This window comes from Triticum aestivum, chromosome 6B, assembly GCF_018294505.1.
Source record: "Triticum aestivum cultivar Chinese Spring chromosome 6B, IWGSC CS RefSeq v2.1, whole genome shotgun sequence".
Taxonomy (NCBI): domain Eukaryota; kingdom Viridiplantae; phylum Streptophyta; class Magnoliopsida; order Poales; family Poaceae; genus Triticum; species Triticum aestivum.
Genome location: NC_057810.1, coordinates 714030738 through 714101540, shown reverse-complemented (window position 1 = coordinate 714101540; position 70803 = coordinate 714030738). Strand labels below are relative to the sequence as shown.

Here is a 70803-nt window from a genome sequence, read left to right as displayed (position 1 = left end):
CTCTTCTCTTACCGCCGCCGCCGCCGGAGGAGTGAGCAGCAGCGTGAGTCGTCGGCGGGGACGGAGGGGCCGGAGATGGGGTTCGAGTCGTCGGCGGAGACGGAGCGGTTCCTGTGCGAGCGGCTGCTGGACGCGGCGCAGCCCATCGCGGAGCGCTTCCGCGCGCTCTTCTCCCTCCGCAACCTCCGCGGCGACGGCCCCCGCCGCGCCCTCCTCCAAGGTGCCGTCCCCTCCCCCTCCCCGTCGACCACAGTAGCTTTAATTTGATGCCGCGGGTAGTACAGTTTGCTTAGGTTCCGCATCCGCTGCAGGGGAGCACAAGCTTTACTACAGTAGCTTCGATGCGTAGTTTCAGCAACCAGTACAGAGAAATACTGGGATCTCCAGTGTTCCCCGGACCTGATTGAGCCCAGATCGCAGCTATACTCGCGTGCTCCACTGGTTTTCCTGCTAGTAGTACTGATAGCTTTTTTTTTTTTTTTGCGGGAAAGTAGTACTGATAGCTTGAAAGCTTGCTCAGCATGGTTGCCGTGTTCTTTGCCCAATTGAATGGGCCGTTTGGTTGGTATAGGTAGCTTCGTGTTGATTTTCAATCTGCGTTAGCAGCTAGCTACTTGGTGAAGTTTAATCTGTTAATAGCTTCTTCGACCCTGACTGAATATAGATTTCATGGGCGTATGTTAGTTGATTCTGTGCTAATAATATAGGTTGAGCTTGGGTTGCCCTCCATGAAACCTGGTACTTCACTTGTCTAGCTGGGTACTTTTGGCACCTTTCGTCCATTTAGTTTATGAAGGGCTTCTCACACTGTTAAATGGTGCTAGTTTTGGTTGGCCCTACTTAGTAGGTCTGGAATTGGATGTGGTTCTGTGTGTTCATTGCCTGCTGGTATATCTGCAGGGAAGCTTGAATTAGCACCTACCTTTTGTATGGATTTGTGATCCTAGGATCGTTGCCTGTCCCGCATCTGTGTATATTTCTCTGTCTCCAGATTATTCATCTGTTGATATGTATACATGATGAATTGCTCAAAGTTCCAGCATCTACCACCTTTTCTCTGGGGTTTCTTCTTTCTAGATGATATTCCATTAGTTATTTCCTTGTTCACTTTGCTTAGTTTTGAAATTATATGGTATTTTACTTCAGATCTGCTGTTAGTAGCAGATCCTACTGCCTAGCTTTATAATTCTACCGATGTTTGTTTAATCTATCACTGAAAATATGTGGCAGAAGGAGATGGTTAAGAAAATCTGATCTATTTTCTTGAATGCTCAGCTGCAAGGGATCCTTCCAACTTGCTTGCACATGAGGCTGCATTTGCACTTGGACAAATGCAGGACGCTGAGGCTATCCCTGCATTAGAGGGAGTTCTCAAGGATCTTTCACTGCATCCAATTGTCCGCCATGAGGTAGTTTACCATCACAGCAGCTAATGTTGTCTGCTCTTTCTAGTACTTTAATATCCATTTGAGAAGCGTGATATGTTTATTGATCAGGCTGCTGAAGCCCTTGGAGCTATTGGCTTGGAAAAGAGCATTTCCCTGTTAAAAGAGAGTTTAGTAGCTGATCCTGCCGTGGAGGTGCAAGAAACGTGTGAGTTGGCTCTTAGACGGATAGAAGGGCAGAAGAATGCTAGTGGCGCTGAAAGCACAACAATTTCGCCTTATCTATCAGTTGATCCAGCACTGCCTGCCAAGCAAGGACTCTCAGTAGAACAACTAAGGTATGTCTTTCAAGAGTTCTACATGTTTTTTCTGTCTCTAGTATGCATCATCTTGATATTATTGGCATGGTGGATATTTTTCAGGGAGCTTCTCCTCAATGAGCAAGAAAAGATGTATGAACGTTATGCAGCTCTTTTTGCGCTTAGGAATGATGGCGGAGATTATGCTGTTTCTGCTATCATTGAATCTCTAGGTGTGAAAAGTGCTCTTCTGCGCCACGAGGTTTGCTTGAACTTTAACCGATTTTCTGTTTGCTCTTGTACCACAATCATAAGTCTTGCTAAAGAACACAGACGAATAAAGCAAAACTATGCTGCATCATCTCAAATTTCTAGTAATTAGAATCGCCACGAAATTTTTTCTGCAACATAACCATTGTTGTTCTTGCTATTTTAGTGTGCATTGTTTATGATTTTTCTTCTGCTGCTGTCTTGCAGGTCGCTTATGTGTTAGGTCAGCTGCAGAACAAAGCAGCTTCAGATGCACTTTCTGGTGTTCTCCAGAATGTTGATGAGCACCCAATGGTCAGGCATGAAGCTGCCGAGGCCCTTGGTTCGATTGCAGGTAAATGATACCACATTATTTGCCACAATGATGTTTACTTCTCCGTTCCATGTTCATACATTATGTTGCTGAGATTATGGTATGTTTGATGTAGATCAAGAAAGCATTGCACTTCTAGAGCAATTCGCCAAGGACCCCGAGCCCATCGTCTCCCAGAGCTGTGAGGTAGCTCTCAGCATGCTTGAGTACGAAAGGTCGGGGAAGTCATTCGAGGTAACATACCTTGGCCTGGATCTGTGCAAAGGAACCGTTTCGAACACCGCGTAAATAGATATTTAACTTGTAGTTTTTCCATGCAGTTCCTGTTCCTACAGACTCCTCAGGTACAGCAGGAGTCCTGAGCTCAGCCAGGTCCAGGACAAGAAGGGTGATTGCCCAGGCCCCGGGGAAAATATAGGCCTAATATCATTAGATTCTGATATGCGTATGGGCTAAATATACACATTGACTTAGCATGCATCTGTAATCTCAAGTTGGCCTCCACACGGATTGTATTCGACTGGCGAGTACTGTAGAATTTTGGTCTTGTGTTTGATATTACTGCTTGCATGATGCATGGCATGCAGTTGTATTCGATGAGGCGCAAAGAACACACTGAGCAGGGGGTTCGATATGAAAGGCTTCCCTTTTATTGCTTCTTTTTTGGCTTGTTTGTTTGGTGCTTGTCCCTGGTAAAAAGGCGGTCTTGCCTCCTCATCTATATGTGTTCCTGTTTGAACTTTTGCAGGTTTTGTCCATTCTGAATTTCCATTGGGGCCTTGGTGACTTGTGTTATGCACTTGCTGAACTCATGGTTTTCATAAACATGGGCAGAAAATGCAGGCAAGTTTATTTATCAAGTAAAGAAAACAAGCCCCTGGTGCTGTATCTAAGGTCAGGAGCTTCCTGTAAAGGATCTGATGTTTTTTTTTTTGAAACGGAGGCAAAAGATTTGCCTCATATATTAAATGAGGAGGAGAAAGAGTTTGTTACAACACAGTGCCAAGAAACGGCATGACAATTACTCTCGTAATAAGAAAGACCCTAAATTTTTCGCCCCGGCTTTAACCCAAAGGTTGGACTCTTCGATCACATTGTTTAGCAAGACATGCGGAGGGGCACTCTTGTGTCTAAACACCCTTGCATTACGCTCATTCCAAATCACCCATGAAACCAAATGGTTACTAAAGCCTTCGCTTTTTGGTTGGCGGTGCCCTCGGCGCTCAAACTCGCCCACCATTCCTTGATGGAGTCGTACAAGTGCCATGCGAACGTGTCCACGTCGTGGATGCAGAGCTTCTGAATCACCATGTTCTAGAGCCTGAGGGTGAAGCGGCATCTGAAGAATAGATTGGGACCTCATTCCTGCACCCCTCTGCACAAGGGACAAGGGCCACAGTTTGGTCAACCTCGCCTCTGCAATCTGTCTGCGGTCCAGATCCTATCTTGAAGCGCGAGCCAAGCAAAGAACTTGACTTTTGGAGGGGCCAAAACCTTCCAAACCATTTGGTCCATGGGGGAGAGGACCAAGCCCAAAAATTGCGCCCTGTACGCGGAGGCCGCGGAGCAGTTCCCGAAAGCTGTGTGCTTCCAAAGGATGTCATCGTCGGCAAGCTCATCAAGGTGGACCTCTTGGAGCAGCGTCCATAGGGCGAAGAATTGTGAAACATGCTCAATGGAGGCCGGTGTAGGTGGCCTGATTTTGAGAATCCACACGCTCTCCTTGAGGGCCTCCTGCACCTTCCAGCGCTTCTGCGAGGAAGCCTCATAAATGAGCGGAGTGATGTCTCTGGGCTTGCGACCCAGAAGCCAAGGAGAGTCCCAAAAAGGTGTCCGCGCACCATTGCCAACCATGATGGTGGTACATGCGTAGAAAAAATTTAGGTCATCCTCATCACACGGGTTCCCACCTCCAACCCACAACTTTGTGGGCTCCTTTCACTCATACCAAGGCCACCGCAGACGCAAGGCCCGCGCGAACTAGAAGGTGTTTAGGACCCCAAGCCCACCATAGTCAAGCGGCCTACTGACAGTGTCCCAATTGACCTTGCACTTTGCCCCAGTTGTCTTACCCGATCCCGACCAAAGGAATGCCCGCTCGAGTTTGTCAATGTTTTGCAGGATGGTGGTTTGTATGACAAGCGGCGTGATGAAGTAGATGACTTGGGAAGCGAGAACCGACTTGACGAGCGCCGCGCGTCCAATGGTGGTGATGTTTTGGCCCTCATATGTTGTCAATCTACTCGCCACTTTATCCACTAAGAATTGAAGATCAGCAAGCTTCAGCCTCCAAATCGACAGCGGTAGCCCCAAATAACGGAGTGGAAAGGCAGCCCTAACAGCCGGCAGCCCATGGGTTATGCGGTCCAAGTCGAGGTTGCCACATCTAATGGGCACCATTGAGCTCTTATGGAAGTTAGTGCACAGACCGGTGACGTCCCCGAATCCCCTCAGAATGGCCGCCAGGTTGTCCACATCTCTTTTGATGGGCGCAACAAACACAACTGCATCGTCCGCGTAAAGAGAGGTACGCACGATGACCCCTCTCCCACAGATCTTGTGCAGAAGGCCTTTCCTAGTTGCCGCATCGAGGATTTGCTTCAAAGGGTCGATGGCAATGGCAAAAAGGAGAGGAGAGATGGGGTCCCCCTGCCGAAGCCCTTGGCCGTGATTGATGGGAGAGCCGGCTACCCCATTCAAGAGAACCTCGAAGATTAGGAACAAAGGAGAGCCGCAATCCGCTCCCAAAATTTGCTAGGGAAGCCACGCCTCCGCAGGAGGTCAAGCAAATACTCCCACTTGACGGAGTCAAAGGCCTTGCGAATATCCAACTTGAACAGGAGAGAAGGGGTCTTGCTCTTGTGCAGGCAACGAGCAAGGTTCCTAACAGACATGAAGTTGTCATGGATACTCCGCGTTTTGACGAAGGCACTTTGGGCGTTGGAGACGAGGGTGGACATGTGCGGTCCAAGCCTACTAAAGAGCACTTTGGCGATGAGCTTGGCGACCGCATGAATGAGACTAATAGGCCTGAAGGCAACGATGCTCTCCGCCCCATCCTTCTTGGGAAGCAACACAATATTCGCAGAGTTGAGCCAGTGGAGGTTTGTTGTGTGTAGGGAGTCGAAGCGCTGGATCACCGCCATGAGGTCGAGCTTGACGATGGCCCAACACTTCTTGAAGAACAAGCCAGTGAAGCCATCCGGCCCCGGGGCCTTGTCGCTAGGCATGCTATTTATTGCCTCAAGGCCCTCCTCCTCAGTGAAGGGCGAATCAAGCTTGTGCAGGTCATGCGACTCCAGATTGAGCTCCTCCCAATTGAAGTCCATCGTACTTCCGCTTCCTCTTTTCATGACATGCAAGAAGTGGTCATGGATTATCTTCTCCTTGGCCTTGTGTTTGGTTACCCACCCTTGATCGTTCATGATGCGGTGGATGTGGTTTTTTCTCCTCCGTGCGTTGACTCGACGGTGAAAGAACTTGGTGTTGGCATCTCCTTCCTTGATGTTAGCAATTCGGGCACACTGCTTTTTGCGTGCTTTCTCAAGCATGGCCAAGCTTATCACCCTTCTCTTAAGACGAAAGGATCTGATGTTGCTACTATGTCAGTTGAGGAGGAGGATAGGGGGTGACATATATTCAGACCTCCTTTGATTCATAGGATTGGAATATCATAGGAATAGGAAAATCATAGAAAGTGAGGTGACATGCATCTCAATCCCTATAGGAAAAGAGATATCACTTGATTCATAGGATAGGAATTTTTCCATTGAGTTTAGGCTAATGTTTTTTTTCCTTTGAAATGTGAAGGATTGATGCCTATCCTACATAGGAATATGAATACATTCCTACAAACCAAAGGGCTACAAAGGAATTTTTCCTACAAATTTCCTACAAGATTTCTCCAAACCAAAGGAGACGTCAATTAAAAAACAAAAGAGTGATGTTACCGACCACATCGGTGGATCGGTCTCCTATCTCCGACAGACGTGATGAGTATCATATGCTGGAACCGTTGTGGTCTTGATGGACGGGCGCCATCACTGTGGTGGCTTGTGCGGCAATACCATCCCACCTTATTCCTTACTGGAACTAAAATGAGGGATTCGAAGGAGGCCCTGAATTTCGTGCCAACTATGGGTTTTACTGGTGGTTTTGGTGTAGGCCGTGTCCTTGGTGTTGGTTTGGTTTTTGTTTTGGCAAAGTTCTGTTTTGGTTTCTCCGAAGCACTACCATGCACATTGTGTTAATGTTGAAGTGACGGAGGGGAACTCTGCCTTGGAGAAAGGTCAGAGACATGAATTCTAGAACCTACTTCGTCGGTTAAGTACCCATAGGTCTGGTCCCTGGATTTGTTGTGGTGACTTCAGTGAGGTGCTAGAACATGAAGAACACATTGAGCTGCTTCCCTTGGCCAATACTAAGATCAACAATGAGAACACACGACCCGACCCTTGTTTCTTGTTGATAATCTCAGTGTCTCACCTCTTGGTGTTGATCCCTTTATCTTCTTGTGATAATTTTATTTTTTGCCCTAATCAATTGATTTAATTTTGGATGATCTAGGTTGTTTGTGGTGGAAAACTCGGCACTGTTTTTTTGCCTTATTATGGCTTGATTTATACACTCCTAAGTGTTGATTTTGTGGGCAGTCATGTGTTTTACTGTTGGGCAAAAGATCTAATCTATGTGAAGTTATGTTGTTGCTGATATCATTGCCTTTGTGTTAAAAGTGGAACCTCCAAGAGAATGACTTCAAAGATCCCGGAAAATGTGAAGCTCTTTCCAACGTCAATTACTTGGGAACAAAGGCATGAACATTAACAACACTTGCATAGCTCAAAATCATTCATATCATCGATTTTCTTAGTGTTGTCTCGCCTTCATGCCTGTTTTTCAAAAATGTTAGGTGCAACTAAAGGGAGCAAGAAGACGTGCACTCAAAACGATGCAGATCATGGGGACATTGCAAGAGATTTAAGAGCAGCGCTAAGAAAATTAAAGCAAAGCTTACTGAGCTAAAAAAAGTACTCCCTCTGTTTATTTTTATAAGACGTTTTGACAATTCAGACAACAGACAAAATAGTTCAATGTGAGTTGTCCAAAACATCTTATAAAAGAGAACGGAGGGAGCTTTAGAGAAGAAGCTTCAACACAGCATGAAAATGAAGGTCATGTTTGAGAGCAAAAGCCGTTGATGCAGAAAACAAGGTATTGTCTCATTTTGAGGGTAAAGCTACTAGAAATGGACTCCTTAACTGAGAATAAAATTATGAAATCCAAAAACACAGAGGAGCAACCTGAGAATCTTAACTAAGGTGGTTGCGTCCAATGCATTGGCACCTGTTTTTAGGGCTCTTTTCATAAAAATAAACTTTACAATTTTATCGCCATCTTGAAGGCCGCTTGCCTTGGTGCTAGCAAGATGATTGGTTCCCCCCTAAAGGAGAAGGCAATCATGAGGAAATGCAAGAAGTGGGTGCTCTATCTTCAATCCGACATCTTGAAGGAGAAGTCTTCTAGGAGCAAAAGCAAGAAGAACGGCACCATATGAGGGCGTCCGTGATTGCTTGACGGATGCACGTCATTTCAATGTTGCCTTATGTATTGGTCGTTGTGTTTTTGTTGGGTGCCTTTGTGAGGTCACGATCTATGTGCCAGGTGTTTTACGGGTGTAGCTTGTTGAGAGTTTATAGAGATTTGGCTATGTAGTTGTAGGGTCATGCTTTGGGAGATTTTGCCATGGTTTAAGGAAAAACCGCGCCTTTGATCGTTTTGCCACGTGCTAGCCGGGCACGGTCCGACCAACCGATCGATCGAAACGAGAGAGATGAACAAAGGCGCCCCCCTACAGGGGCGTGCCATGTCTGGCTCATTGCAGCACGAACGTTCACCTTGCCTCAAGGATGGTTAATAGGGAGCTGGCCCAGTAACTGTTCGTTTGATTTGTTTGCTTCTTTTTTAAATTTTATTTCTATTTTGAAATGTTATAAATATATATTTCAAAGATAACCTTTACGGGAAAAAAATTGAAGGTGCATTTTTTTTATGAAATGTAAAATTTTGTTCGCGCAATTGTTCATTCCATTAAAAAAATTGTTGGTATCATTTACAAAATGTCCACATGCTTAAACATATGTTCATGAAAATGTAAAAAAAAATCGCATCATTTGTAAAAACTTTTCATACCAATAAAAATTGTTTATGACATTTGAAGAAAATTCACACATTTATGTTCACGATTTTTTTAAATACTCATGAAATGTAAAATTGTTCGCACATTTTTTTGAAAATGTTTATAACATGTAAAAAATGTTTGTGACATTAAAAATGCTCATAACACTTATGAAATTGTTCGCACATTTCAGAAAAAATGTTCAACTTGTGTTTAAAAATGTTCACTGTGTATTAGAAAAAACAATAATGTACATCTTTACAAAAATGTTGAACATGAATCCAAATAAACATTCATCGCGTGTTTAACAAAAATGTACAACGTGTATCTACAAAATGTTCAACCTATATACGTAAAATGTTCAACATATATTACAAAAATCAACATATGGAAATGGTTTTGTTTAAAACATGAAAACAGTGAAGAAAAACATAGAAAACTGAAGAAAAAAAATAGCACGGGACCTTCTTAAAATCAAGCAAGGATTTTAAAACAATCCCTGTTGTTGGTTAAAACGGTTGGCGCACGCTTTGTTGAATCAGCCCATCCAAGTGAGAGCTGCTACGGTCTCACTATATAAGCCAAACCATTTCACATATGGATTGGTTTAACATTATGGGCAATACGGTTTCGCTATGACTTGTTTCTCTTGGAATCATTATCACATACACATGTCATCCTTGTTTTTGTAACATTATGGGCAATATGGACAACGCGACGAAAGATGATTCATAAACACATTTCCAGCCGCCCATGTCTACCCATATGTTCATCCGAAGTTTCATTAGTAACCTTGGCTAACCCCCGAAACCAAAACCGAATTCTGCTGCAAGCGTCTGCGCGACTATATGATTGCCTTTGTCCCCTCCACCGCTCGGCTGCCTAAAGATTAATGCAAATGGGGTAGTCAATATTCAGGGCGGACGAGGAACTGCTGCTGCTGTGTGTCGGGATCAAATCCACACGTACATGGGATCCTCAGCTATTACTCTCCACACGTATCAATTCGGTCATCATCAAAGATAAACTAGTATTAAAAACGTTTTTACATTATGAGATGAAGAGAGTAGAAGCCAATGTTTGAAGAAGCTAATGTGGCCACGTCACTTTTCTAATCTCTACTCCTAATGGACGAATTGGTTGAATAGTCCCCCCACTTTCAACCGGTTTATTTTCAACCGGTTTATTTTCAACCGGTTTTTCTTCGTCCCACCTCCCACCAGCCCCTCCCACCGGTTTTTCTCTTTTCTCATCTGACCGGCAATACCCAACGTATTTATGGTAATCAATCATAATTAATCCACATATAGTAATAAATCAATCCAGGTATGGTAAGGTCATAACTCAGGAAATTTTGAATATGATAATTATATGGTAATAAATTTAAATTACCTCAAAGGCTATCAATCCAGGTATGGTAAGGCCATAACTCGGGAAATATCGAATATGGTAATAAATTTAAATTACCACTAGGCATGATAAGGCTATCCACGTATAGTAATAAATCATATAGTAATAAATCATAATTAATCCACGTATAGTAATAAATCAATCCAGGTATGGTAAGGTCATAACTCAGGAAATTTTGAATATGGTAATTATATGGTAATAAATTTAAATTACCCCAAAGGCTATCAATCCAGGTATGGTAAGGCCATAACTCGGGAAATATCGAATATGGTAATAAATTTAAATTACCACCAGGTATGGTAAGGCTATCCACGTATAGTAATAAATCATATAGTAATAAATCATAATTAATCCACGTATAGTAATAAATCAATCCAGGTATGGTAAGGTCATAACTCAGGAAATTTTGAATATGGTAATTATATGGCAATAAATTTAAATTACTCCAAATGCTATCAATCCAGGTATGGTAAGGCCATAACTCGGGAAATATCAAATATGGTAATAAATTTAAATTTCTCTACTCATAATGGACGAATTGGTTGAATAGTCCCCCCCACTTTCAACCGGTTTATTTTCAACCGGTTTTTCTTCGTCCCACCTCCCACCAGCCCCTCCCACCGGTTTTTCTCTTTTCTCGTCTGACCGGCAATACCCAACGTATTTATGATAATCAATCATAATTAATCCACATATAGTAATAAATCAATCCAGGTATGGTAAGGTCATAACTCAGGAAATTTTGAATATGGTAATTATATGGTAATAAATTTAAATTACCCCAAAGGCTATCAATCCAGGTATGGTAAGGCCATAACTCGGGAAATATCGAATATGGTAATAAATTTAAATTACCACCAGGTATGGTAAGGCTATCCACGTATAGTAATAAATCATATAGTAATAAATCATAATTAATCCACGTATAGTAATAAATCAATCCAGGTATGGTAAGGTCATAACTCAGGAAATTTTGAATATGGTAATTATATGGTAATAAATTTAAATTACCCCAAAGGCTATCAATCCAGGTATGGTAAGGCCATAACTCGGGAAATATCGAATATGGTAATAAATTTAAATTACCACCAGGTATGGTAAGGCTATCCACGTATAGTAATAAATCATATAGTAATAAATCATAATTAGTCCACGTATAGTAATAAATCAATCCAGGTATGGTAAGGTCATAACTCAGGAAATTTTGAATATGGCAATTATATGGTAATAAATTTAAATTACCCCAAAGGCTATCAATTCAGGTATGGTAAGGCCATAACTCGGGAAATATCAAATATGGTAATAAATTTAAATTACCACCAGGTATGGTAAGGCTATCGATCCAGGTATGGCACGCCCTCACCTGATCACCTATCACAATCTCCAGCCCCACGCACGCACCAAAGAACCCACCCGGCACCAAACGCAGCTCCCCTCGATCCCCTCGAGTAAACACCGCCGCCGTCGTGCGATCTTCCTGACACAGACGCCGTCGCCGCCTCCTTCCCACCTACGGCGTCCCCCACGTCCATGGTGACGGTGCTCGCGTCCTACACTGACCCTCCGCCTCATATAGGTTGGTCGTTGATGGAGTGGGATGTGCCGCTGCGGTTTGGGGAGGCGCAATCACGATCTGGTTGGGATCTCAGTGTGGAATCGTTCTCTGCGATGAAGGATGGCGCTGCCTCCCTGGCAAATGGGATCGGAGGAAGGGGCTCTACGTCGTGAATGTCGGCGAGGCAGCGGCCGAAGGCGAGCCCGACGGTGAGCACGGGTGTTCGTCCCATGAAATAGGCGGCCACGGAGGGCAGATCTGAGGCCACCCCAATCGCCGGTGGCCCTTCCTCCCATCGATCATCACCTCCATTCTCTCTCTCCTCTAAATCTTTGTCGCCCCTGCCTGATTCTGGCCGACGCCATCCGGCTCTCGCATCGACCACCACCAGCACGGCTGCGGACGAGGCGCAACCGCAGACGCCGCCGCCGCCATCCTCATCCACCTCCTCCACCATCCTTCCCAGCCGTCGTCGGGGGCACCCGCCATCTGCGCTCTAGCCCGCCCGCTCCCGCCTATCCCCTCCCCCTGCCTGCCAGCCCCGTGATCCATCGCACAGATGGCAGGTACTACAGCGACCTCCTCCCCAGCGGATCCGGCCTCCTCCGATGGAGATCCATCCTGGGCACCGCCTTATTCTCATGCGTGCACGTCTATATCAACGTCTCATTCCACCTCACCTGAGCCTTTACCTTCCCACCTCTGCTTTAGATCCACATCACTTTGCAAGGTATGTGCTTGATTGTTCCGAACTGGATCGATGGATTGTGCAAGGTACTTTGGGTGTCGTCATTGACGGCAATTGTCACGCCATGCTACCATCGGAGGGGTCCCTCATCGATGATTAGGGTCTTCCGAACTGCACGAGCTCCATTGAGAAGGATGTTTTTAATTCTGGTTTTGCCTACATGCTTTCTTTGCCTGTATCTACTTAGCTAATGTCTTCTTATAGATAGTAGCTGCTGAAGTGGTGATCAAAGTTGTTCACTATAAGGAAACAACCATGATAACAAAAGTGTATATTCCCTGACCTTTGACCTGAAGTACTTTTTCATTAGAAACTTGCAACAGCCAGGCATTGAAGTTAGTAACAGCTTCGTACGTACTGAACTAATTTGCAGCAACACGTACTGAACTAAGTTAGGTTATGCTCATCGTTCCAACATGCTTAGTGATAACCACCTAGCAAGCTGATCAAACATGAAAAAATTGAAGTGCTACTGCTAATCGTACTATTCTGAATGTGAAAATCTATTTAATTGGCTCTTCTCTAATTGTACACTTGCATAAATTTCAGATCTTGCAAATTACAGTATAACCATAAAAGTCATGCTTTGACTCCTATAGGGCCTTTTGCACTTTAATATGACTAATAGTTTGCCTTAATATCACAGATTGTATTACTACCTTTCTAAGTGAATGACATTCAAGAAGGTCATTAAATAAAACCAAGAAATCCTTCTGGTATTGGAGTGTAGGAAAGTTGAGACTATAAAACCAAAAGGTTATATTTACGTTTATTAGAGAAGGTTCTTTACTTTTTATAGGAAAACACAAAATGTTGCGATGTAGAGTCTAGGTGGTGGACCTCCTTGATCCACTTGGCGGATGAGGGCGACTCCTGTCCTGGTACCCATAGTGCCAGTGATCCAAAAATCATAAGGCCTGGATATAGCTCTAGCAGACGTATGCGGCTTGCGCATCGAGCTTGGTCATCTCGAGCATGGAGATAGGCGAGTTGTAGACCAAGAGCTGGTACAAAGATAGGCGAGTTGTAGACAAGAGCTGGTGGGCAGCAAGAAACGCATGCACACCAAAGAACAAATCTGAGTCACATGCCTACTTCTATTGGTTTCTACAAAGAGCGGCTAGCTTAGATCTTAGACCAATCGGTCACTGTCGAGGTCGCCAAGGTGATCTTACAGCACCGCCGTGGAGATTTCTCATGATTTTATGTAGGCAAGCCGCAATCGGTGGTGGTGATTGGCTGGGTGGTGTCGCTGCCTTGGGAGGAGACGAAGTGATGGTAAAAGTAAGCAGGATCCGATGATTCTTCCGTGGGGATAGCCAAAGTCAAGATGTCGACTACAGACTCGTCGCAGACTTGCAGTGAACCTGGATGCAGCGAGCCTGATTTGTGGATCGATGGCGGGTCTTGACTTTGTTAGGCTGGGACTGGATGGTTGCGGAGGGTGGTGTGCTTGGTTGGGTTCCCATGGAAGAATGTGGCCTCCTCGTGGATCTGGTCATGCCCATCCTAGAGAACATTGTGTCCCTAGCTCCCTCGAGGAGCAAGGACAGTGCAAGCGGCAGCAGGGGGTAGGGGTAGATGTGGGGAGGGATGTCGGCGGCTGCTCGAGGTCATCATGATGAAACCTTTGACGTCCCATCTTTATCAATGGAAGTGGAAGAGCACGAAGTCGAGATTGGATAGGAGTTTGAGTTCTTTTTGGCACCGATCGGTTCCCCACTTTAGAGATGTATTTTTTTTTGCGTGCGAGCAAACAGTGGGTTGATTCTAAAAGGGATAGGCACTTTTCAACAAAAGTGCATGACGGACCAAAAATATGGCCTCATTTTATTCGTTTGATAGATATCGTATTATTCATTGTTGTTCGTTTGGTGAAATTTCCTAATATTTGATTGTTGTGTTTCTAATTAGAGCACCACATAATCACCCAATATAAGGGGATGATAAATGAAAGATACTGATTATAAATTTTGAAGAGCCCTTGGCAACGCACGGGCGTTATACTAGTTAAATTTAAGGGTCTGTCTATATCACATCTAGACTCACATCTAATATGATGTCATTCTTTTTTGTTAATTGTCCAGCCAAGCTACTGTTTATTTTTTGCTTTTTTTTATTCGGCTCAGTTTCTGGAAAAAGAAACGCAAAGAACGTCCAGCCAACCTGCTGTTTTATTGTTTGTTTGCTCTTTTTTATCCGGCTCAGTTTCTGGAAAAAAAAAGGAAACAAGGGCGCACGTACCAGTTGTTGAACTTCCTACCTCCTACTCTTAAACACTCACTTATAGCCGCTAGAACCAAGGGCTGTTCTTGCATAATGATAAACACAAACACTTAATAACTCAGTTAGCGTCAGATCTGGTCACTAGCTCCCTGAAAAAATCTGGTTGCTAGCTACCGGTAAAAAAACTGATCGCTAGTTTTTTCCGGAAAAAACTGCTCGCTAGTCCAAACGTCGATTTGTTAGCTTTTGCGTCTGATCGTTATACATTTACAAGTACATCTCTCATTGCTAGCTTGTAGGCTACCAATGTTTTTTTCTTTTTGTCTTTTGGTTTTTGCGTTTTTCACTCTTATTATTTTATAATTAATTTTCTATAAGGAACAAAGTTTGGTCAAAACATATTTCAAAAAACATGTTCATGAATTTACATATTTTTTAAAATTATAAAAAATGTTAGCGAATACCAAAAAAATTCTAATATATGATGAACAATCCTTTAATATATGATGATCATTTTCTGAATACACACATTTTTTTTTGCAATATACAGTGAACATTCTTTTTTGATACATGATGAACTTTATTATATACGATGAACTAAAAGCGAACTTTTTTCATATACATTGTACTAAAAGCAAACAAGAGAAAACAAAAAAGAAAGAGAAACCAAAATAGAAAAAATAGATAAATAAGAAGAGAACAAAAAATGAACACATTTTGATTTGCTTTAAAAAATAGATAAACACGAACAATTTTAGAAAAATGAACAAATTTACATATTTGAAACATTTATTGAAACTTGTGAATTTATAAAAAAGAAAAAAGAATCATAGGAAATGCGATCAATTTTTTAAATAGAAAAAATAAAAGTAGAGAAAAACCAATGAAAAAATGATAAATAAAAAAACATGGAGAAAACAAAACAAAAAATGTATCCTAGCTACTTCGGCGGCCTCTTCTGCAGTTTGTTCGCTGACGAGGGTGGACTTGCAGCTATGACAAAAAAAGGTCGGACCCCTACTAGAAGTCGAGGGTGGACTCTCAACTGGGAAGGAAAAAGGTCGGGCCCTAGTTGCGAGTTGAGTTTGGACTTGCAACTGGGACCAAAAAGGTTGGGCCATACTTGCGAGTCGAGGGGTGGAGTTGCAACTGGGAAAAGAAAAGATCGAGTCGACGGTGGAATTGCAACTGGGAAAAAGATCGGGTCCTAGTTGCGAATCGAGGGTGCATTCGCAATTGGGACTTAAAAAGGCGGGGCCCCACTTGCGAGCCGAGGGTGGACTTACAACTCAGACAAAAAAGGTTGGCCCCAGTTGCGAGTCCAGGGTGGACTTGCAACTCGGACAAAAAAAGGTTGGGCCCTAGTTGCGAATAAAGGGTGGACTTGCAACTCAGACACAAAAGGTTGGACCTTAGTTGCGAGTCGAGGGTGGACTTGCAACTCGGACAAAAAAGGTTGTGCCCTAGTTGCGAGTAAAGAGTGAACTTGTAACTCAGACCAAAAAGGTTGGTCCCAGTTGCGAGTCGAGGGTGGCTGTGCAACTTGCGAAAAAAAGTCTACCCCATTTTGTGTCGAGAGTGAACTTGTAACTAGGACAAAAATGATTGAGGCCTAGTTAAGAATTGAGGGTGGACTTTCAACTGAGACAAAAAAGGCCAGAGCCCCGTCGCGAGTCAAGGGCAGACTTACAATTAGGACCATAAGTGTCGAGACCCGGTTGTGAGTTGAGAGTGCAATTGCGACAGGGAAAAAAAGGTCAGGCCTCAGTTGCGACTCGAGAGTGGACTTGGAAATCGGGCAAAAAAGGTCGGACCCCAATTACGAGTTGAGGGTGGACTTGCAACTGAGAAAAAAGTCATGTCCTAGTTACAAGTCGAGAGGGGGGTTTTGCAACTGGGACAAAAAAGTTCGAGCCCCAATTGCGAGTCGAGGGTGCACTTGTAATTAGAAAAAAAAAGTCGGACCCCAGTTGCGAGTCGATGATGGACTTGCAACTAGGGAAAAAATACTGGGTCCCAATTGCGAGACTAGAGCGGACTTGGAACTCCGACAAAAAAATTTGGGCTCCAGTTGCGAGTCGAGGATGTACTTGCAACTGGGACAAAACAATGCCAGGCATCAGTTGTGAGTCGAGGACCAACAAAAGCGAAGCCAAACAGGCCTAGACAACAACATGATATCTAATAAACAAAAAGCAACAAACGAGGCGGAAGGTAGAGAGAGCGCTTGCATGGAAATTATAGGAAATAAAATAAATGGTGAATTTATTTATTTATTGAAAAATATGAATTTAAAAAGACCAAAAAGAGAAAATAGAAAAACCAAAAGTTGAAAAACAAATGAGGAAAAAAACAAGGGAAAACAAAACAAAAATCTTATAGCAAAGAGTTATCCTACAATAATGCACTTAGATTTGAGGTATTATTTCACATCTAGATGTGAAACAGCAAACCCGAAAAACAAAACATAGGCTCCAATAGTGAGTTGGGGTGGGCTTGGGACTCGGACAACTACGTGCCCAGTTGCGAGTCGAGGGATGGACTTGCAACTGGGACAAATATGAAACTACAAGTCAAGGGTTGACTTGCAACTGAGATGAAACAAACTATGGTCCTAGTTGCGAGTCAAGGGTGGACTTGCAACTGGGATTAAAACGAGAGGAAAACCAATGAAAGAAAAAAAGATAAAATATAAAAATAAAAAATCATAAAGAAAAAACAAAACAAAATAGAAAAAGTATCCTAGCTACTTGGGCCGGCTCATCTGCGGTTTTTCGCTGTCGAGGGGTGGACTTGCAACTAGGACAAAAAAAGATCGGACCCCTAGTGGCGAGTCGAGGGTGGACTCGCAATTGGGACAAAAAAGGTTGGGCCCCAGTTGCGAGTCGAGGATGGACTTGCAACTAGGACAGTAAAAGGTCGAGCCCGAGTTGCGAGTCAATGGTGGACTTGCAGCTATGAAAAAGGTCAATTACCCCCGAGAACGTCAATTCCACAACCCAACCCAGCCACGCCTAGTTGCATTAGCATTGAAGGCGTTAAATGTAGTGGGGGACAAGACCAGTAATTGTGAATTGAGGGTGGGATGAAACAAACTATGAGCCCAGTTGCGAGTCAAAGGTGGACTTGTAACTTGGATGAAAAACAATAGACATGGCTAGTTGCGAATCAAGGGCGTGCTTGCAACTAAGAGAACTATGAGTTGAGTTGCGACTCGAGGATGCACATAAAACTGGGACAACTACAAACTACGAGCCCAATTGCGAGTCAATGGTCGACTTGCAACTAGGATAAAACAAACTACGGTCCAGTTGCGAGTCAAAGATGGACTTGCAACTGGGATGAAACACCAAACACAAGCCCAGTTGCACGTCAAGGGTGGGCTTGCATCTGGGAAAAAAGAAACTATGGGCCTAGTTGCGAGTCGAGGTAGGACTTGTAACTAGGATAACAAAAACTACGAGCTCAGTTTCGACTCACGGGTGGACTTGCAACTGAGATGAAAAACATAACACATGCCGAGTTGCGAGTCGAGGGTGGACTTGCAACTAGGACAACAACAAAAATATGGGCCCATTCACAAGTTAAGGATGGACTTGCAAGTAGGACAACAACAAAACAGTGATCCCAGTTGCGAGTTGAAGATGGACTTGAAATTAAGACAACTACGAAACATCGAGCCCAATTGCGAGTCAGGGGTAGACTTGCAACTGGGATGAAAAACAAAAACATGTCTAGTTGCAAGTTGAGGGTAGGCTTGCAAATGGGAGAAATATAAACCCAGTTGCGAATGGAAGATGGACTTGCAACTAGGATAACTACGAAACTACAAGCCCAATTGCAAGTCAATTGTCAACTTTAGTTGGGATGAAAGACGAAACACGTGCCCAGTTACGAGTCAAAAATGGGCTTGTAGGGGTGGACTTGCATGTCAGGGGTGGACTTGCAACCGGGACAAAAGTGGTCGGGTCCCCAGTTACGTGTTGAGGGTGGAGTTACAACTCAGACAAAAATGGGCCAGGCCAAGTTGCGTATGAACAGTGCACTCACAAAGTAGGACAAGAAAAAATCGGGCTTCTTACATATTAGGGTTAGACTTGCCAAAAAAAGGTTGTTGCCTGTCATCGTAGAGTTTAAAAGCAGATCCCTCCTCGGGTTACCTCTGCTCCAAAGACAAAGAAGAATGAGAGAGAGAGAGAGATGAGAAGAACTGATGAGCTAGCGGCCAGCTCATCTCTTCGACTTATACAAACAACTTGTCTTTTCAACTACAACACAGAAAAAACAAACCACAAAGAATGTCCCAACAAAAAAAATGCATGGTGTGACGAGCCGCAAAATGGACAATGGGCGAGTGACACCGGATGCGCGGGACTAGACAACCCCGATCAAAAAATTGCATGAAGTTAATAGCGACGGGTCAAATGGACTGGAACTTAGATGAAACATCGTTGAAACTCATCTATATGAGTTTTAGCAATTCGATACATGATTTACTTACATGAACACAAAAATGCAAACAAAAAAAAACATGCATCAACGATTGTACGGTATATACACGCACAAAGGAGATGCATGCACGCAACATATGACATATATGCATTCATAGCATCGCAGTGGAAGAAAAAACAAAAAAAATAAAGAAAAGATAAAAGGCCTCAGAAAATGCAAAGGATGTAGCGAACGGAGACAGTTTAGAAAATAGACAAAAAACGAAAGAAAAAACAGACAAAGACAGCCCACGCTGCCACACACATGGGCCAGCCCAAGCTGCCACGATGCACGCTTGTTAGGCTTCAGCTGAGCTCCAGCTCGAACGAGGACAACCGCGAGATTAGCATATGCGTGAATTTTTTGGGACAAAACAAATCAATGAGAGACTTTAAAGAAAAAAAAAATCAAGGATGAGGGAGTTAGATGTGAGATAATATCTCACATCTAGATGTGAAATAGCAAACCCCTAAATTTAAAAGGAAAAAACAATATTTAGCATTTGCACGCCTGCGTCCTTAAAAAAAACATTTGTGCGCCTGCAGCGCCGAATCCTTCTGCCCAACGAGCTCGCCTCACCGTCGGTCGGCGCGGGCTGCCTCGCCGCCGTGACACCGGAGCTCGCCGCGGATCGCCCCCAAGCCCCCGTCGGAACTCACCGCGCGCCACCCCCCAAGCCCCCTACCCCAAGAACCCCCCAAAATCGCGCTCCCACTTCTGCTCTCCCTCGCTTAGTTGACTCGTCGTCAGGCAGGCTTCTTGCGGCGGCGCGAGGTGAGCCCATCCGGCGACAGATATTCTTGCAGCACATCTTCTCCGGTGTGCCGTCTGCACCGGCTCCCTTCCCTGGACGTCAAATGAACTCCGCAGCTTTTGCGCAGGCAACCCGTTCGACGAAATGTCCAGGAGGCTGAGCGAGGAGGGAGGCACGGCGGCCGTCGGCGAGCACCGCATCGGGGACCTCCCGGACGACCTGATGGCGTACCTGATGTCGTTCCTGCCCTCGCGCGACTCCGTGCGGACGTGCGTGCTCGCCCGGCGCTGGCGCTCGCTCTGGAGGTCCGTGCCCGCCCTGCGCCTCGAGGACGACCCGCGGGGCGACGGCGGCCCCAGGAGCAAGTTCGTGGACGAGCTGCTGTGCCGCCGCCACCCGACACCTCTGAACCTATGTGACATCTGTTCCGATTACGACACCTTTCACTGCGAGGAGGCGTTCACACGCATCAAGCCGTGGCTCCGGTACGCCTTCTCGCATGACGTTCGGACGCTGCGGGTCGTCGCTGGTTCGTTGACAACCAACCTGGTCCTCGTCTCGTCGCACCTGAAGAGGGTAGAGCTTTGCTTCATGCAGTTTAAACGCTCTGTGGATTTCACGGGCTGTCAGGTGCTCGATGTGTTAGAGATGAAAGGCTGTAACATCCTTGCGAGCATCTTGTGCCAGTCAGTACGACATCTTACCATCAAAGGGGGGTGTTTTGACGATAAAACCCGCCGTCGTATTGCTGCCCCAAATCTCATCAGCTTGAAACTAGCTCCATACCAGGGTCTGACTCCGTTGCTTGATAGCATGCCATCGCTGGTAACAGCATCTGTTGAATCCTTTGATCAGCAGTATCATTACTGTTTTGATGTACCATGTGAAGGATGCGATAGGCAAGCAGGATTTTGTGTGGTTTTGGAAGGCTTGTCTGATGCTACAAATTTGGAGTTAACAACTGATGATCAGGTATGCATGCTCCCATTTTTGCTAATTCCTTTGTCTTTTTTTTCATGTGCTAGATCTCGTTTATGTTTGTATCCAGATATCTGTCAGTACAAGCATATTGAACAAGCTCATTATGTGCATTGTTGTTTTCACCGTTTCACATGTTTGAATCTTGATGTTTCTATGTACTCGTCTGGCAATATGCATACCTCTACTTGGTACTTGAGTCATATGTTATAACATGTAGGATTGAGATTAATTTGTGAGTAATATTTCTGAGTAGACCAGAAAGTGGCAAAGTACAACTTCGGATATAGATCTCATTATCTGGTAACACTTAATTAACTTTGTTTCTATGAAAAATAAGAACCACCAGAAAATTTCCAAAGCATGTACTTCTGTATCTCAAAAAGCATCATGTACTTGTTTTGTTTTTAACCCCCTTCATTTTGTCCAGTTATCTATTTTCAGAATGGATTTGAAATGGTGCCCCATGTTTAGCAAGCTCAAATGCTTGTTGCTGAACAAATGGTGTCTGGCTGGTGATTTCACTGGATTGATTTACTTCCTCCAGCACTCACCAATTCTACAGACGCTGACACTTCTGCTTGATTTTCAAACTCACAAGGTATATATTCTCAAAGTTTGATAGGTTTTTTCTTTGAAGTCGCCATGTACCTCCTGCTGACTTCAGGAAAATATTTCTGTTTGCTACAGAAAGGGCATGTGATGGAAACATATGACCCAAAGGAACAATCACCACTATCGAAGCATCTCAAGGTAGTCAAAATCATATGCAGCTCGACGAAGGAAGATGTTATAGTTGACCGTATCCTAAAGATCCTCTGTGCCCATGGAGTGCCTTCCGAGCAAATTGACATCCAATAGAAGTATAGAACTTTCTTCTGCTGTTCGACTGTAAGTAACCAGACCAGTCTTCACGATTATATCTTTGATAGTCGGCATATGTATGTACATAGTGTGCTCGGATATATACAGTACCGACCGACCTAGTTTGAAGCAGCATTCTGTACTAGATCTTGTTGCACCATTTCTACACCCGCCATGATAGCATGCATTTCAATCCGTGGCACTGGCACCACAATGTCATAATAATAGAAAGTAGGAAGTAAGGTTCAAATGTTTGATTGGTCAAACTAGCAGATGCGAACTAAAGGCAGGCAGCACCGAAGGCAGGGCAATTTTGCAAGTGTCTGTCCATTTCGTCCTTGTAACAGGATTGGATTGGTGCAGTTTTAGCGAGTTGCTATTTTGTTGCCTGTAGATCGAGTAAATGGTCAAACGCTACGCTACCCTATGAACCAACAAAGTTGAACCTTGTGTTGAATTTTATGTTAGTAGCAAACCATCCTTCCAACATTCCTATGATTAGATCAAGTGGCAATGTGGCATGCTGGTCCAATAACCATCCAATCAGTGAATAATCTCTCATACAGTTTCCCCTGCATCTATGCACTGCTTCTTCCAACCTGGACTCTCATGTTCTCATTGTTTCCTCTGTTTTCTATTCAGGCTTCCATTTTGAGCTGGCTCTGTGTCCCTGGATCGCACCAGGAAGGAAGTTGCTGTGTTTTTGTCTACCATACCACCCCAGGATGCGCCTCCCCGTGTCATGTTCATATATATGACCTTATATGTAAACAGCCGTATGTATGTCTTGCTTGGATGCAGTCGGAGCATGTTGTTATAGTGTCTGTCACCGTGGTCCTCCTCGTGCGCTTTATGCTCATTTCCTCAACTCGGCGGCAAGCCTGAACTGTCAAGATGATGTTTCAGGGACCCTGTGTACTGTTGGTTGTTCCAGGATCGCGCTAGGTTGATTCCAGAACTATAAATTCCGTCTTGTGGCTAGGATCGGTTTCCAGATGCGATGTGTATACTAACTAAAACCACACCTTTTGCATGTCTTCTTATGTCTCTCCCCAAAAAACAGAGATACACCCTTGTGGAAGTTGCTTGAACCAAAGGATGAAAGATTATTTCTTTTTGTCGTGCTGCTGCTGCTGCTGCTGAGATTTGCATTTTCTATTCTGCTAGATTATTGTTGAGGGGTTGCTAGATTATTGTGTGAAAAGAAACATAATTCAGACTGCGTGAATGTAAATACTTGGTGGAATCAAGTATAGGTCTCTGGTTACCAGAATTGCGATCGAATGTGTGGATATGTTGTATGTCTCTTACTTTTGCAAGTGATCCTGCTAGTCAATCACACACAGTATGGTGAACCAGAGTGTATGCTATGCTGATCACGAAATTCGATCTCTGGATGTTTTCCCTTTCTTTTTCCGCACACGGTTTCGTCACTAGACTGCAATTAAGTACCAAGAGCTGGCAATTCACTAGTCCAAGGTACTATGCTGAATACATGGACTGTGAGACTCTATTTAGTAGTGGTTACACTGGTGGAGAGCATCCTTAATTCCTTATACTAGATAGGTTGTTTATGCCTACTCAGCAACACATCATATGATTGCTATTCAGTCATATGGAGCTATCAATTCATTAGTACTCCCTCTGTTCCATAATATAAGAACGTTTTTGGCACTACACTGGTGTCAAAACGTTCTTATATTATGGGACGGAGGGAGTAGTTCATGATCATACTGTATTTTTACTCGCTATGCCTGTGATGTTTTTGATTGTCCGCTTTCTACTCATCCCAGCACCTGTGTCTGAAGAACATCAAAGGAAACGATGGCACTATCACGCAGTATGACAACATGTGTTTGCATAGTGGGAGACTTGCCACTCTGGCAATACAATTTCAGCTTTTTATCCATTTTCACCGTTGCCTTAGTCTCTGCAACCCTACTTCTTCAGGCCTGCGCTCTGTATAACAACTGGTTGCCAATGTTAGCAGGTTCCAGACTTTTGTTTACAATTTAACAAACCTTTATTCCGTGCTTGGTTTCAGATGTAAATGAACCATGGCATTTTGTGCAGTTCTCATGTAAGTACCTCATACTATTGACGCCACTCATATTTTTCGTCGGCCCCGATTCTGCATCGATCATGTCGAATGAGGGTGATGGGTAAGTGGTGATCCTTCCGCACCTCGACTCGTAGCCAGTACTGTTACTTCATTATTATGAATCACGTTTGTCAAAACTAATAAATCAGAACAGTTTTTACTGGAAAAGATATGCGTCATAGTATCATACTTGTGACGTTGTCTAACAAAAGCTGTTACACGATATCTACTCCCTCCGTCCCATAATGTAAGACGTTTTTCGACACTAGTGACGTTGTCTTTTGCATTTACTGTTCACAGGACGTAGATGAGCTCGGGAGCCGAATTGGATATTCGGAATGCCAGCCAGGTACTCGAGGAACAAATGAATCATCTGATTTCCTCCCCCTCTTCTTCTACTCCCTCCGTCCCATATCGTAAGACGTTTTTTACCAGTAATATAGTGTGAAAAACCGGAAATTCGTATCTGATCCCGAGCACAGATGAACCCGAAATCTCACGCATCCGTTCGCGTCGGGATGTCTGCAGGGCTGGTATTTCCCGTCGAACCTCGCTCGCGTATATGCGACGTATATAGAAGGACAGCTGGCGCATTAACTCCTGGTCCAAACGGATGGACGTCGTGGTACAGGAGATAGCCTGACGGCCCGGAAACTGTTCTGGGCCGACCTTTTCCATTACGGGCGACGGGTCGAGCTAACGGCCACCCAACTGGAACAAATATCCCTTGCCGTTCCCCTGCCAATCCATCAGCCGCCACCCAAAGACCAAATCAGGAGGACGACCAAGTTAAACCAGTGCGGGAGGTCCAGAGGAAAACGAAAACACAGCTTATTTCACTCACCTTCGTTTTCTGGTCGGGAGCGGGTGCGCGATCGCCAGAGCACTCCGCGCCAGTCATCATCGCCGATGCTGCAAACACGGCAGCAACGCCTAAGTCAGCCCGGGAGCTCCACACCGGCACCATTGCTGCCTGCTAGCAGACTAGAACACATGGAGGATGAACCTGACGCCCAATATCCACCACAGCTCTTATGTGATGGCATGGCACACCCCATCCCCCGATCACACATACAAGTTTTGAATTTCTATTCGAGCAGGCGCACGCGTGTGTACACTACAAGTTAAAACCACCTGACGCATGGACGCCTCCAGCTTGGACATGCATACATATTTCCTAGTGTAACACTCCTGAAGGAAATCAGCAGAGACACGACCGGTTCAAACTTAGGCCTACTGATCATGTGGATGCCTGCACACACGACCGCACTCTCAGAAATTACAGTGTTGCCAGCTAGGAGGGAATGGGATGCACACGCAGATATATCATGGATGCAAACCACATCAAGAACACAGACAGGGAAATTGTCACATTCAAACTCATACTACTTTAGTTCTACAGTCATAACCACAAAGAACTGACACACATTCCATACCACGCAGCTCCCAACTCTACCCCCAGATGTGAAACCTCAGCCAGGCAACTTCTACAGACAGAATTCATGGCCCCAAAACTGACGAACATTGCCGGATGGTATACTCTTATACTGCTTTCAGGCATGCCATCTTGCCACCTGTCTTACAGTACTTGCATATAATCTTTCTAGCAGTTCAAATTTTAAATCTACCCGTGCGCACAACTCACGACGAACTGGGAAAATACACTGCTGTATCCTATATGCCAGCCAAGTGTCAGCAGCAGACACATTCATCATACAAGCCCGTGCTCTAAACCTGAGACGTGAACACTATCTAGTGTAGGCGACCACAAATATGAACCAGGCAGATGCCAGAGATACCCCAACAGTAGGAAGCAATATTTCCAGCAACCAGTAAACCAAATTTAGTACAGATGAACATTATCAAACTTGGTACTCTACTGGTACAATATGTAATATGCCTCTGGTAATTGAGGAACAACCATGGAGCAATGCTCACTGAAACACTAGAAAATCCTAAAAGGTACTACAATACAGATTACAAATTAAAACTTCAGAACTCATTTCTCAGCAGCACCGAGCGGCCTCGCACAAGTGTTCCGGCGATGCCCTTCCATGCCGCAATTCTTGCATTTACCTGGCTTCCGTGGTTTCTTGGTGGCATCTCCTGTTTCGGGACAAGTAGTTCGCTTGTGCCCCTCGCGCCGACAAACATTGAAGAACCTGGTACATTTACTCAGACCCTCGTAACGCGCCTTGTCACTGCTATTACTCAGTCTGCTGACCCCACTATGCTTATATGGAGCTGCTAGACCTTCAAGGGCATTCACACAGATTTCCCCCCACTATTGCATTTGTCAGCACCGTCGCCCCACACAAACGCAACCTCTCCATTGCCAGGCAATCTACCAGTGGCCAAACCTGCTACCGATCCTCAAACCCCAAATCATCCCTCTTCTCAGCTAAAGGTGCGACACTCACCAACAAAGCTTCCAGACCAGCAAAAGTGTGCTTGAATTATTCTGCATTCGAATCGCCCATCTGCAAGACTTCCATGGCTTTTAGATATAACATCGAGTTCCTGCATGAGAACGACAAGTTAACTGAATTGTCCTTCTGATACACTGAACCAGGTGTTGGGGAAGCATGTCCCTCGCGTCCTTGGTCCACCGCTTGAGTATATTCTTCACAGGGATCTCCAGATGAAGTATATCCATGACCCGTGCATTACGCTATGTTTAAATTTCTTGTACAGAAATTCAATTTGTGTGCAGCAATTTTTTTGTCAGGTTTAGTTACCCTTAAGACATGGCTGCATGACATCCCAGTATGCTTGAACTGGCCACACTCGCACGTAAACTCTGACTGATCCTCTGCTCCATTTTTTCATTTTAGCTACATTGTTGTGCTTTATAACATATTCCCTCATCTTCTCTACTTCCTTGACATTGTACAACGTCCCTTCGATTAGGAGGTGACCAAACTCCTTAAACATAGCCCTGGTGTAAATTTTACTTGCATGTCGCTCTATCGCCAAATTGGTCCTCCTGTCAACTCCACCCTGTCATAATATAGTTCGGTTTTTCTGTCCGTTAGTGATTCATGTAAACAAATGCCTGACATATATGAAGTGTACATGCATTTCTGTCAGATAATCAAATTGTACACACAAAAAATGCTTACAATCATCATCCTCTTCTCCTGGTAGCTTTCCTAACGCTCATGGTCAAACTGTAACCTCATGTAATGCCCGACAAAAACATGCATTGGGCTTGACGGAGGCATGTATGTCTTCAAAGTGTGATTCGTGGCTTATCTCTTATCTTCCTGCAAATATTTCTTAGGGTCTTCTTCATGAAGGGCACCTTCTTGACCGAACCAAAGAAGCTCCCAATTATGTTGTACACCTACCCAAGGTTCAAATTGTTTTCCCTAAGTTGCTTTATTAAATCTTGTGTATGCGTCGATGTGCTTGTGTGACGGCCAGTGTACCTTCTCACCCATTGTTAAGGACATTGAATGGTTGAGGCTTTCACGGTGCTCTGTGATGTACCAGCTGTTGTCCGTCGTACGCGACAACCTAACCAGCACTGGACACTCGCATCTGCATGACCTACTATCGGCCAACAAAACATAACATCAGACACTACCGCGCTTGGAGAGCACATCGACGACACAGCAAAACACATTTACTCCGAAATGCATTATATTTGAGCAAAAGCTCATTACTCACCGAGCAACCACATACGATCTCCTGCATGCATTTCGTTCTCTCGGCATTTAGTTTGCTTTTACCAAATCTGATACCAAAGACATCCCAAGAATATAGATTGTAGAAGTCGTATGCCTCACCAACTGAATCAAAACTCGGGTAGGGCGTACTAAATTCTTTGTAGGTTCCTCTGTGTTGCGAATCAATTTCTCTAGAGCGCTCATCCGAGAGGGTCATGATGTCCTGTCTGGTGGCGCACAGCCCAGCCATAACCTGTTTTTTTGCAGATGTTCAGTATTCACTCTATGTACGAGTTCAAATACAAGAATAATTTTGCTGTCTATTAATTCTACTTCAACAATATTAACAGTATGTTGAAAGTGCTTCTGATTGTTAAACTAGGCATCAAGCACGGACTGCAGTGCTACGGCTTACTTCTTGATAGGGTCTTTTATGCTAACGATTTTTGCAAAGTAAAACATTTTTTAGACAGAACATGTGGATGTGCAGACGAACATGCAGTCAAAGCTGAATATACAGACCAACATTGGTAGGATATGGGATCACACCTATTAGTCCAGCCTGGTGCCTCTGGGTTGACTATGTCAGTCGGTTGCGCCGACCTTGTCGGAGATGCATCCTAAGTTCCTGACGACGGCGGCCGCCAGCTCCTGCCCTTTCAGTCCCATCACCGTCGAGCTGCTGAGCGCACCCAGATCCAACATTCGAGTCTTCAGGAACAGCAAGGCCGGCTCCTTTGTTGGGCAACAAGAGAGAAACCGGATTTGGTTGCTCAAGGTTGTCAGAGAACTCCTCTCGTAATGGAACCTGAAAAAAGACAACAATGGCCGCCACCAAGGTCCGTTCGTTAGACAGACTGCAGAATAAATCCTAGAAAACTATTTGCGGATCTGCAGGAACTAGCATGTCAACGGCATGGAGCAACTCTAGCCCGAAATCCTCCACTATTCCAATCACCGCGGGTGCAGAACGCAGCGCCGCCGCAAGGACCTGCGCTCAAAACGGAGACAACGTGTTTTGGGTGGAAAGGAGGGACGACGAGGGTTCTGCCGATCTGATCCCTGGCTCAGATGCGCTTCTACCGATCTGGTCCATGGACCAGAGTTCTCTTGCGCGAACGCCGTCTCCTCCCTACGTTCTGGGCCCACGCCAAAGATACTGTTTCCTACCCCATATTCCATCCCAGGCTCCTTTTTCGCCGCTCGGCGTCAGACCGAAATTCGCGGATCCCGAGCCAGAACGGACGCCAACGATTTCGGGATCAGCTGGGCTCGGGCACCAAATCGCCACGTCCGTGAAAAACCGTCTTACATCATGGGACGGAGGAAGTACACGATAAAACCCACGGGACCGTACACCACCAATAGTTCACATCTAAACGCGATATTCTTCTGAATTATTTCGACACCCAACAAGTAATCCCCTCTCGAGAGCTCACGGCGTCGAAAGAGCGTGTGTGCGCATGAGGTGAAAAGGGTCAACCCCAACCGATTTCCCCGCCATTTTCCTCTCCTGTCCTGTCCATTCCACGCCCCCGGGAGGATGAGGGGCCGACGCGGAGACCACGAGCGCCACCAGATCCTAACGTGCCAAAACTAACCACGATCACGCCGGCCGAAGCAAGGAGAACACCGGCATGGCTCCGCTCCTGCGGCTGCTGGCCGGCGCGGCCGCGCTGCTGCTCGCCCTGGGCGTGTCCCCTGCGTCGGTGGCCTCGACCTCCGCCGTTGACCTGGGCGTGAACTGGGGATCGCAGTGCACGCACCCGCTGGACCCCGAGGAGGTGGTGAAGATGCTCAAGGCCAACGGGATCATGAAGGTGAAGCTGTTCGACGCGGACCCCTGGCCCGTCGGCGCGCTCCTCGACTCCGGCATCGAGGTCATGCTCGGCATCCCCAACGACATGCTGGAGGCGATGACCAGCTACGGCAACGCCGAGGACTGGGTGGCGGAGAACGCCACCAGCTACGGGGACAGGCTCAAGCTCCGCTACGTGGCCGTGGGGAACGAGCCCTTCCTCAAGAGCTACAACGGCAGCTTCATGGAGAACACCCTGCCGGCGCTCAAGAACATCCAGAAGGCGCTGGACGAGGCCGGGATCGGCGACAAGGTCAAGGCCACCGTCCCGCTCAACGCCGACGTCTACGTCGGCGACAAGCCGTCCGAGGGCAAGTTCCGGCCCGACATCGACGGCGTCATGACCGACATGGTCAAGTTCATGCACGACCACGGCGCGCCCTTCGTCGTCAACATCTACCCGTTCCTCAGCCTCTACCAGAGCGACGACTTCCCCTTCGAGTTCGCCTTCTTCGACGGCGGCCGCAGCATCCAGGACAACGGCGGCGTCAGCTACTCCAACGTGTTCGACGCCAACTACGACACGCTCGTCAGCGCGCTCAAGAAGGCCGGCGTGCCCAGCCTCAAGGTCGTCGTCGGCGAGATCGGCTGGCCCACCGACGGCAACAAGAACGCCAACGCCAAGCTCGCGCGGCGCTTCTACGACGGCCTCCTCAAGAAGCTGGGCAAGAACGAGGGCACCCACCTCCGGCCGGGCAAGCTGGACGTCTACCTCTTCGGCCTCTTCGACGAGGACATGAAGAGCATCGCGCCGGGCAACTTCGAGCGCCACTGGGGCATCCTCACCTACGACGGCAAGCCCAAGTTCAGCATGGACCTGTCGGGGCAAGGGAACGACAGGCGGCTCGCCGCCGTGTCCGGCGTGGAGTACCTGCCCAAGCAGTGGTGCGTGTTCGACGACGAGGCCGCAAAGGACGAGGACATGGACAAGCTGGGGGGGAACATCCAGTACGCCTGCGCCAGCGGCGACTGCACGGCGCTGGGCTACGGCTGCTCCTGCAACGGCCTCGACGAGATGAGCAACATCTCCTACGCCTTCAACATGTACTTCCAGATGCAGGACCAGGACGTGCGCGCCTGCGACTTCGACGGCCTCGCCAAGATCTCCGACAAGAATGCCTCCACCAAGAGCTGCCTCTTCCCGGTGCAGATCATCAGCGCCGCCACCGTCCCGGCACGCCCATCGTCGCTGCTGCTGCTCGCCTTGTTGCTCGCGCATGCCCTGGTGATGACGACGGGTTTTATCATCATGTAGTAGCTAGCTAGCTAGCTAGAGGGCGGTCAAACATCGGAGCGGAGCGGGGGAGCAACGAATCCGATCATTCATTTTGCTTGACTACGTACTGTCATCGATCACTTTTTCTTATAGAAAACATATACGAGTACCATAAACATGGACGCGTCTAGGGAGCAGCCGTGTGCTCCCTAGCGTTTTCTGGCGGCCTGCCCTGATAGGCCCCGAAAAGGTAAGTTTCTGTCCCCCTTGATCAGAAAGGGGACGTTCCCCCGCAATCACAACCTGCTCCATCACCCCGACTCACGTGATTCTTTTCCATCCTACTTTTCTCCATCCCCACCTCTCCTCCCCTCCTATTCCCTTCCAGCCGTCCCAAAAGAGAGACATCTTCTTCTCCCTCAAGAAAGAGGCAAGGTTCATCCTGCTCAGATCTCAAAAGCTTCAAGCCTGCAATACGGACGGCGTCCATGAAACTGTTGATCTAAACACATCTAGAAGCAGCAGAAGCAGGCAAGTTCAGAGGTAAAAAGCTGTAGATCTGCTCACCTTCCCCAAGCCCCAGCCCTCTCCAGCATCTTCTGTAGAAAAAAATGGAGCTGCTTCTTGATTTTCTCCATCTGTGTTTCGTCCTATTTTCATATGAACGATTTTTAACCCTGTGTTGATTATTGAATCATCTGCCTGCTTCTGCTGATTGTAAGCATGTGTCAAGTAGAAAAAAAAGGATGAACATCATGGCTGATGGTTTGATGGGTTGTAGAAAGTAACTTGCATCGTAACTTGTATGAAGTTAGGCAAAAAAATATATTGTCTGCAGCAACTTGCATTGTAAACCTAGGCAAAAAAATCATTGCTTGCATTATCAGCTTGTAAAAAAAATGAACACTAGGCAAGTAATACTGTGAAAAACATGCAACTCATGGCTGATGGAAAAGCAACTTGGAATAAAGAGGTAGGCAAGAAAGCTATTGTGAAGAAGCAAGTGATGTCTAAAAGCTAAAATCTACTACAAATGGTTTATCGTTGGTACTTTTATTCACCAGTGACAAAAAAAAGTGAGGTTTAATTTACCTTTCCAATAAGGTGTAGGTTGCATGATCCTACAACAGTTGTTGTTGTTGTGATCTTGCAAATTGGCGGGGAACAATGCGGGTGGATGCAACATATATTGCTATTTTGATCCTGCAAAAAAGAAATGGCAAAAGAAATTTCCTATAGAACTACTATAAAATGGATGTATCAGTTGCAGCACGAAGAAACAATTCACGACCTCGACAAACAGATTGCTTGGAAAAGCGACTACACAAGACAGTGATAACCAAAGTTGCTCCCAGTACAAACTTTAAGAGAAAAACAAAGTACTGAACATAAAAAGGACAAACATATGTTGCCCATGACTGCTGCTATTCTTAAGTTTTTTCTGACACAAAACATGCTGCTGCTCTCTCTGTTTTTTGGTGTGAAATCCATGCTGAAAACACTCCAAAAAAATGTCTATTCTCTGGCATCTAGCTTGCTTCCCCCTTGAGATCCTTGAAAACCATGCATATGTATGAGTTGCCTGCATTTTAAAATGATAAAAGGTTAGTAAAAATTATGATACAATCAAAAAACAGATGCTCAAAAGAAGATGCTGTCTTATCATTCAGTTTGTGATTTTCAGCAACAACAAAAAATGTTCTGTGTTGAAGTCATTCTTACAACAACAAAAAATGCTATCTTATCATTCAGTTGTGATTGCCTGGGTTTAGTTTCTTACTTGCTTGACATCAAACTAACTAGCTTTGGTTTTTCTGGTTTAAATGTTGCACAGGCTGTAAAAAAGATGATTGACCTAAATGAGGAACCAGATGATATGGATATTGGTGATCCAGTGAACTCTACACAACAGGCTGCTCAAAATCCTGAGTTAACCGGTGATTCTCCTACTCCTCATATAGTGCAAAATGCCACAGCTCCTGTGGCAAAAACAGTGGAGACAGATGAGCAAGCACCTGCAGCGCAAGAATCTGAGACTGATGGCCATACCCTTGATGGCACGGATGCCGCGGGTGATACAAGTGTGACTGTTGGTAATGGTTTGACAGGCTTTGGTGCTGAAAATGATGAAGAGGCTTGGTCACAACCGAAGGAGCCTCATGTGGGCATGAGGTTTGACACTTTGGAAGGCGCAAAAGAGCACTACAATGCATATGCCTTGCAGATTGGTTTTTCAATCAAAATGAATACTTCAAGGAAGGCTGTGAAAACTGGAGTGTTGATAAAACAACAGTTTGTTTGCAACAAGTTTCGAAAGCCTGAAGCTGATGACGGAGGGGCAGAAAAAATTCCTGTGCTGGATGATATCGTTGAGCAAACAAAAGATGATGATGAAGACGAGGATATTGTCTTTCTTGATGATGATAATAAAACCAAAAAGAGGAGCAAGAAGCGGAAGAGAGATAAAATAGTGCAAACTGGTTGCAAAGCTAAGATGGTTGTCAAACTGATAGATGGCAGATGGGAAGTGATATATTTTGTTGGCGAGCACAACCATCCACTAGTTGACAAACCAAGTTTGACTAAGTACTTGAGATCGCACCAAGGTATCCCACCAGAAGAAAAGGCATTCCTTACCCACCTACATAACTGCAACTTGACAACAGGTCTATAACCATATTACCCTTCTCTCCGACAATTTTAACTGCCCAGACTTGCCCAAGTATTGTATCCATCTTGCTTGCAGCATGTGTGTGATTTGCCAGACTAAGCACACAAACATGCTTGTTTTTTATGAAAAAAGGTCTGCTACCCATTAAAACTTGCCTTGTTTTTAAGTATTATTTGCCTGCTCTTGATCAGAAAACAAACGCGATGGGTCGTGCCTCTGTTGTCTTGTCTTTGTTGTGAAATGTGGTAGATGGACTTGCCTATAAATTGTCTGTTAGTTGCTCAATGTATATTTACTACCTGCCTACCTGCCTTTTGTGCAAATGCATGTTAGTACAAACCACAGCCCAAAAATAAGTTTGTCTGACTGGTTTTATGAAGCTTGTTCTTCTATTTCTTCTACCTGCCTACCTGCATGTTTGTTGTGTTAGTTGCTTGTACATTAGGATGAAAATGCCTAAAATATCCACCTGAGTTGACTGTTCTTAGTTGTGTTAGTTGGTGAAAGAAATCAAAATTGTTTTTTTGTACTGTTCTTAGGTAACAAGGGTTTGACCACCATTTTGACTTCATTTTGACTCCATTGAATGCAGGGCGCATGATGCACATCATGTCAGACTTCTATGGGACAGAGCTAATTGTGCCTTATGGAACTAAGCACATTACAAACCTGAAGACGGTCTTGAACAAGGATGCTACAAGAGAAGGCGACATGATAGAGACAGTAGCATATTTCAAAGATCAGCAAAGAGAAGATCCAGACTTTTTTTACAAGATAAAGTATGATGAAGAAGACAGAGTGGAGAATATTTTCTGGGTCGATGGTGCAGCAAGGAAGGCATACGTGGAAGCTTATCATGATTGCATCTCCTTTGACACAACATACATGACTAACATGTACAACATGCCCTTTGCGCCGTTTATTGGAATTAATAGACATGGGCAATCATTTATGTTGGGCTGTGGTTTCGTTAGGCAAGAGTTGGCTTCTAGTTTTGATTGGCTATTCGAAACCTTCCTTGAAGCAATGCATGGAGTAGCGCCAACCAACATCATAACCGACCAGGACATTGCAATGGCGCAGTCAATTAAGAAAATCTTCCCTACAAGTGTGCACCGCTGTTGTCGCTGGCATATTATGAAGAAAGCACAAGAGAAGCTTGGGCCATTGTTGGGACGAAACCCTGGCTTGTCTAAAGATTTCAACAATTGTGTTGACTTTAGCTTTACACCACAGGAGTTTGAGGCAGGTTGGTGTGAGCTGATGATGAAGTATGAGGCTATGACTGACTCCCACTTTGAGAATCTATACAAGTACCGAGAAACATGGGTGCCCTGTTACTTCAAGCATCAATTCTTCCCTTTCTTGCAGTCAACACAACGCAGTGAGGGGTTCAACGCTGTCCTTAAGCGTTATGTGAACCCACACAAGTCCATCTTGAACTTCGTGAAGCAATATCAGAAAATCCAAACACACATACTAGTTCGAGAGGGTGCGAAGGATTACAGGACAGGACATTTGCAAAGTGAAATGTGGTCATCTTACCCAATTGAAAAGCAAGCCTACAATTCATACACTAGAGACTTGTACGAGAAATTCCGCGATGAATTTCAGTTGACTACAAGGTACAACGTGCGACCCCACGGTGAACACTTGTATGAGCTTTACCCCAATCAAGAATGGGTTGCTAAGTATGGTTCTAGGAGCTATTTTGTGACTGTTGAAACTAGTGCTGGAGACTACAGATGTGAGTGTTGCAAGTTTCATAGGGATGGGATGCTTTGCTGCCATATATTGAAGGTTTTCAACCATCTTGGGGTTGATGAAATCCCAACGCAGTACATCAAAAGAAGATGGACACCTCTAGCAATCACGGATGCACCGCCTGCTGTTGAGGATAAGCCTGATGAGTTGCCGGAACAATCGAAGAAAGAACTCCGTCATGCAAACTTGATGATGGACTTTGGTGGACTTGCTAAGGTTGCTAGTGCATCGGATGCTGCGACAAATATTGTAAAGAAGCATATGCGTGGAGCGCGTCACGAAATAAAGAATCTCAGCCTGTCAAGGAAAAAGAAAACAGCAGCCCCTCCCAGTGGACCGACTGGTGGGCCACCGCCATCAGCTGGTGGTCCTGTGCCACCAATGACAAATGCTTCAGCGAGTAGTGGCAACGCACCACCACAAGCTGCGCAAGCCCCTGCTAGTGCTAGGCAGCGTCAAACTATTTCTGCCCAACAGCCAAAAAATGCAACATCACTACCTACAAACAGTATGGGGCAGGGTGTGCATCCACACACAGCAGTTGGGGGTGCGCCAGTGCACAAGGGGTCTGCGGTGCCAAGCTCGTTCGCTGCAGGGCAACAGTTAGGATTTGTACCTCAGAGTATGGGATCTGCGCCACAAACCAGGGGGCCTGCACCACAACTGTTGGCGACTCCGACCCTAAACAGTGGGCCTGGCCAAAAACTGAGGGGGGCTCCGCGACAACTGTTCAGACCTGGAACACTAACCATAGAGCCTGAACCAACAACGATGAGGGCTCCCCAAACAACCTACTGGCCTGCACTACCACTTAGGGGGGATGCACCACCATCCATGGTTACTACACGAGCAGACATGAGTCGTCTTACAAATGCTGGCCTTGCAGCATTCCCTACAGATTCTGCAACAATTGCTTGTGCTTCTGGGCTGTATATAACTTCTACTACTGTGCAACAAGCACATGTTGCCCCAGTCTCATCTTCTTTGGCGCAACCTCCTGGTGGACATGCACGCCAACCACTCAACATGGAATCCCTACGTGCAGCTGTTGCAGCAGGGCAAGGTGGTTCTACTACACCTGACACCCGAGTTCCTAGAGACCCCCCAAAATCGACTACAAAAGGGAGAACGAAGTCGAAAAGGTTGCAATCAGCACTCGAGCTGCATCCGAAGAGGAAGAACAAGTGCAGTTACTGTGGGTCTTACAACCACAACAGTTCACTGTGCCCCACAAGATTGGCGTGATGAACACCACAGGAATGCGGGAACAGAGATGGAGTTTCGATTATGAAAGACAAAAAAATGAGCAATTACTAGATGCCCGATGATATGTTTACCCTCATTTGAATTACTGTCTTTCATGCAAAAAAGACAACTTTCTTTTTAAGCCTGTAAGGTTCAAAAGTGCTCTGGATAACTATATTAGTACAATGGATTGCGTGATTATTATGTTTAGATTGCCTGGTACTACAGTTAAACAGATTGGTGTTAAATATGGGTGTTCCATGACTACATTTCACCGTGGAAAAAAGTAGGAAAATTCTGTTTTGGTGTTATTGCAAGTTACAGAATGGTTTCAGGCAACTCCTTGATTGTTCAAAAAATATGGGTGTTCCATGACTACATTTCACCATTGAAAAGGTAGGAAAATTCTGTTTGGTGTTGTTGCAAGTTACAGAATGGTTTCAGGCAACTCCTTGAATGTTCAAAAAATTACATATGACTTCTGGAAAATGGGCGATGATGAAAATATTATTCATGTAAAAATAATGCTGGCAAACTTCAGTTTGTACGCGAGCAAAAAGAAAAAGTCAGTAAAAAAACATGAATGGAAAATAACTGACCTAAGCTAACTTCAATACGGCTTCCCATGGAGCCTTGTTGTGCTTGGTGTTAACCCACGTGTTTGTCAACTGCTTCCTGATATTTTGAACATCCTCTGCTGTAAATCTTGGAACGTTCCTTCCTTCCCACCCATTTGCAATTGAGAGAGCAAAAATGCCGCAGTCATATCTATAGAGAATGTTTCAGGTCAGCTATGAAACAAGTATGAATTTGTTAGGAATTTGTTTTGCAGTTTGTCTGGGAATTGATGCTTACTTGTTAGTTTGTTTTGGCACATCAATGTTTCTTAGTGTGAAGTCATCTAATGAGATGTGAGACTTCGGATAGTGCTCTTCCCACAGAGCCCGAAAACTAGCAACCATAGTCCTTGCGCAGACATCTAGAGTCTTGTCCTGAAGTGTCCTCCATGAATCAAGCACCTCGAACCTTCGATCCCTTATATTCACGTTGAAGACCCAATAATGGTTGCCTGAAACCTTCTTTGACTTGTCGATATTCTCTAACACAATAAACATTATCTGTGGGAAAAAGTGCAGAAAACAAAAGCTGAGGGTAAGAACATAGTCTGTAGGCAACTTGAAGAGATATGGAAAGCATGTAAAAGTTTTCTCATGCTATGAGGAAAAGCTAATTGTGATTCTGCACTCTGGCAACTTTCATGCATGTCCTGAAAACTACTACTCTGCTATTCACATGCGGGTGGAAAAAAAGGAATGGGAGAAGAGTACTATAGTGGAAATTCGAGAAACATGGACTTACCATGTCTTTCCGGTCCAGGTGATTTGATTTCTTGAATCGGGAAATAATCTCTTGGTTGTTGATATCATTGGAGAGGAAAGTCATCTGCAGCATCCTTGTCTATAACACAAAAAGGGACAAGGTGGTTAGAAATGACCAAGTAGGAACCAAGTACAAAAAAATGCAGAACCTGAAGTAATAATGACTCCTAGTCCTTTTTCTTACCGAGAACCTCAGGGGCATGACAACCTTCTTGGAGTCTGCAGGCAAATTCATCATTATGGACAGTATGCCAATTTCCATTACATGTGTCAAGACATATCCTTCTTTTTTCATAGAGTTTGCAAGCTCCCTCACCGACACATCATATCCATTGTAGTCAATTACCTTCGGGCTGCAATAAAAAACGAGAAACCGAAAAAGGACAACCATGAGAAAAAAGTAACCAAGTTGCCTGCTGCTGTACTTTTGATTGCCTAGAAATAGATCCTGTTTTGCCTAAGGAACATAAACTTGGGGTTGTAACAATTTGCAATGAATTCTTTCTACCTAAAAGTGCATGTCTAGTTAGCACCCAAGTTGCCTGCTGTTGTACTTTTGATTGCCTATAAATAGATCCTGTTTTGCCTAAGGAACATAAACTTGGGGTTGTGACAATTTGCAATGAATTCTTTCTACCTAAAAAGTGCATGTCTAGTTAGCATATATAAGGCATGGGAAAAAAATGTGTTAATGCCTGAAAGTGCATTCTGGTTAGCATGTATTCTTAATGGGGTGATTTTTTGCCTGCTTGTTTTACTTCTGTTTGCCTATGAATTCAGCCTGAATTGCCTGAATGGTGCATTTTAATTGCCTAGAAAAAACATGTAAAAAATGCCTCATAAAAAATTTCATACCTAGTATCTACATCTGGTGATTCTTATTCATTCAATCTCCCATGCAGAATAACCGATGCATACAGCCTGCTTACTTCAGGTTTGCATATGTACACTTTCCTCTCATTATAGTCCAAGAATGGTGACCTCTTGCAAGGAGGTGGCTTGATAATCCTTCTCTCAAATTGTTGTGGGACCATCTTTCCTGAGCTGCCGCTGCTATAAATATTACTGCCTGATCCCACTACTACTTGGTTGTGGGTAACTTTTTCAGGTGTCTGGTAAATGTTCCCAACTATGCCTTCAAGATCCACAACATGATCATCATCAATTATTTCAATGAGTGGCTCCTTGGGTACTTGATACTGCAGGGACTCATGCTCACACTTCATAGCCTATTCTTCTGCATGTGCATACCCTTCATCTATGCCTTCGAGATTACCAACTTTTTCATCTTCAATAATTTCAATGACTGGCTCCTTGGTTACTTGGCACTGCGATGACTCATGGTCAGCCAATGCATTTTCTCTGGCATCTCGATCTGCTCCATCATCTACATGTGCTGTAGGAAAATCGTATTTGAAAATATCAAAACTTGGAGCTGGGCAGTATTCACTAACAAAGACATTTGAGCTTTCACTTCTGCTATGCTGAAACTGTTGTCCATCCATCTCTGCTGGAATATGAATTGCTGACTTGCTTTGCAGATCGTTGGTAGATGGGGGAACGCACCTTGCCAAGAGCTCACTGACATCTAGCACATTTATTTCCAGTGGACTGACCGCCTTGTTAGCATAACTAAATTTGATATCCTTCAGCTGCGGATGGGGAGGTGATTGGGCAACTGTAGGAATAAAAGCAGGCAACTTGCCCTGAACTTTTAGCAACTTTGCTTCCGAACTTGGTTTAATGTTGCCGCCGATGACATCTTCCATCCCTCCAACCCCTGTGATTGACACTGGAGGTATGTTCTCCTGACCTGCATATAATGGTACAGCCTGTTGTGATGCTTTGTAATGAAACAATTTGCCCCTCTGGATGTCATTGGCTGATTGCATCCCATTCCCTAGAACAAGATTTTGTGCTTGACCATTTAGACTGCTTAGTGGTTGCCTCCCACTACGGTTTGTACTAGGGACTGCTCTGCTTACTTGCAATGATGCATCCTGTTTCATTTGAGTTGCTCCTCCTGTTGTGGGTTGAATTGATGCATGTGCAATACTTGCCTGAAAATCAGATGAACTTGCTTCCTCCCTAGGATGACTTGCTAGAATTTGTGAGGCACTTGGTTCTTGTTTTGAAACAGTCCGTGGTGAAACTGCAACATTTGTATCTTTGCCACTGGTGAGATCTGCATGTCGTGCTGTTGAGCTTGATGCTGTATTGGTTTCAAGCTGGTTCTTGTGAGTGCTATAACTTGCCTCTTTTGCATGATGTAATGCCTGATGTTGCAACTGAAAAGGCCCAGATTTCTTCATGGCTGACTTTGTTTCCTTTCCACCTTGCAGTTCTTGAACATTTTGGGCACGCATAGCTCGCAGTTCCTCCACTGTCTCTGTCAACACCGTTGGCTCTGATACGAAACTCACACTCTTTTTCTTCTTTGGTGTTGGAAGTGGTGGTACACCAACTTCCTTGGGTTCATGTGCAGCCCCTATCTCCCTCATGATTTTCTTGCGAATCCACTTGGGGCAGACATCCTCAAGATTGAATGCCATCCCCAGTTCCATTTCTTCTTTTCTCAATAGCTCTTGGAACATTTTCTCGCTAGCACTGCAATAGGCTGCTCGTCGAGATCCAACATTTCTTTCACTTCAAACATGCGGATGCGTGGCATTTTGCAGTAACTTTCCTCGTCCATCATAACAACATCTCTCACAGAGATGCTAACTGCCTCGTCAAGCCCCTTTGGCTTCATATTCTTTTTCTCTTCGAGTAAATATTGAAGTGTGGATTGCTCGTCATCAGTCTCTGTTTCCTCACCTGCAGAATCCTCGTTCCCTCCATTGTTTCTGCCATTGCCACTGTTGCCACCAGAATTGTTGTCATCCTGGTCTTCCTCATCACCCTGCATATCATCGTCCCCCGTGTCTTTGTCATTGTCGTTGTCATTGTCTTCGCTTTCTTCATCATCATCGTCTTCCTTTTCTTCATCCTCATCTTTTTTTTCTTTCTCCTCCTCTTCGTCCTCCTTATCCTCCTTGCTTTCATCCATTACTGCTCCCCTCTCCTGAAAAGTTGCTTCTCCCTCCTCGTTGTCGTTGCATCTAGCTTTTTGAACTACAAAGTCGTCACCATCATCATTGCTTGAGTGGCCGTCGTTGTCACTTTCATCACCCCCTCTGTCCCAGTCACTTTCGTCACTGCCACTTGCATCTTCCTCACTGTCAGTTTTGAACGAGTCTTCTTCACTCGATAAGCTTTCTCTCACAGCTGGAGCTTGTTTGGATCTCCTAGTAGGTTCTTGCCTCCTCTTTTCCACATGAACAGCCTCTGATCTGCTTGTCCCCTCTTGCGCATCATCTATCCCCCCAATACCAGAAACAAGCTTCCCAACTGCATGTGAAATAGTTGAACACATTTCGTGCACCATACGTGTCAGGTTCTTTTGTTTCTGCAAACAACAGGAAAGTAGAAAAAAATGGATGAACATGATAAGTCTTGACAATATGTTGGCTTGAGATTAAAAATGGAAAAACTAGTGAGCATAACAGGCACTTGATAACTTACATTTTCGTCATATGACTCAGGTAATCTTGCTGCTACAAATTTTGTGACGTGGTCCATGCTACCAAACAAGCTATCATCCGCACACCGTGAGAACTCAGTCTTCAGCTGCTCGTTGGGTTGGCAAAAAAAACAATAAAGGATGGGATAAAAGGAATTAGTGAATTCTGGCACTGGCTTGACAACAGAAAAAAAACGAAACCGTAAAATGCTCGTGAGAGTGCTTTGATTTAACTGCCATTTTTAGTTAGAAAACTAGCCTATCATGTTGCCAAGTTTACAGAAAAACAAATGCATGCTTTAACCCAAGTCAAGCACTGTGGCATCATTTTTGCCTAAATTTCCTTATCATGTGTGGATGGGGTTTCTAGCATGTAGAATCGCTTAGTTTTTCAGTATATAACTTAGCAGGACTATATCAATTATAGGAAACCATCAAGTTGCCATAAAAAACTATGAGCTTGCTAATGTTTAGTGTGCAACTTGCTATGGTGAAATTATTGGATTTGCCTATTTTTTCTTAAAAAATTTAGACATCAGCTGCTATAACTGCCCCAGCAAAAATCCTACCTGTTGCAGGCAGTTGCAAACAAGGGTAAACAAAATGAGTAGAAAACTACAAAGTTGGTTCATGAAGTACTTTTGAACTTGCTACTGTCCAATATACAAATTGCTACGGGCAATGTGTTGGACTTGCCTACTTGTTGACAAAATCTTATACATCAGCTACAAAATAGTGACAAGATAACAAAAAAAATGACCACAAAAAACTTTGTACTTGTTTGGACCTTATAATTCAATTGCCTCCTCTATGAGAAGCTAGATTTGCCTAACCTTATGCCTTTTAAAGCAAATAAAATTCAATTACTGAATACAGATGTGATGATAAAAAATAGCTTACCCGCAGTTTCCCATATTCCCCGAGAGCTTTCCTGTCCTTCTTGATAACTCTTGCCATCAAATCTGAATTCCAAACTGAAACCCTTGGTACCAAGCTAGGAATTGGTTCATCAACATCCAAAGAGTCTAGATACAGCAACTGAGTTCCGGATAAGAAAAACATAAAGTTTGAGTTATGATATGATTTTTAAGAAAACATAGAGCACATAGGAAACATACAGATTCAAAAGGTAGGTGGACTTACTACGAGGTGGAAAACACAGCAACAAACGGCCTTCTTGGCACGACCTGATTTGAATGCTAGCTTTAGTTGATCAACCACAAACTGGCATATGTTGGTTTCAGTTATTCCATTTACGTCCATGACCACAGGGAAGCTTTTTGGTGAAATGCTTAAACTTGTAGATGGTGCAAGGAAGCAAGAGAAGACAAGAGACAACCATGCGCGTAAGAAGTCGTCATCGTGAGCTCCTGCCATATCTTTGATCATCTTGCACCATGCTGTGAGAGATGGTGAATTCTTTGAAGTGATATTGTAAATCCTGAACATTGCCTTTGTGACCTCAGGGCGGTTTTCGTAACAGACTTTTCTCCCACTATTTGGCAAATCCCATATCCTCCGAACACTCGCAGCATCTACTGGAATCTTCCCCCTCTATGGAATAACTATCTGTGACATCTCTGGATCATAATGCTTCATTATCCATTGACTAAGATCGCCAGGCATGCTGTTCGCTGCAAGGTCCAGCAGGCCTCCAAACTCTTTTCCAATAATAACACCTTTTTGATTAGAAACCAACTCTTTATTCAATTTGAACAGCCTTGCAGGCGATGCCCTATTCCTACGACCCTATGGGAAAATAGTTTGAAAAACAGAAGAAACAAAAATCAACAAAAATGGAATATGCAAAGCAATTTAGACACCACTACTAGGCAATTGTTTCAATAAGGTGAAGCAGAAAATACCTCGTTTCCTCCGGTTTTCTGCCGCTTTGGATTTGGTGGCTTATCCACACCACCGCTTTTGTCACTCACATTTTCAGCATCTCCGGGAAGACTCTCATTGCTCACAATATCATCAGGGCGCTTCCCTCGGCAGATAATTGCCTTACTCCTCTGGCGCTTGTACCCAACTAACGGTTCACTACTTTGAGCCTGAGAAATGAAGATAAACACATAAATAACAATCCATAACATGAAGTTATGAAAAAATAAACCAAGAATGAAGATAAGGAAAAAGGTAGAATGTTTCGAAAATGATTTAATGAATTCTGCACACCTCCATCCTACGGGCTTCAGTTGCATGAGATGCGCCATCAACAGAATCCAATGCAGGGGGGCATCCTGTATGCCTTTCTTGCTTGCCCCCGACATGTTTTCGTGCTGCACGTAAAAAAGAACATCATCACACATGAAAAAAAGGAGTAAAAAACTGCAAATTTCCTAGTGTTCAGCCTAGTCATGTAAACACAGAATGACACACATAAAATGCATGATCACATTAAAAAAACAAAACTAAAAAACTGATGCAAAAGTGTCAGGCAAACTCATACAGAAAGAAAACATGACATGCTGGCAAAACGGGTAGTCATATAAGGCAACTAGAACTAAAACTAAAGCTGAATTTATTTCTGTTTTGCTATATAAAGTTGGACTAAAGTGTAAAGAAAAACTGAAGCACATCAGACACACTGTTTTTTCAGATCAAGCAACTTGCACCAATGTCGTTTAAAAATTGACACCAATAAACTAGTTCCCTCTATTCTACATCTACCCATGGCCTTATCGCGGGTTGCTTGATCTGAAAGTATTGTTCACACATATAAGAGATAGGAACATATGGACAGACAACATACTACAATGACCCTAATTCAGGTTTTGATACCAACATACAGGTTTTTTCCTGATGCCCAAATACTTCATTGAGCAACTTCTGGCAACATATTGAGCAAGTCATTCACCGCAGTGAAGCAAAAAACGAACAAAAAACTACAGAACTTCTGTATGGGCAACTTCAGGAAACATATTGAGCAAGTCGCTCGCAAAACTAGAGCAACTTGACAAAAAAAAGGGGACAAACTACAGAGTTTCAGTGTGGGCAACTTTTGCACCATACTGAGCAATTCGCTCTCAACACTATGGCAACAGTACAGCAACACTACAGAAAATGTGAACAAAAACTAAACTACCTCTGTGGTAAGCATCCCAAACAACACTTCACCTTCAACCCAGCATCCCAAAAAACATCCGACAAACTGGCTTCAAACCACCTACATCCAACCAGTAGTGGAATCACCTTGCCAAACAATCCCAAACGTCCACTATCTACTCGTCAACTATCTAGTCGTCAATTTCGAGACAAGGGCAACAAGCGCAAACGAAAAATGAGGCCAGATCTCCTTACCAAACGATTGCGAAGCAGGGAGATGGTCGTCCTATACGCGACCCTGACCTCTGCGCGAACGGCACGGCGCTCGCAGCGGCCGTTCCTCCCCTGTCGACGACTTGTACTCCGACGACCGTGAGCGGCGCCGCAGCACAGCCTACTTCTCCTCTTCCGGGAACAGGGAACGCAACAGAAGCACCTGGTGCCCGTGCGCCGCTGGCTACCTCCCCCTTGCCGGTAAACTCATCCCGCACCTGGAGGCCGCACGCGCCGCTGGCTATCGTCCCCCTCGCCAGGAACCGCCGCCCGCACCTGGTCGTCGCGCGCCGCTGGCTACCTCTCCTTCGCCGTGAATGGCCGCCCGCAACTGGCCGTCGCGCGGCGCTGGCTACCTCCCCTTCGCCGTGAATAGCTCCACCCCGGCGGGACGAACGGTGGCGGATTTGGGGCAGGGGCAGGAGAGATTGCGGGATTTGGGGCGGAGTGGGTGAACAGTTTCAAAAATGAGGGGAGACGGACGCGAGAGGAGAGGAAGTGGTGGGACCCGGAACCGACGCTCCCACCCAACGGGCGACGGGCCGACCAAGTGAAACGCGCGAGCGAGGAAAAACAGACAGCGGCGCACTTGGTGGGCGTGATCGCGATCGGACGGCGCAGAGACGTGTGCGCTCGAGTGCGCTAACGAGCACAACTGCACGTTTTAGGATTTGGGCATAAACATATACGGAGCGGGCCACCTTGGACCGTTCCAAGGCAATGCGGAGGGCCAGCTCCTCATCGACGTCGAGATCGGAGCCGGTGTGACTGCCGGAGCTGGACATTGCACCTACGTTGCTCAAAATCATAGAGGGGACAGGAGAGGACGGAGCGAGAGAGGGGAGTGACTCAGCTAGGGTTCCGAGCGAGGAGCCGGATGGGGTTTTTTGTGGGGCAGCCGTGGGATTGGTGGGCCGGGACTATCAGCTTCGACATGGCGGAAGCTCCATACCTGCTCCATATTTGGGCTGGATATGAGGGATTGCGAACAACCCAGACGTTTAAGGCCGGTTTGAGGCGCCCGGGTGGGTCGAATTTTTGTGACCGGTTAGTGATCGGTCCCCCCCACCCGGGCGTTTGAGACGGGCATGGGGCATCCGGCTATAGATGCTCTTATGTGGCAAAGCAATTATAGAGGAGAGAGAGAGAGAGAGCATTATGGTGACCATAGAAGGATACAATGCTAAGCGCGTGGACCTATGCAAAATCCTACCAACCAATGCACGAAGGAGTTTTAGCTGCTAAACAATTAAGTAAAGCAAGCTTAACTGCAAAAGGCTAAGCACCGATGCATTAAGAACATTACTTGCTAAGACTTTTAATGCACTTAGCACCTCACCTAATCATCAATGTATTGGAGGAGGTCTAAGTGCTAGCTCTACACCCAACCCCTATGAACAACTTTGAGATTGTGTCCGCATAACTCTAGATAAAAGAAGTGTACTCTTGACCGAGCACTTATGCGCCAGGAATCCTGAAACAAATTGAGAAAAATGTATGCTCTAAACACTATTCATAATAAGAAAAGGTTGAGAGTAAATTAAGTATGCTTGGGGTATTCAATGTACAATCCAAATCAATTCCTACTTTTTATTCTAAAACAAACTCCTAATACGATATCTGCGTTAAGTCACGTCACTCTAAATAACTGGTTATATGATTGTATCAAAATTCAATCAAGTCCATTAGATCTTATTAGTTTGACCTATGAACAGTCATGTCCTTCAGTAAAAGGACATATCGTTTGGTGAAAGAATGTCTCTGTGGGAAAACATACACCCCTTGGAAAAAGACATGTCTTCATAGAAACAACACATCCCTCGATGAAAAAGTCGTCTCTTCATAGAAGCAACACGTCCCTCGGTGAAAATACATCCTTTTGCGAAAAGACTTGCTAGTTTTATTAAAATCACAATAATTATTATATTAATACATTAAATAAAATTTAATTGCTATAACTTTGCAAAAGATGTGATCACTGAAATTGCATTAATTGTGCTAGAAAACTAACATGCCAAAAAGTTATTATTCAGTTTATTCATGCATTTTGATGGGATTTAAATGTTGCACCTTTATACTTCAAAAGTTCAAATTCTAGGTAAAAATATTTTTAAACAAATTCACTGTATAATAATACCCATAGCATAGCAGGGCCTTTACACTAAGAGCGTGTTTGGGAGACCTCCACTCCTCCCCCAAACTCCCCTCCACCTCTGACTCTAGAGCAGTAAAAATGTGTCTGGCTCACAAGCTAGCATACTGAAGTTTCTGGGCTTGATGAAAAGCCTTCAAATGCTCATGTGTCCTACAACTACCTCTATGGCCTGACCCTAGGTATATTTTATTAACAGAGAGCCATGCATAGACATATGTGCTAAACTGGGATTGACATAATTGAATGTACTCCCTCTGTTCCTAAATATAAGTTTTTTTAGACATTGCAATATGAACTACATACGGAGCAAAATGAGTGAATCTACACTCTAAGGACATCCATAATGTTGGTTTTTCTTGTCTCTAACGCCGCCTCTAGTTCTTTTGCACCGTCGCCAAAAAATCAAAAAAAATGCCTAGCGACGCCTCCAAGGGAAGAGGCGGCCTCCAAGCCTCTCAGCTGATTAAAATAATCTCTTTACCCCACTTGTCATTCACTAGTTTGTACCTGTGCACAACGTTGAATAGGAGAAACTACATGCTTTGGCTGTATATTATATTTGAACCTGGGGTCCACTTAGAGACACTGTGCAGTCGCTATACATTACACACTTTTCAGCTGAAATTAGAGTTTGGACGAGGGGCCCACCTTAAAGGCAGCGTTGCCTCCAAACATTGTGAATGCTCTAAAATACGTCTATATACATCCGTATGTAGTCTATAGTGAAATCTCTAGAAACACTTATATTTAGGAATGGAGGGAGTATAATCCAGTGCATGCTTTTGAGGGGGGGGGGGGGGGGGGGGGGGCAAGCCCTCACCCCCAACCCCGGTCATATTCTCATAGGATCCCATGATAAAGATAATTCACATAGATCTCGAAGATAACTTGGTCTTATATTACAGATATTATAACAAATGGCCCAAAATTTTTGTTGTCTTCCATCTTCCCAAAGCTCCCAAGCTTGAGCCAATATAATCACCGATCAAGTTGCTATATTTTATCGGACTGGTGAAATTTTGTGGACCACCGATGCTAAATCACAAAGTGAATTGTCGCATGAACACTTTATCCGCTCATCGAAGTTACCAAACTTGAACCAATAGAATCACCGATCAAGTTGCTACATAGTTTATAAGGTTGGAGAAGTTGGTGACTTGCGATGATATGATCTTTAGTCCACTTATGATCTCCAATTAGAAACCCGGAAGCTAGAAACATCTCCTTTATAGAAAATTCATCTCCCATCACATATTCATGCGACATGTAATTGTTCTTTCAGTCATTTGAACAAAAAGGAGAGCAAGAAATTGTTGTTCCCATATTAAAGATAATCCCAAGGCCAAGCAGGGGATTGAGGAAGAGCGATGGCCTCGGGTTATGTCGCGGAGACAAGTGGCAAGGAGCGAGGCAGTCCCTGGGACTGGACGGGGCGTGGTAGGGGTGGGCATAAAAACTGATGAACCGAAGACCGAACCGATGCCGAAACCGAATAAACCAAATTTTCGGTCTTTTCTACTGGTGCGGACAAATTTGGTTTTCACTTCAACTAACAGAACATGAATTGGTAGGTTCGCTTTTATTCCCGGCGTGGGGGAATTCTCCTGTTAACCCTGAACTATCGTGAGGGACTGTCACTCGAATTCAGTAAAGCACAGAAGAACTCAGAAGATGAACTTTGGGAAATTTGCGGCGCGCAATGCGCTATAGGGTGTTATTAGCGAGACATTATTTTTTTTGGTGGAAAATTAGCGAGACATTATACATTAATTTATTTAGGGAGGCATTGCTCAGAACGCTATAGCGTGCTACTGGCGATGTTATAGCATGTTAATATTTTTTTTTCGCTGGTTAGATGCAATATCTCTGCAGAAATAATAAACTCAACTTTCACACATGAGGGCTCAAAAGAACCACTATAATTTTGCACTGATACGTACGTAGCCAACGTAGCTAAGGCACCAGACGTAACACAGGCATGCATGAAACTGGCCTTGGCATGGCACGCGTGAAGCGAGCCACGATCGAGCTGCAGCGCGACCCAGCTTATATACGACACTTCCGTCACCGGACAAGTCCAGAGCTCATCAGACCTGCCATTTTTCGGACCTCCACACATCAGCAGCTACCTGTTGCCTCGTACGTGATCAGATGGGCTGCGAGAACAAGGAGGCGGCTGCACTGGTGAAGAAGATCGCCGGCCTCCACGCCGCCATCTCCAAGCTGCCGTCCCTGAGCCCGTCTCCCGAGGCGGACGCGCTCTTCACCGCCCTGGTGGCCGTGTGCGCCCCGCCGAGCGCCGCCGTCGACGTGGCCGCGCTGGGCCCGAGGGCACGGAGGATGCGGGCCGACCTCGTCCGCCTCTGCGCCGACGCCGAGGCGCGCCTCGAGGCGCGCTGCTCCGACGCGCTCGCCGCGCTCGACGCCCCGCTCGACCACCTCAGGCTCTTCCCCTACCACGACAACTACGTCCGCCTGAGCGAGCTGGAGCACGCGCTGCTGTCCCGCCACGCGCCGGACCACCTCGCCGTGCCCGCGCGCGTCGCGTTCCTCGGGTCGGGCTCGCTGCCGCTCAGCGCGCTCCTGCTCGCCGCGCGCCACATGCCCGACGCCGCCGTCGACTGCTTCGACCGGTGCGCCGCCGCCAACGAGCGCGCTCGGAGGCTCCTGCTCCGCGGGAACGACAACTCCCGCGTGGCCGCGCGCATGTCGTTCCGCACGGCGGACGTCGAGGGCCTCACGCACGAGCTCGCCGCCTACGACGTGGTCTTCCTGGCGGCGCCCGTCGGCGTGGCGCCGGAGGAGAAAGCCCGCGTGATAGCGCACCTCGGCCGGCACATGGCGGCCGGTGCCGCCCTCGTCGTGCGGAGCGCGCACGGGGCTCGTGGCTTCCTGTGCCCCGTCGTGGAGCCTGCGGAGGTCAGGCGTGGCGGGTTCCAGGTGTTGGCCGTGCACCATCCCGATAATGCCGAGATGGTCTACTCCGTCATTGTCGCACGTAAGGGCTACCTCGAGCTCGTGCCACCGGTGGTGAGCCCGCCATGCAACTGCTGCGAGGTGGAGAAGGCCCGCGGCAGTGTGCCGTCAACGAGCTGTCATCTTGACGCCATGGACGAGATCCGGAGGCGCGCATGGTGATTGAATGTCACACGTACACGCCCTCTTGAGACAGAGCACGGAATTGAAGCACGTACCACACAAGTACACAAAAATACGAGTTATTTGTAACCGTAATAAATAAAAGGATCACTTGTTCCCGAAAATAAATGGCGATTTTGAGCTGGGCCAGCTCGCTATATATTCGAGCTGTTTGCTTGCCTCGGATTCCCTCGTATCCCGTGTGTTAGAGCAGGAGACTCTCACAGGGTTTCATCATCGTCTTAGAGCATCTCCAACAGCCGCGCAACGCGCCACGCGCTAAAAACTCATTTACCGCGCGTCGTTCGCTTGGTTTGGCGCGGCCGGCAGCGCTGGCTCTAGCAGCGGCGTGAAAATTGAACGCGCGCGCATAGCTCCAGCGAGGCGCAAAAAGGCAGCACGCGCTTGCGTACATTTTTTTTAATAAAACTGAAATAAAATTCATAGATAAAAAAATGATACATAGATATTTTACATAGTTCCATAGGATAGATAGATAAAACTACTAGATAGTGCAACTACAACCTACTCCCAGTCGTCGTCACCATCATCATCATCGCCATCCTCGCTGGTCTCGTTCGAGGTATCGAGTCATATGTCCGTCCAACGATCATCGTCAGACGTAAAGATCGTCTGCCCATCATCGTCAGACGTAAAGATCGTCTGCCCAGGGCCTTCCGCCGACGCCTGTCCAACCGCTGGTCACGGCGCCTTTGCGTCTCCTCCTCGTGGCGCCTTGCCCAGTAGGTTTGCTCGTAGGTGACGTCCTCCGGGTGGCACCGGCGCCACTCCGCCATGACCCGCTCGTCCTCCTGGGTGACGAGGAGGCGGCGCTGTCGCTCGGCGTGCTCCGCACGGTCTTCTGCCGTGTTAAGACGAGGAGACGGGGCACGGTCCAGCGCCTGATGGAGCGTGTAGACGCCCTGGAAGTTCATCTGCGCGCGCGGTCAGCCTAGGCGCCACGCCGCCGGGTCGTACGCGCGGGCGGCCTCGCGCGCCGTCCCGAAGGTGCCGAGGCCGAGCCGAAGTTCGCCGGACCGTATCTTGGAGTAGAAACCGCCGTTGGGGCGCTGGCGGACGCCGCGGTAGCCCGACGCTCCTCGGCGGTGCGGCGGCATGGTGGCGCGTCGGTGGCGGGGCGCTGGAGCGGTGGGGGCGCGCGTGGCAGCGGAAGCAACGAGGAAGCGGTGGAGGCGCACGTGGCAGCGGAAGAGGAAGAGAAGTGTGTGGAATATGCGCGTGGCGAGCGCCGCAATTTAAAGGCGCGCCGGAAGCGGTGCGCCAAAAATAGCGCGCGAGCTGCCACCTTTTTCCACGCGCGTGCAAACGGTTCCCGCCACGCGAGTTTTCTGCCACCGCTGGAGCGCGCCGAAACGTCCCGCGCGTGCAAAAAACTCGGTTTACCCCGTGTGCGCGCCTTTTGGGGCGTCTAATAGCGCTACTCCTTGGCCACGGTGAGATTGATGAGATAAGATTGATGTTGCGTCCAATGAGGTGGCCACGGTCTCTTTCTCACCACGGCGACGTTCTCCTTGGTTGAGTTGTTGAACCGATGGCCTTGTCTGCTTGTCGTTCATTCGGAGCGGTAGGTCTTACGTTCTCTCAGTCTGACGGTAGTTGCCTTTCTTGGCGGCGCCGGCGAATGGTCAGATTGGTTCTAGTATAAGGTTGGTGGCCAATGGCGCGTATTTGGCTTTCTTCCCCGGCAATAGCGGTGGGGTGCGTCGGTCTGCATCCGGGTTGGCATGGGGAAAGGGAATGCTTTCAACCAACGCGCCACATCATCAAGCATCTATGTAGGTCTGGTCTTCGGCTCACAACGCCTACCAGGCTATAAATATTGATGAGCATATTTTTTTCTGTGATTTTTTTTGAATTTTGATGAATAATTTTTAATATTGATGATTTTTTTCTATTTTATGAACAAATTTCGAAATCTGTGAATTGTTTTTGAATTTGATGATCAAAATTTAATTCATCAACATTTTTTTGAATGGATCAAGATTTGACTAAAGTTTGATTCGATGATTTTTCCGAAAAATATGAACATTTTATAAAATTATTCATCATTTCAAAGAAACTTTATAAATGTAAATTTTAGTTTTGGATTATAAAAAATATGAATTTTTAAAAAGGTTTACGAATTTGAAAAAAAGAGAGAAAAGAATAACAAAAAAACAGAAGGAAAAACGAAAAAATATATTGCTAAGCTTATATATTTTGATGTTGCCACGTCATTTTATAGCTAAGCTTATAGCCAGCAAGTACAATAGTTGTATATAAATATGTAATATTATGTTAATACATGACCCACCTCACTCTCTCACAACATATCTAGAAGCACGTGTTGTAGCGGACTGTTAATTAGTAGTCTGCTTCTCTTCTCTCTGATCTTCTCTTTCTTTCAACTCAATAAAAATATATTATTCAAAGTCTTACAGCCCGCCTGCATCACCTTATTGTACTTGCTCTAACTACTTCCCTGATTTTAGCTAACTGTCTCCAGAGTGAGCTACTCCCTCTATTCCCAAATATTTGTCTTTCTGACATTTCAAATGAACTACAACATACGGATCTATGTAGACACATTTTAGAGTGTAGATTCACTCATTTTGATGCGTATGTAGTCACTTGTTAAAATCTCAAGAAACACAAATATTTGGGAACGGGGGGAGTAGTAGATAAAACATTGTTTAGAACCCATATATATGAATAGCATAGCTCCTCATACTTTGCTCTCAACACTTCGAAATATGAAAAGCTTGAGTAAATCAAATATGCAGGATTATTTAATCAATGCGGGCTTTACATTTCTGTGTATATTTTATTCTATATTTTTATGTTCGTAGTTTTACATCACGTAAATATATTTTCCGACCGACATATATTTTCTTACCTTCTCTTTCACTTGACGTAGGGAAAATTTATGAGAAGTAAATGTGGTGTTGTGATATAATAAAAGAGGGGTGAAGAATAACTATTCCTTACCAAGGTGACGAATAGTGCGGAATTTCATGAATATATATGTTCATATGTGATGTGCACGAAAAATTGCATAGATAAAAAGAGCTTTTCATTTGTTGTATTTGGGCCAAATGTTTTATCTTTTTTTATGTAGCCTGCAAATAAATGCATCATTGAAGATACTTTGTAGATACTTAGAGAACATGTATATTTGCACTTGCAAAGTTTTTGACAATTTTGGAACTTTTAATTGTATTCAGATATTTTTCAAAATAAAACGATGCACTCAATACTTCTCCTCCTTCATGTGCAATGCTAGTTGACTGAAGTACATAATATTGGTATTGTACACATTTATTAAACAATGTAAAAGAATACTTCCACTCTTCATATATGATGTCACTAACATACTCTTGCTATGGTACGCAGTTCAAAGCAACATAGAAGAATATTTCCACTCCTTAATGTGTAATGTCAGTTAACCGACCTACGTATTCTTGGTATACTGTGCACACAATTGTAAGCAACATAGAAGAATATTTCAGCTCTTCATATGTAATCAGTTGACCGGACATAATGGAACGGGGGAGAGCAATAAACGTTGTCTTCTCAACTTTTTGAAGAAGAGGTCTGGAATTGAATTTTTAATATTCTAACAAACACAGTTTTAGGAATGCCACAATACACAATACTAAGGTATTCTTTGTACAAAAAACAATCGGGTGTGCGGTATTTTAAAAATCACAGTATTACAACATGTAGGCATAAAATAACATGGTATATGAATATATAGTATTTTGCAGCATTGACAAAACCGAGGGGTGGATGTCACTTTTCATATTTACTACAGTATATTTTTTATCATTTTGTGTACGTATGTTAGGCAATTAACCTTTAAAATCGTTGTTTTAAAAAAACTTCGTAAGGATGTGCACAATTTGGAGCTTACATGTTAAGTCATGTATGACAAATTTATAGCATATACGTCACGACTCCTTGCTAGGCCACTGTCACACGGTGTATGAGTGTATCCGTTGCTCGCGCGCCCGGTGTAGGTGGTGCAAAGAAAGTTAATCAAGCCCTGCAGTCTATAAATGAAACAATGAAACAGAACTGATTAGGTCGTCCATGCCTCGGCTAGGCGTGATGCACTCTCTTTATGGCCTAGTATGGAGGGTGGGCACTAGTAGAAAAAGGACCTAATGTGAGACACATTAGTGTCGGTTCGATTTTGGCTCGGTACTAATGGTACCATTAGTGCCGGTTCGAACGGCTATGCATTAATGCCGGTTCATTTTTAACCTTTAGTACCGGTTCGTGCCACGAACCAGTACTAAAGGGGTGGTGACAGGCTGGCGTCAGGCCGGGGCCCCGCGATCACCTTTAGTACCGGTTCGTGGCACAAACCGGTACTAAAGGGCTAACCTTTAGTACCTGTTCATGCCACGAACCAGTACTAAAGGGGTTTGACCTATAGTCCCGGTTGGAGACATAAACCGGCACTATAGGGCAATTTTCAAACTCTGCCTCCCCCCCCCCCCCCGCGTGTATCGTCATTTCAGTTTTGAAAAATACAAAAGAAAATGATAAAAAATTCAAAAAATAAAATTCTTCGAGATGTAATTATATTACTACATCTACTAGTTAGGAAAATTAAAAAACTTAAATTTGGACATGTTTTGCAAAAAGTGTAGGAAAATGTAAAACGGCTATAACTTTTGCATACGATGTTGAAAAAAAACGTATAATATATCAAAAAATTCAGCACGAAAATCCGCATCCGATGGTGATAGCCTATGGCCTGTTTGCAATTTTTTAGAATCCTCAAATTCCAAAAGGAAAAAAAGATATGCTCAAATTTCAGTTTTTTTAATTTTGGTTAAATCTTGTCAAACTATGGTCAAACTACTTATTCAAGAAGTATTAATGTTGCTACATAATTATTAAAGAATATTAGTGTTACTAAATAATTATTTCATTTTTTTGAATTTTGGTCAAATCTGGTCAAACTATGGTCAAACTGTGGTCAAACTATGGTCAAACTTATTCAAGAAATATTACTGTTACTAAATGTTTTTTAGAATAATAGTTCCAAACTCAAACGGTGAAACGTGTGACCTAATGCTCAAGCTAAACTGCTGAGGGTTAATAGGATTAACAGCTTACATTTGTCAGGAAAACAACAAGTGCAGACTTGGAAACGAGGGAGAATAGAACCCGAAAGTTAAGCGTGCTCAGGCTGGGGTAGTGAGAGGATGGGTGACCGTTCGGGAAGTTAGATGATTTGGAATGATGAGGGGTGATTAGAGATTAGAGATTAGAGATTAAATTGAGCAGTGGTGAGGGGGTGATTAGAGATTAGAGGTTAAAATAATTCAAAAAATTGAAATTGAAAAACATAGAGATTAAATTGAGCAGTGGTGAGGGGTGATTAGAGATTAGAGGTTAAAATAATTCAAAAAATTGAAATCGAAAAAAAAATCAAATATTTTTTACAAAATTTTCAAAAAAACCCTTTAGTACAGGTTGGTAACACCAACCGGTAGTAAAGGTCCCCCATACCACGGAGCGAGCTCACGCCACGTGGTGGGCCTTTAGTGGCGGTTCGTGCCGAACCGGTACTAAGGGGGGGGGGGGCTTTAGTCTCCACCCTTTAGTGCCGGTTGCAGAACCGGCACTAAAGGCCCTTACAAACCGGTTTCAAAGCTCCGGTTTCTACTAGTGGGGAGATGGAAACAAAATACATACATATGAAGATAATTGGATCCCTGGCATTACTCCGAGAACTCTACAACATATTTACCCTAGAAGTGATAATGATATGGTGAGTTCCTTGATAATTGAAGGGGAACACAACTGGAAGGAAGAAACTGTTAGAAACATTGTTCCAGAGGACATAGCGGAGAAAATTCTTAGCATACCATTGAGTATAGAAGGATGTCCAGATTTTGCTTCATGGCCCCACACAAAAGATGGTGTTTACACAGTGAGATCAGCATATAATTTTGTGAGAACACTAAATTTCTAGAGAGACAGAAGTGCAAATGGCAAGGGGGCTTTTTCAGATCAGAAGAGCATGGAGAAAAGTTCGAGGAAACTATGTCAAATTCAATGCCCAAATAAAATGAAAGTAGTGTTGGAAATATGCCCTAGAGGCAATAATAAGAGGATTATTATTATATTTCCTTGTTCATGATAATTGTCTTTTAGTCATGCTATAATTGTATTATCCGGAAACCGTAATACACGTGTGAATACATAGACCACAATATGTCCCTAGTGAGCCTCTAGTTGACTAGCTCATTGATCAACAGATAGTCATGGTTTCCTCACTATGGACATTAGATGTCATTGATAACGGGATCACATCATTAGGAGAATGATGTGATGGACAAGACCCAATCCTAAGCATAGCACAAGATCGTGTAGTTCGTTTGCTAGAGCTTTTCCAATGTCAAGTATCTTTTCCTTAGACCATGAGATCGTGTAACTCCCGGATACCATAGGAGTGCTTTGGGTGTATCAAACGTCACAACGTAACTGGGTGACTATAAAGGTATACTGCGGGCATCTCCGAAAGTGTCTGTTGGGTTGACACGGATCGAGACTGGGATTTGTCACTCCGTATGACGGAGAGGTATCTCTGGGCCCACTCGATAATGCATCATCATAATGAGCTCAAAGTGACCAAGTGTATGGTCACAGGATCATGCATTACGGTACGAGTAAAGTGACTTTCCGGTAATGAGATTGAACGAGGTATTGGGATACCGATGATCGAATCTCGGGCAAGTAACATACCGATTGACAGAGGGAATTGTATACGGGGTTGCTTGAATCCTCGACATCGTGGTTCATCCGATGAGATCATCGAGGAGCATGTGGGAGCCAACATGGGTATCCAGATCCAGCTGTTGGTTATTGACCGGAGAGCCGTCTCGGCCATGTCTACGTGTCTCCCGAACCCGTAGGGTCTACACACTTAAGGTTCGGTGACGCTAGGGTTGTAGAGATATGAGTATGCAGCAAACCGAAAGTTGTTCGGAGTCCCGGATGAGATCCCGGACGTCACGAGGAGTTCCGGAATGGTCCGGAGGTAAAGAATTATATATCGGAAGTCAAGTTTCGGCCATCGGGAAAGTTTCGGGGGTCACCGGTATTGTATCGGGACCACCGGAAGGGTCCCGGGGGTCCACCGGGTGGGGCCACCCATCCCGGAGGGCCCCATGGGCTGAAGTGGGAGGGGAACCAGCCCCTGGTGGGCTGGTGCGCCCCCCCGGGCCCCCCCTCTGCGCCTAGGGTTGGGAACCCTAGGGGAGGGGGCGCCTCCACTTGCCTTGGGGGCAAGTTTCCCCCCTTGGCTGCCGCCCCCCTAGGAGATCCCATCTCCTAGGGCCGGCGCCCCCCTGGGGTCCCTATATAAAGAGGGGGGTGGGAGGGCAGCCGCACCCTGACACCTGGCACCTCCCTCCCTCCTTGCTACACCTCCTCCTCCCGCAAACGCTTGATGAAGCCCTGCCAGAACCCTGCTGCATCCACCACCACGCCGTCGTGCTGCTGGATCTTCATCAACCTCTCCTTCCCCCTTGCTGGATCAAGAAGGAGGAGACTTCACGCTGACCGTACGTGTGTTGAACACGGAGGTGCCGTCCATTCGGCGCTAGGATCTCTGGTGATTTGGATCACGACGAGTACGACTCCCTCAACCCCGTTCTCTTGAACGCTTCCGCTCGTGATCTACAAGGGTATGTAGATGCACTCCCCTCTCTCGTTGCTGGATGAACTCATAGATTGATCTTGGTGAACGTAGGAATTTTTTTATTTTATGCAACGTTCCCCAATAGTGGCATCATGAGCTAGGTCTATGCGTAGTTCTCTATTGCATGAGTAGAACACAAATCTGTTGTGGGCGTAGATGTTGTCAACTTTCTTGCCACTACTAGTCTTATTTTGCTTCAGTGGTATTGTGGGATGAAGCGGCCCAGACCGACCTTACACGTACGCTTACGTGAGACAAGTTCCACCGACTGACATGCACTAGTTGCATAAGGTGGCTAGCGGGTGTCTGTCTCTCCCACTTTAGTTGGAGCGGATTCGATGAAAAGGGTCCTTATGAAGGGTAAATAGAAGTTGACAAATCACGTTGTGGTTATTCGTAGGTAAGAAACGTTCTTGCTAGAACCCTATTGCAACCACGTAAAAGATGCAACAACAATTAGAGGACGTCTAACTTTTTTTTGGAGCAATTGCTTTGTGATGTGATATGGCCAAAAGTTGTGATGAATGATGAATGATATATTGTGATGTATGAGATCATGTTCTTGTAATAGGAATCACGACTTGCATGTCGATGAGTATGACAACCGGCAGGAGCCATAGGAGTTGTCTTAATTATTGTATGACATGCGTGTCAATGATTTAACGCTTTGTAAATACTTTACTTTATTGCTAAACCGTTAGCCATAGTAGTAGAAGTAATAGTTGGCGAGCAACTTCATGGAGACACGATGATGGAGATCATGGTGTCATGCCGGTGACGAAGATGATCATGGAGCCCCAAAGATGGAGATCAAAGGAGCTATATGATATTGGCCATATCATGTCACTACTACTTAATTGCATGTGATGTTTATTATGTTTATGCATCTTGTTTACTTAGAACGATGGTAATAAATAAGATGATCCCTCATAATAATTTCAAGAAAGTGTTCCCCCTAACTGTGCGCCGTTGCTAAAGTTCGTCGTTTCGAAGCACCACGTGATGATCGGATGTGATAGATTCCTACGTTCACATACAACGGGTGTAAGACAGTTTTACACATGCAAAAACACTTAGGTTAACTTGACGAGCCTAGCATGTGCAGACATGGCCTCGGAACACAGAGACCGAAAGGTCGAACATGAATCGTATGGAAGATACGATCAACATGGAGATGTTCACCGATGATGACTAGTCTGTCTCACGTGATGATCGGACACGGCCTAGTCGACTCAGATCATGTAACACTTAGATGACTAGAGGGATGTCAAATCTGAGTGGGAGTTCATTAAATAATTTGATTATATGAACTTAATTATCATGAACTTAGTCTAAAATCTTTGCAAAAATATCTTGTAGATCAAATGGCCAACGCTCATGTCAACATGAACTTCAACGCGTTCCTAGAGAAAACCAAGCTGAAAGATGATGGCAGCAACTATACGGACTGGGTCCGGAACCTGATGATAATCCTCATAGCTGCCAAGAAAGCATATGTCCTAGAAGGACCGCTAGGTGAAGCACCCATCCCAGAGAACCAAGACGTTATAAACGCTTGGCAGTCACGTGTTGATGATTACTCCCTCGTTCAGTGTGGCATGCTTTACAGCTTAGAGCCGGGGCTCCAAAAGCGTTTTGAGCAACACAGAGCATATGAGATGTTCGAGGACCTGAAAATGGTTTTCCAAGCTCACGCCCGGGTCAAGAGATATGAAGTCTCTGACAAGTTCTATAGTTGTAAGATGGAGGAAAATAGTTCTATCAGTGAGCACATACTCAAAATGTCTGGTTGCACAACCGCCTGTCCCAGCTGGACATTAACCTCCCGGACGAGGCGGTCATTGACAGAATCCTTCAGTCGCTCCCACCGAGCTACAAGAGCTTTGTGATGAACTACAATATGCAGGGGGTGGTGAAAACTATTCCTGAAGTATTTTCAATGCTGAAGTCAGCAGAGGTAGAAATCAAAAAGGAACATCAAGTGTTGATGGTCAATAAAACCACCAAGTTCAAGAAAGACAAGGGTAAGAAGAACTTCAAGAAGGATGGCAAGGATGTTACCGCGCCCGGTAAGCCAGTTGCCGGGAAGAAGTCAAAGAAAGGACCCAAGCCTGAGACTGAGTGCTTTTATTGCAAAGGGAAGGGTCACTAGAAGCGGAACTGCCCCAAATACTTAGCGGACAAGAAGGCCGGCAACACTAAAGGTATATGTGATATACATGTAATTGATGTGTACCTTACCAGTGCTCGTAGTAGCTCCTGGGTATTTGATACCAGTGTCGTTGCTCATATTTGTAACTCAAAGCAGGAGCTGCGGAATAAGCGGAGACTGGCGAAGGACGAGGTGACGATGCGCGTCGGGAATGGTTCCAAGGTCGACGTGATCGCCGTTGGCACTCTACCTCTACATTTACCCACGGGATTAGTTTTAAACCTCAATAATTATTATTTAGTACCAAGTTTGAGCATGAACATTGTATCTGGATCTCGTTTAATACGAGATGGCTACTCATTTAAATCCGAGAATAATGATTGTTCTATTTATATGAGAGATATGTTTTATGGTCATGCCCCGATGGTCAATGGTTTATTCTTAATGAATCTCGAATGTAATGTTACACATATTCATAGTGTGAATACCAAAAGATGTAAAGTTGATAACGATAGTCCCACATACTTGTGGCACTGCCACTTTGGTCACATTGGTGTCAAGCGCATGAAGAAGCTCCATGCTGATGGACTTTTAGAGTCTCTCGATTATGAATCATTTGACACATGCGAACCATGCCTCATGGGCAAAATGACCAAGACTCCGTTCTCCGGAATAATGGAGCGAGCAACCAACTTATTGGAAATCATACATACTGATGTGTGTGGTCCAATGAGCGTTGAGGCTCGCGGAGGATATCGTTATGTTCTCACTCTCACTGATGGCTTGAGTAGATATGGGTATGTCTACTTGATGAAACACAAGTCTGAGACCTTTGAAAAGTTCAAGGAATTTCAGAATGAGGTAGAGAATCAACGTGACCGAAAGATAAAGTTCTTACGATCAGATCGTGGAGGAGAATATTTAAGTCACGAATTTGGTATGCACTTAAGGAAATGTGGAATCGTTTCACAACTCACGCCGCCTGGAACACCTCAGCGTAATGGTGTGTCCGAACGTCGTAATCACACTCTATTGGATATGGTGCGATCTATGATGTCTCTTACCGATTTACCGCTATCATTTTGGGGATACGCTCTAGAGACAACTACATTCACTTTAAATAGGGCTCCGTCTAAATCCGTTGAGACGACACTGTATGAATTATGGTTTGGGAAGAAACCTAAGCTGTCATTTCTAAAAGTTTGGGGATGTGATGCTTATGTCAAGAAATTTCAACCTGGAAAGCTCGAACCCAAGTCGGAAAAATGTGTCTTCATAGGATACCCTAAGGAAACCATTGGGTATACCTTCTACTTAAGATCCGAGGGCAAGATCTTTGCTGCCAAGAACGGATCCTTTCTGAAAAAAGAGTTTCTCTCGAAAGGAGTAAGTGGGAGGAAAGTAGAACTTGATGAAGTACTACCTCTTGAACCAGAAAGTAGTGCAGCTCAGGAAAATGTTCCTGTGGTGCCTACACCGACTGGAGAGGAAATTAATGATGATGATCAAGGTACTTCGGATCAAGTTGCTACTGAATTTCGTAGGTCCACAAGGACACGTTCCACACCAGAGTGGTATTGCAACCCTGTCCTGGAAATCATGTTGTTAGACAACGGTGAACCTTCGAACTATGAAGAAGCGATGGCGGGCCCAGATTCCAACAAATGGCTTGAAGCCATGCAATCCGAGATAGAATCCATGTATGAACACAAAGTATGGACTTTGACAGACTTGCCCGATGATCGGCGAGCAATAGAAAATAAATGGATCTTTAAGAAGAAGACGGACGCGGATGGTAATATTACCATCTATAAAGCTCGACTTGTCGCTAAGGGTTATCGGCAAGTTCAAGGGGTTGACTACGATGAGACTTTCTCTCCCGTAGCGAAGCTAAAGTCCGTCCGAATCATGTTAGCAATTGCCGCATACTATGATTATGTGATATGGCAGATGGACGTCAAAACGGCATTCCTTAACGGCTATCTTAAGGAAGAACTGTATATGATGCAGCCGGGAGGTTTTGTCGATCCTAAGAATGCTAACAAGGTATGCAAGCTCCAGCAATCCATTTATGGGCTGGTGCAAGCATCTCGGAGTTGGAACATTCGCTTTAATGAGATGATCAAAGCGTTTGGGTTTATGCAGACTTTTGAAGAAGTCTGCGTTTACAAGAAAGTGAGTGGGAGCTCTGTAGCATTTCTCATACACTACTACAAAACCCCACCTATCCCAACACATGTCTACCAACGAAATGATAATATGTGTTGTTTGTTTTAATCTCCCACCTCCCAACTTATCCCACCCACCCCTGCTTAGCGCTAACCTCCTCTCCTTGGAAAAATCCACCATATGCGGTCGTACCCACACCTAGCCATTTTTTTCCTATCCGCCATCTCCCCTCCCCCATGATCCCCCTCTCACCGGAGCTCCATGACCATGATGCTGCCCGCCACCACCAATTTCTGCTAGCTCACGCGCTCTCCCACAACGTTGCTCACCAGCCCGACTACCCCACACTCCTCTCCTCTGATCCTCCACTGCCGTGACTTCCTCCGCGCTGATCCAGATGCCCCTGCAGCAATCCTAGCCACCACGGGCCGCCAGTGCGACTCCCGCGTCGGCCTTCTACCCCGCATCTCCGTATGCGCCGGTGCTAGATTGGGCTCGACCGTGCTGCTCGCATCGGCTACCTTGTCTCCAACACCGACGATTTAGTAAGGCACTTCTCTCCTCTGCTCGTACCCTCTCTGGTTCTTTGTGGTGACATAACATCGTTCCATGGTTGATTCTTTGCCAGAAATCGCAAATGTGATCTACGCTACCTAGTGTCAGCTGTCGTGGTGTTGTAAATCACGGCTGGATGACACCCCATCAAGGTCAGTGACCTTGCTTGAGGATCAAAATTCACATCACCATTCTAGCTAGGTATTTTAGTTTCGTGCTTGCATCTTCCAATGTGCACTACAGACTGCTATCTAGTTCTGGACATGCAAGCCAGTTGTTTCTTGTTTGTTTCTGTTTGGATGTATGGTTAAGTCCATATGTGTTATTTCTGAAAGAATGCTTGCGTCCTTTTTATTTATCTCAATAGTTCGTTCATGTTGCTGTGTGTGTGGATGAATCCTTTCCGGTTTCATTGTCATATGTTGTGTAATACTGCAGGAATAAGTCTCACATGTGTCCATCTGTCCTAATATTCCTCTTTGTTGTATGTATAATCCTTAATTTCATCTTTACTTACAGGTTCTGAAACTGAATGTGCATCCGTGAACATGTGTGTGTTTGTTGGATTGCATTCTCATCCTAGTAGTAGTTCGATCTGCTGTGTCGATGAAAATCTACAGGAGGCTGCAAAATGGTCGTGAGTTACCAAAGTTTTGTCTCCCTTAATTAACTAATCGCTGACTCAGTTTCAATTGTTGACCCGTCCGCTGAGTTCTGCATGAAGTTTTGGTTTGACGTTTTCATTGCGGTGCTTGCAGAATGATGTCGTGACAGTACCGCACAATTAATTAATGACGGCCAACAACATCACAACGCTTTTTGTCGTGCCCACACGCTGTGGAGACGCCGGCATGCTCGAGCTATGATGGTGAAGTTACTGGATGTAGGACCTATGGCATACTATGAATGCTGACTTGTTTCAGTGAGAACTTCAGTGCTTGTGTCAGAACCCTGTAAGATTTTACCTTGCTCCAATTAATCAATCAGAGAACTCATGGTTCTACATGTCACAACCCTGCTTTGGTGTTTACAGATTACAAAGAGATTCCCCAATCTGTAAAAGAAAAGGTGGATGCCAAGCTGAATAGTCGTGAGATGTCTGGAGCTGGGATGCTGAAAAGTATGTGTTAGTTCTTCTGGCTTGCTCTCAAATATTAACTTCTTCGTACGCGCACGCTTATGTAGAAACAACAAATGTCTTAGATATCTACTAAAAGATCATGTGTAGATGATATTTGAGCAAAGAAGTTTGCAATTTCCCAATCTACGTTACTACCAATCCTATTTTGATGCAATGCATCTCTTCTAGAATCCCTGTAGATTTTATGTTGATCTAAATATTGCATTAACTTATCTGTACAGTTGAATATGGAGTTGCTAAGGGTCCTGTAGCTTAGAGGCTAATATACCATTTTGGCAAGATAGTTAGACTTCTTGTGGTAAAGATTACTATATCAATTTTGTACGAAAATGTACCTTGTTTTACTAAATTATCTTGTTACTAACTTTGCATTGTTGCACTAAAATTCGCCTTGCTACTGTTGTACTAATGTTTAACCATTGAGTAGGTAGTAAGATTTCAAGGGAGCAAAAATAATGGGATAGGAGAGCTCACGAGAAGTTAACTCAAAATCCACTTAAGATGTGACCTTCACATAACTCACAAATTATAACCAGTACATGATTCACGATAGAATTGCACTAGACACATGACATCCAGTTGTACAACTGTATGTAGTAGAGTGTACCTGTTTAACTTGTTCGCAGAATTGGCTTGGTTTGAATTATATATGATGAAATTTAGTTATGTACCTTTATTGGATAAAGGGCACTTTATCAAAATCCAGTCATTTGTTTTCATATTAGTTGCTTGGATTTAGGAGGCAAATATAGTGGTGAATAAGAATGATTTTGTGGTAGAAAAATGTTGATTGTGTTTCATTAAAATATGTCATCCGATGTACATGTCAATCCCCAAAAGGATTTTTTTTGACATACTTTATGTTGACCCACTAGAATAATTATCCCCCCATTGCAACACAAGGGAAATTTCCTAGTATATAAATATCTCTCTTGTTAAATCACATTTGTGAGCATGTATGACGATACCTAATTTAGGAACATCCAAATTTAGCCTGGTGTGAATCATTTTCTTTGAACATAAAATATTTTTGTATTGTTGAAACCTTGCGTCCATTTGTATTTTCTGGAGAACTACAGTTCTTTCTTTGAAACCAAAGGATGTGTTATCTGTTAGCACATGATTTTTTAAAGGAAGTACCTCATTTCTTAAATAGTATGTTATCTATAAAGGTTTACGTTAACTCAATTGGCATATAGTAGATTTTTCATAAGAAAACAAGGGTCAAAAGTGTTTGTCAGATGTAGGCTATTACTATACTTTTTTTGCATACAAAGCTACTAATATCATGACCTTCAACCTTTGTATGTTGCTCCTCCTTTACATTTTGCTGATCTATTAACGTGATTTTTTATACACTAAGTTATTCTTCCTATTTCTTTGTTTTTGTAGATTGCCAAGATAAAATGGATGATGCATGGCTCGGATGCTGATTGCAAGGATAAGAACGGGGCTACCACTAGATAATTAGAATGTCATTTTTAGGACAATGTTTGAAACATTAAAGTTTATTGCAAGGTCGAGAATTTGGCTACTACTAGATAGTTTGACATCTTGTAATCTTTGGATCGTGTTCTTTGTAATGCAACATGGTTGTTTTAATATATGAGACCTTGTTTATTATATTGTGGCTCCTATATTTTATGTATTGATCTAATAATTTTGGGTGGCAATCTATAATATCATCAATTATTCATGCTATGTAGGCAAGCCTTTAGTCGTTGCCATGATACGTTATCATTGTGTTGGGTGACCAACAACGCATATGATGTGTTGTTAGTCTCTAACTCTATATGTTGCTACCTTACAACACTTCTACATGCCGTTTACCAACGCATGTATATGCGTTGCTGTAGACCTTAGCAACGCCACCTATGACAACGCATAATAATCCGTTGGTGCAGGTATATGGACATACGACAACGCATCGATGTGTTGCTATAGGGGGGGTTCCTGTTGTAGTGATATTATATGTAGATGACATACTTTTGATGGGAAATGATATAGAACTTTTGGACAGCATTAAGGCCTACTTGAATAAGTGTTTTTCAATGAAGGACCTTGGAGAAGCTGCTTATATATTAGGCATCAAGATCTATAGGGATAGATCGAGACGCCTCATAGGTCTTTCACAAAGCACATACCTTGATAAGATATTGAAGAAGTTCAATATGGATCAGTCCAAGAAAGGGTTCTTGCCTGTGTTGCAAGGTGTGAGATTGAGCTTGGCTCAATGCCCGACCACGACAGAAGATAAAGAAGAGATGAGTGTCATCCCCTATGCCTCAGCCATAGGATCTATTATGTATGACATGTTGTGTACCAGACCTGATGTAAACCTTGCCGTAAGTTTGGTAGGAAGGTACCAAAGTAATCCTGGCAAGGAACACTGGACAGCGGTCAAGAATATCCTGAAGTACCTGAAAAGGACAAATGCCATGTTTCTTGTCTATGGAGGTGACGAAGAGCTCATCGTAAAGGGTTACGTCGACGCTAGCTTTGACACAAATCTGGATGACTCTAAGTCACAAACCGGATACGTGTATATGTTGAATCGTGGAGCAGTGAGCTGGTGCAATTGCAAGCAGAGCGTCGTGGTGGGATCTACATGTGAAGCGGAGTACATGGCAGCCTCGGAGGCAGCACATGAAGCAATATGGATGAAGGAGTTCATCACCGACCTAGGAGTCATACCCAATGCGTCGGGGCCGATCACTCTCTTCTGTGACAACACTGGAGCTATTGCTCTTGCCAAGGAGCCCAGGTTTCACAAGAAGACCAGGCACATCAAGCGTCGTTTCAACTCCATCCGTGAAAATGTTCAAGATGGAGACATAGATATTTGTAAAGTACATACGGATCTGAATGTCGCAGATCCGTTGACTAAACCTCTTCCGCGAGCAAAACATGATCAACACCAGAACTCTATGGGTGTTCGATTCATCACAATGTAACTAGATTATTGACTCTAGTGCAAGTGGGAGACTGTTGGAAATATGCCCTAGAGGCAATAATAAAAGGATTATTATTATATTTCCTTGTTCATGATAATTGTCTTTTATTCATGCTATAATTGTATTATCCGGAAATCATAATACACGTGTGAATACATAGACCACAATATGTCCCTAGTGAGCCTCTAGTTGACTAGCTCGTTGATCAACAGATAGTCATGGTTTCCTGACTATGGACATTAGATGTCATTGATAACGGGATCACATCATTAGGAGAATGATGTGATGGGCAAGACCCAATCCTAAGAATAGCACAAGATCGTGTAGTTCGTTTGCTAGAGCTTTTCCAATGTCAAGTATCTTTTCCTTAGACCATGAGATCGTGTAACTCCCGGATACCATAGGAGTGCTTTGGGTGTATCAAACGTCACAACGTAACTGGGTGACTATAAAGGTATACTGCGGGCATCTCCAAAAGTGTCTGTTGGGTTGACACGGATCGAGACTGGGATTTATCACTCCGTATGACGGAGAGGTATCTCTGGGCCCACTCGGTAATGCATCATCATAATGATCTCAAAGTGACCAAGTGTCTGGTCACGGGATCATGAATTACGGTACGAGTAAAGTGACTTGCCGGTAACGAGATTGAACGAGGTATTGGGATACCGATGATCGAATCTCGGGCAAGTAACATACCGATTGACAAAGGGGATTGTATACGGGGTTGCTTGAATCCTCGACATCGTGGTTCATCCGATGAGATCATCGAGGAGCATGTGGGAGCCAACATGGGTATCCAGATCCCGCTGTTGGTTATTGACCGGAGGGCCGTCTCGGTCATGTCTACGTGTCTCCCGAACCCGTAGGGTCTACACACTTAAGGTTCGGTGACGCTAGGGTTGTAGAGATATGAGTATGCAGCAAACCGAAAGTTGTTCGGAGTTCCGTATGAGATCCCGGACGTCACGAGGAGTTCTGGAATGGTCCGGAGGTAAAGAATTATATATGATAAGTCGAGTTTCGGCCATCGGGAAAGTTTCGGGGGTCACCGGTATTGTACCGGGACCACCGGAAGGGTCCCGGGGGTCCACCGGGTGGGGACACCCATCCCGGAGGGCCCCATCGGCTGAAGTGGGAGGGGAACCAGCCCCTGGTGGGCTGGTGCGCCCCCCCTGGGCCCCCCTCTGCGCCTAGGGTTGGGAACCCTAGGGGAGGGGGCGCCTCCACTTGCCTTGGGGGGCAAGTTTCCCCCCTTGGCCGCCCCCCTAGGAGATCCCATCTCCTAGGGCCGGCGCCCCCTCTGGGGTCCCTATATAAAGAGGGGGTGGGAGGGCAGCCGCACCCTGACACCTGGCGCCTCCCTCCCTCCTTGCTACACCTCCTCCTCCCGTAAACGCTTGGCGAAGCCCTGTCGGAACCCTGCTGCATCCACCACCACGCCGTCGTGCTGCTGGATCTTCATCAACCTCTCCTTCCCCCTTACTGGATCAAGAAGGAGGAGACGTCACGCTGACCGTACATGTGTTGAACGCGGAGGTGCCGTCCGTTCGGCGCTAGGATCTCCGGTGATTCGGATCACGATGAGTACGACTCCCTCAACCCCGTTCTCTTGAACGCTTCCGCTCGCGATCTACAAGGGTATGTAGATGCACTCCCCTCTCTCGTTGTTGGATGAACTCATAGATTGATCTTGGTGAACGTAGGAATTTTTTTATTTTATGCAACGTTCCCCAACAAGTAGTTATGTGGAGGTTGGCTCATAATTGTCTCCCAACAGGCGCCCAACTTCAAGTGAGATCGATCCCCACAAGATATGATTGTCATTTCTGTAATAGGGAGGAAACTGTTGAGCATTGTTTTTTGCTTTGCCACTATGTTAGAGAAATCTGGAAAGAGCTCAAGAAAGAATATGGTATTTGCTTGAAACTGAAAAGTTTAACTCACATTAGGCAATGGCTATTAGATTGGATACAAAACGCTACAGATTTTCACTCTATGATTATGGCAGTGGCTATATGGCACATATGGGAGAATAGAAATGCCTACCGTAATGGTGAGGCTTTAATTCATCCTCTTCGTATCGTGGGAAAGATCAAAGCTTATGTTGAATTTATTAATATGCATTCTTTCAGTTCGACCACTTCCATTAGACGTGAGACCTTGAAATCGAACCAAAGGTGGTCTCCGCCGTCGGAGGGGTTGATGCTCGTCAATGTGGATGCAGCAATCTTCTCCCAATCTGCAAGAGCGGGCTTTGGAGTGGTGATACGTGATCACCGGGGAAGGGTGCAGGTGGCGAACAGAGGTTACTTTGAAAGAGTTTAGATTCCTGAAGTAGCAGAAGCCATGGCACTTCGTCAAGCCTTAATCCTTGACAATAACACTGGTATGAGGAAGATCATGGTAGCATCTAATTGTTTCTCATTGATCAATAAGATCAAGGGTTTAGGTTTTCATAGGTCCCCTATACTGGAGCCATAGTCCATGATATTAGAAAATGTGCTACAAAGTTTGTATCCTGTAGTTTTATTCATGTCAATCGTTCTTGTAATGAGGCGGCACATGTTCTGGCCAAATCGGCGGAGAATGATGTTTGGTCCTGCTGGATTAATGAGTTCCCTGATGTAATCAGGACCATTATATGTAATGAATCATCTATGAATGAATAAAAGGGTGCAGCTGCCCATTACCTCAAAAAAAAATCAATTAGGTCACTTGGGGTCGGTCGTCTCACAACAAGGGAAATGATCAGGAGCTGATGCGCTGTTGTTGTACGAGTTGTCGGTCGCCGGTGAGAAAAGGAGATAGCTTAGAGCAACTCTAGCAGACCCCGCATTTTGCCGACCCGTAAAATGTGTTTGTAGGCCACACGGGGGCGGTTATGCAGGCCGAAATTTGCGACGGCAGACTAGAAACCGTAAACAAACCCCTAAATTTTAAAAAAAGTTGTTTCCCGCAAGAAATTTTAAGCAACAGCTCGCCGGAGCTCGCTCGCATACATGGTTCTTCTTCGCATAATAAGTTCATACAAGCCACATACATACATAGAGGTTAGATATGCTAGACAGCGCCTACGCTACCGCATCACTGCAACAAAACTGAGCTCACCGGAGCTCCTGCGGTAGCTGCCCACCGGCGGCGATCAGTCGGAGTCGGAGGAGTCAGAGCCGAGGTCGACGAAGAGCTTCGCCTGCTCCTCCTTCATCACGCGCAGGTCGGCCTCCTTCGATGCCTGCGCCTGCGATGCCGCGAGTGTTGGGGAACGTAGCAGAAATTCAAAATTTTCCTACGTGTCACCAAGATCTATCTATGGAGAAACCAGCAACGAGGGGAAGGAGAGTGCATCTACATACCCTTGTAGATCGCTAAGCGGAAGCGTTCAAGTGAACGGGGTTGATGGAGTCGTACTCGTCATGATTCAGATCACCGATGATCCTAGTGCCGAACGGACGGCACCTCCGCGTTCAACACACGTACAGCTCGACGATGTCTCCCACGCCTTGATCCAGCAAGGAGAGAGGGAGAGGTTGAGGAAGACTCCATCCAGCAGCAGCACAACGGCGTGGTGGTGATGGAGGAGCGTGGCAATCCTGCAGGGCTTCGCCAAGCACCTACGGGAGAGGAGGAGGTGTCACGGGAGGGAGGGAGGCGCCAAGGGCTCAGGTATGGATGCCCTCCCTCCCCTCCACTATATATAGGGGTAGGGGAGAGGGGGAGGCGCAGCCTTGCCCCTTCCTCCAAGGAAGGGGTGCGGCTAAGAGGGGGGGAGGAGTCCATCCTCCCCAAGGCACCTCGGAGGTGCCTTCCCCCTTTAGGACTCTCCCCTTTTTCCTATATCTTGGCGCATGGGCCTCTAGGGGCTGGTGCCCTTGGCCCATGTAGGCCAAGGCGCACCCCCTACAGCCCATGTGGCCCCCCGGGGCAGGTGGCCCCACCCGGTGGGCCCCCGGGACCCTTCCGGTGGTCCCGGTACAATACCGATGACCACGAAACTTGTCCCGATGGCCGAAACAGGACTTCCTATATATAAATCTTTACCTCCGGACCATTTCGGAACTCCTCGTGACGTCCGGGATCTCATCCGGGACTCCGAACAACATTCGGTAACCACATACAAACTTCCTTTATAACCCTAGCGTCATCGAACCTTAAGTGTGTAGACCCTACGGGTTCGGGAGACATGTAGTCATGACCGAGATGTTCTCCGATCAATAACCAACAGCGGGATCTGGATACCCATGTTGGCTCCCACATGTTCCACGATGATCTCATCGGATGAACCACGATGTCAAGGACTCAATCAATCCCGTATACAATTCCCTTTGTCTAGCGGTATGGTACTTGCCCGAGATTCGATCGTCGGTATACCGATACCTTGTTCAATCTCGTTACCGGCAAGTCTCTTTACTCGTTCCGTAACACATCATCCCGTGATCAACCCCTTGGTCACATTGTGCACATTATGATGATGTCCTACCGAGTGGGCCCAGAGATACCTCTCCGTTTACACGGAGTGACAAAATCCCAATCTCGATTCGTGCCAACCCAACAGACACT

At 45.1% G+C, this 70803-nt stretch overlaps 5 protein-coding genes and 1 long non-coding RNA gene across 6 annotated transcripts in view; 4 read left to right on the top strand and 2 right to left on the bottom strand.

Annotated features, from left to right (window-relative positions):
* Window positions 1-2926, top strand: part of LOC123139911 (deoxyhypusine hydroxylase-B) — a 2976-nt gene extending 50 nt beyond the window's left edge. The window contains exons 1-7 of the mRNA XM_044559622.1: window positions 1-220; window positions 1276-1409; window positions 1497-1723; window positions 1808-1946; window positions 2162-2288; window positions 2383-2501; window positions 2588-2926. The exon at window positions 1-220 is cut by the window's left edge and continues 50 nt beyond it. Of these exons, the coding sequence (XP_044415557.1) occupies window positions 76-220; window positions 1276-1409; window positions 1497-1723; window positions 1808-1946; window positions 2162-2288; window positions 2383-2501; window positions 2588-2629 (933 nt within the window). The 5' untranslated portion in view covers window positions 1-75 and the 3' untranslated portion in view covers window positions 2630-2926. The remainder of the gene's footprint in view (window positions 221-1275; window positions 1410-1496; window positions 1724-1807; window positions 1947-2161; window positions 2289-2382; window positions 2502-2587) is intronic.
* Window positions 2927-19398: 16472 nt separating this feature from the next.
* LOC123135102 (F-box/LRR-repeat protein At3g26922) lies at window positions 19399-22585 on the top strand. Its single transcript, XM_044554214.1, has 5 exons — window positions 19399-19646; window positions 19754-20598; window positions 21035-21205; window positions 21295-21495; window positions 22111-22585. Exons 2-4 carry the CDS (start codon window positions 19771-19773, stop codon window positions 21463-21465), a joined length of 1170 nt encoding a protein of 389 aa, XP_044410149.1. The 5' UTR covers window positions 19399-19646; window positions 19754-19770; the 3' UTR covers window positions 21466-21495; window positions 22111-22585.
* Window positions 22586-25402: 2817 nt separating this feature from the next.
* On the bottom strand, window positions 25403-28290 carry LOC123135101 (uncharacterized). Its single transcript, XR_006465818.1, has 4 exons — window positions 27790-28290; window positions 27242-27493; window positions 26692-27124; window positions 25403-26569 (listed from the first exon to the last, which is right to left on the bottom strand). It is a non-coding gene; the product is annotated as an uncharacterized lncRNA (long non-coding RNA).
* A 463-nt stretch (window positions 28291-28753) lies between these two features.
* On the top strand, window positions 28754-30434 carry LOC123135100 (glucan endo-1,3-beta-glucosidase 8). The gene has a single exon (XM_044554212.1). The coding sequence runs from the start codon at window positions 28878-28880 to the stop codon at window positions 30351-30353; it is 1476 nt and encodes a 491-aa protein (XP_044410147.1). The 5' UTR covers window positions 28754-28877; the 3' UTR covers window positions 30354-30434.
* Window positions 30435-42489: 12055 nt separating this feature from the next.
* LOC123139722 (uncharacterized) lies at window positions 42490-45041 on the bottom strand. The gene is made up of 3 exons (XM_044559452.1): window positions 44904-45041; window positions 42801-42989; window positions 42490-42684 (listed from the first exon to the last, which is right to left on the bottom strand). The coding sequence occupies exons 1-3, from the start codon at window positions 45039-45041 to the stop codon at window positions 42490-42492; spliced, it is 522 nt and encodes a 173-aa protein (XP_044415387.1).
* Window positions 45042-48520: 3479 nt separating this feature from the next.
* Window positions 48521-49691, top strand: LOC123135099 (nicotianamine synthase-like 5 protein). The gene has a single exon (XM_044554211.1). It carries the CDS (start codon window positions 48563-48565, stop codon window positions 49547-49549), a length of 987 nt encoding a protein of 328 aa, XP_044410146.1. The 5' UTR covers window positions 48521-48562; the 3' UTR covers window positions 49550-49691.
* The last annotated feature ends 21112 nt before the right edge of the window (window positions 49692-70803 follow it).

Excerpts from the sequence above, each read along its gene's own strand:
- LOC123135100 (XM_044554212.1), top strand. The coding sequence starts at position 28,878 with ATGGCTCCGCTCCTGCGGCTGCTGGCCGGCGCGGCCGCGCTGCTGCTC.
- LOC123135102 (XM_044554214.1), top strand. The coding sequence starts at position 19,771 with ATGTCCAGGAGGCTGAGCGAGGAGGGAGGCACGGCGGCCGTCGGCGAG. Across the intron at positions 20,599-21,034 it reads AGTTAACAACTGATGATCAG|TTATCTATTTTCAGAATGGA; the intron begins GTATGCATGCTC and ends CATTTTGTCCAG. Across the intron at positions 21,206-21,294 it reads TTGATTTTCAAACTCACAAG|AAAGGGCATGTGATGGAAAC; the intron begins GTATATATTCTC and ends TGTTTGCTACAG.
- LOC123135099 (XM_044554211.1), top strand. The coding sequence starts at position 48,563 with ATGGGCTGCGAGAACAAGGAGGCGGCTGCACTGGTGAAGAAGATCGCC.
- LOC123139722 (XM_044559452.1), bottom strand. The coding sequence starts at position 45,041 with ATGTCCAGCTCCGGCAGTCACACCGGCTCCGATCTCGACGTCGATGAG. Across the intron at positions 42,990-44,903 it reads TAAAACGTGCAGTTGTGCTC|GCTCAAAGTAGTGAACCGTT; the intron begins GTTAGCGCACTC and ends TTCATTTCTCAG. Across the intron at positions 42,685-42,800 it reads AGAAAACCGGAGGAAACGAG|GGTCGTAGGAATAGGGCATC; the intron begins GTATTTTCTGCT and ends ATTTTCCCATAG.